This window comes from Venturia canescens, chromosome 11, assembly GCF_019457755.1.
Source record: "Venturia canescens isolate UGA chromosome 11, ASM1945775v1, whole genome shotgun sequence".
NCBI lineage: Eukaryota > Metazoa > Arthropoda > Insecta > Hymenoptera > Ichneumonidae > Venturia > Venturia canescens.
In genome coordinates, this window is record NC_057431.1 from 10,947,296 (window position 1) to 11,012,256 (window position 64,961).

The following is a 64,961-nucleotide window of genomic DNA, read 5'->3' on the forward strand; positions in this document are numbered from 1 at the left end:
AATTGCCAACTCTGAAGAGATCGACTTGGACAACGACAACGGTTATGGCGTGATCGGTATGCGTACACCAAAAAATATGAAGCCTTCAATTTGGATATATTTATTGATTAACGCCGGGGAAATTTATTTATTATTACCTATTTTCGGCACCTCTGTGTGTGTGTGCGCGCGCACGCGCGTGCGTGTGTTTACCTTTGTTCAATTTCGAACGACAGTTGGAAACGAACATTTTCAATGTATAAAAGCAAAAATGAATATATAAGAGAAAATGTTTTTTTTCTTTTTTTGCGAATAATATCTGCGCCACCTGAATATTGCTTTTTCTCATGTTCTTTATGCATAAAAAACGTAAAAAAATAATATCTTAACATTTGTTTTACGCAATTCACCAACGAACGAACGAACAACCATGCACACGCACACGTATGCACGCACGCGCACACACACAAGGATATGTTCAACGAAAAAGAAAATCAACAATATATCCAGCCATGTTATATAATCACATCGTCCATATTTCGGAATACCACCAGGTGCATCACGCCATATTCTTTCAAAATTTTGCGCCTACGCTCCTGAATCCGAATCGACAAAATGTGTTGAATGATTTACTGTCAGATGTTGGAATCCTATAAATATAAAAAAAATATCGTAATTGCATGATTTAAAAGAAAATTTAAACTTTCTTCTCGATTTTCAAAAAATTTAAATGCGGCAGGAAGATTAATCATACAACCAGGCCACTCCATTGTATAATCAGTACATTGAATAGTGTACTGATTACACTATGCTTAATAATGATTTGCTGTCTTATGTTTGAGTAAATGTATCTTTACATTTGCAACAATTTGCTGTCTTGTACATTTACGGGCTTTAAAGTATAAATTATAAATATAGATAAATGATATAAAAAATGCCCTCTTGAAATGTACAAAAAAAAATTTTTTAAAAGATCGGTGTGCATTGTTGATAAAATCTCTGGAATGGATGATCGGAGAAAAAAAAATCATTTAGATTCAAAAGGCAACAACGCATATTATACGACTTTTGATTTTTTTCAAAAATGACAAAAAATGCCGGCCATCTTTTCAAAAACTACGAATAAGCGTGCTTTGTTCATTGTTTTTAGCAAAAAAATAAACAGTTCCGCTCAAAATTTCAAAATTTATGTGATATGCGCTATAGCTATAATCGTAAAAACGTAATTTTGAGAAAAATGTGTTTAAAGAAAGGCAGGTATGCGGTACCGCACTGGGCGATGCGTATATTATCGCACTCAGACAGCCAAGTAAACGTCGCTCAAAAGTACACTTAGACTGCTCAGATCTTTATGAAATTTTAGTATGATTCTTTTAAATATGTATGTATTTAAATATGTAAAAAATGCAATATAAAAATCCATTTTTCGAAAATTCTAATTAGAGTAGACTTCTTAAAAGTCGATGCGAGCATGTCACAGTGGATCGTCAAAATTGACAAGATCTCAGCAAAAAGTTGACCAGGATGAGGATCGAAAAAAATGTATGCAGTCCGGGTATTGTGTGTGCTTTGGTTCTTCCTATGGCATTGCCCTGCAATATCGTCGACTCAACCAAAAGTGGGTGGACGATCTAATGAGATACACTATCAAAAATATTTCTGTAATCTTCATGAGATTTTTTTTCATTATCATTAAAATGTATACTTTGCACCGTCAAAATGCTAAACTTTCAATATTCGTCTCTTGTTCCTACTGCTGCTCACTCTGGTCATTCCCACTTTTTCATTTTCTCGGTGCATAATAACTTTTAAACGATTGCTTATAAATCCACACTTCTTCCTCTACGACATATCGCATCTGTCGACTAACCAGAGTATCGATTCAAACTTGCCAATCCACGTGTCCCATTGTTGTAAAGTTTCAAGATAAATTGCAAGTGATTTTAGTTGCAACTACTTGCAACTCTATTCAAAGGGTTTCCGTCTATTGATTAAAAAAATCCAATTTTTTTTTCGATTCAGATCGAATTCACAAGAATCAGCTTGAAACATGTTGCATTTTTGAAGCTTCTCAGTATGACATTTTTTTTTTTTTTTTTTTTTTCGTTGTGCCCACGAAAACTATCATGTGGAGACAATGCGTTAAGGACGCGTAATTTTGCGATTAAAACCGAAATGATTCTAAACTCCATTTCAATACAAGTTAACAAATATGGTTTATTTAAGAAGCAATTACTAATTCGAGAATGTGCCTCGAGACCAATCTTTTAGAATTTCGTCAAAGACCGTCGAATTCAGGTTCATTGCCCCTCTCAATTGGTCGGATTATTTCTCCCACTCGTTTGATTTAATTTCAATTATTATTTATTATTTCGTTCGATGGCGTGATTTCTGGTATTTGGATCGATTTCCAAATCGTCGTCTGAGAACAGCGATTCTTGCTGTTTCGCAAATAAGGCGTTTTACTTATGAACTTAATTATTGGTGCTCAACCGGAGCATCAAATTTTTAATATTGTTCCAAAAGATTTAGAAAATTTTGCCTATGATAGCGATACAGCCCACGATTCAACGAAGAATTTTGAGAATATTAAAATTTTTATTTTCGGCTAAGTTGAGCTCAATCTGAATTGAAACTGAATTCTTTACACTAAAATACTCATAGAATAAGTTGTAACAGAAAAATATCTTCGTTCAATCACGAGCAAAATTGATCTACTGAGAGATAAAATTTGTTTTTTTTTTTTTAATTTTTCTTTCATTTTATTTTTTTTATCTCAGATAAAGTTATCATCAGTTCCTTTGACCACCGTGAGAACACTTATTTAAGGGGTCTCCGGAAACCATGTCGAATTTCTCGAAATTTGGCATAAGTTTCTTTTTAATACCGTTCAAATGTTGCCCTTGACGTGTGCTTAACAATATTAATACAAAAATATCCATAGAATATTAAAAAAAAAAAAAAAAAAAAAGATAACATATACTTTTTTGGATTCGAAACTCATGTAACTCCTTAAGAAAAATTGGGAACTTAATTAACTAAGCGAAGAAAATAAAAACTTATCGTTGTACTTTCATCGATCACGATCTACCAAGAAATTTTGTCCATGTTCAATGATTTCTCCACGTGAGTCACAGTACTCGATAAAACCATTACGAAATGAATGATTCATCAAAATAATTAGAATGATTAATTGATGACTTTGATAAGGAACAGCCCATATAGGAATTGTGGCTTGTACACCGAGGTTTTGCCACTCTCGTTTGTCTTTCTCTCGCTCTCTCATTTTTTTCTCTTTCACTCTGTAGTCTTTTTAAGCCACAAAGTTCTTTGTGAAGTTTCACCGCGCTCGACGACGGTGAGAGCAAACTCGGCACGTCTATCGGGCGACGGAGTTTCGGTTTACGCGGATTCGGACCCTTTGTCGCGCGCGATTCCATTCCTAGTATAGCACTCCCTTTCTCTTCTCTCTCTCACTCGTGCTACATCCCCCTCGATCTTTACGATTCGCATGACACCGGCACGACCAAAAAAGACGTTTAACCGAGCACACTTCAGTTTCACTCACCCGGATTTTGAGTGCGTTGAAAAGAATTTTCAAATTATATTCTCATTTGTTTCCTTATTTCCTATACTTGCCTAAAAACTTCATTACAAATCTATTTTCTGTTTTCCCAATAAAAAATCATATTTAAAAATTAAAAAAAAAAAATTATCAAAAATATCTCGATAAAGATGACGAGGTCGATTATAAAAAATAAATAAATCAATAGAAAAATTAAAAATATCTCGATAAAGATTATTAGCATCTTATCAATCGAGACATTGGTCTCGGGATACTTTGCTCGGTTCCTTTATCGTTTCAAGGACAAATAATTTTACTCTGACTCTGAATTTGGTTTCTATTTTTCGTGTGTGCACAGTAAAAATGAAATTTCGTTGGAATATTGAAAATATTTCGTTTTCACATTTTCACGCTTTTTTTTTTAGGTCAACAACATTTCGTGTATCATAACAAAGTTTCTATGTAGTGGAAGGATATTTTGTTGGAGCGATTGGAAATTTGAACGTATTCAATAAAATATTCCAAGATTCCACTAAAAATTTCGTTTTCAGTGCAATTTTCATTCAAATTTTAAACAAGTATTTTTATTTAAAAAATTTAATTGAGAGTTTATTTTCATGGATTGTTAACCGAGAGTTCACAATCATTGTGGTTACGAGGAAACGATTTTAAGTGTGTGAATCGTCGAGATTACAAGGGAGAAAGAATGAGCCATGGCGGGGAAAAAAATATCTCATTCTTCACAAAAATAGAAAAAGGATTATCGAAAAAAATTGTCGCTCAGACAAAAAGTTGCCCCGTTCGTTACACCGATGTTCTGGCCCGTTCATTCAATGTCTCATTTTTTGCTTCCTGTACGAAGACACTATTTCATAGAATGCCAATGTTACGAACCCATGGGGTTTTTCAGGTCTCCTCTCCACAAGTGTGTTCTTGAGTGGATGATCTTTTCGAGACGAGCTCGTTGTCCTTTCGAATAATATGCTGAAATACCTCAGGCCAACTCAGATATCGCCTTACTTTACTCCCATACAAAATCTCTCTCTCTCTCTCTCGAACTTCTTCGTTCCTGTTTTTTTCCCACAGGCACCACCGATCTACCAGCCGAGTTTCCTGAATCCTAGAAACCTTTTTATTCCATTCACTTGTCTGTTTTCTCGTCTTTTCTCCCATTTCTTACCTGCTCTCGATAATCCTTGCTCTCGTTATTTTTTCCCTCTTCCCATGGGAATCACGACCGATTTTCCTTTTTTAACTTCGATCGCAAAGAGTCCACTTTTTTGACGTTCTGTTACATTTCATGATTGCGTGATTTCAACAGAAAAAAGTGACGCGATCGCTCGGTCCTATTGTCATTCTTCCACACCCCTTTAAAGTGTTTTCATTCATATTTCGATTGGTAAACAGAATCGTCGTTGCCAGACCCATGTCTTCCAACAAAATTTCTATTTCGCTTTTCTTTCCTGTGGCCTCCACATTATGTGCAAACTCAATTCTCACGAACGACATTACAGTGTTCGAAGTCTTATGTACTCTCAAGCCATAAGCCTCTGATATATTTAGAACTACGATTCCTCGTGAAGCATTGAGATCCCGGACAATCGATGGAACGTTTTCTGGTAATTTTTTATGCAGGTTACTTCAAGTAACGTTTTTTTTTTTTAATCTCATATTTTTATTAAGTGTTTTCAACCAAAATCAATGTGATTTTGCAACATCTTGTGGCTTACCACTAATTGAGGGGAGAGAAGATGCACGTAGATTTGAAAAAGTGCACGAATTTAAGAATTTTTTTTTGAGGAAGAAGGAGTGAGTAGAGACACTTCAAACTGAGACTTTCAGATTAGTAGGCGTTCTCACTCACACGAGTGAAAGAGATCAGTGTCATCCATACGTGAAATTAAAATTTTCACAAAATTTAATGAAAAATTACTTTTTTATAACGGAACCAGACAAAAAATTACCTTGGAAACCGTAAATTCTACTTTCATAGTGTGAAATTTTAGGAATTTTTCATTTTTTTAATACTTTAAGTAATTTTAAATAGAAACGAAATGAAATATTGAGGAAAAAAATTTTTACGATAAAAGCCCCGATGTCCAGAACATTCGCGAATATGGAAATCTCCAACCGGCTTTATGTAAAGTCAATGCAATATGGCGGATATTTTATAATATTTTTTAAACAAATACATACCTTCGGTTAAATATTTCTCATTGAATGCTAAATTTTCAAATGTTTCTATTCGCTACTTCTTCGCCGAAAAATGTCTGAAATTTATAGAGCGTAATTTCATGGATCCCTTTTGAAAGCTATTGACAACATTTGATAAAATAATTGAACGACGAGCATCAATTTAGTGGTTTAGATATTATGAAAAGGGTAATGAAATCGCTGGGTTTGGCAGGAAACAGCTCGGTACCCGATGTCGGATTTGGCCTCCTAAATTGAAACTTACAGCTACGAAGAGGTGCAGATATTTTGGTATCAGGTCCAAGGTCAACTTCTCATTTTCCTCCTACAATTTGCTACTTTCCGCAGAGAAGGTAATCCAAGTTTTGTTTGCAGGCGGAGTACGACATGCATGCGAAGCACGCTGGCTTCAGTGGATATTTCTCGAGGTTTATTGGGGAAGCGAGTCTAGCATCGATGCCATATGGCTCTGGTACAAAGAGAGCGATGCCGTCTTTAAATGAGCGTTTTCTTTTTGTTATTTTTAATTGCACCATGTGGCGAGGAGTCTCGCATTTGAATCGGGAGATAGTCAGTTGTAGCGGCGAGAAGTATCGTAAAGTGGTGTTAAAATGATGCTGGTACACCTACGCTTCGTGCAGCTGGGGGCGAGCACTATCCAGGCTTATGAGAGGAATCGAGCAACTGTCGATTAGCTGGCGAGCTCCGATGAGCTATCTTACTCCTCCGAGCCTTTTTTTTTCTCGAAGCAAACCGTAGGTGGTGACTTTTGTTGTTGCTCGACTAACTTTCTCGATTTATTACTAGCTTCTAGCTTCTTCGAAAGGCATTCGCGTTTCAAAATCTTGCTTTTCGCCGCGTGTCGTCTGCGATCGCTGTGGCGATCGACCTGGGCCCTCAGCACTTCGATATGTATTAGTCTCTACTGGGATGGAATATAATCAAGAAATCAAATCGACGCGTCGACTCATAGCCCATTGAGACATTCCTCGTTGCAACAATTACGCGCGGATTAATCCTCGTGATTGAACGCTTTCCTTTTCCTGATTACGATCTTCGAGTGGTAACGATCCTATTAAGTTCCACGCTTGGTTCGATATTCTCGATACTTTTATCCCCTTCAACTAGTCGCTTGTCATTGACGAACGCAATTCGTCGCCGAAACTCGGTGTGCTAATTCACACGAAAAATTGATCAATCAGCTGTTTCATCGGATTCCATATCAAATATTGTGTCAAAAGTTCATTTTGATGAATTAACTTATTCACACGATGCGAAGAAAACAGAACCATTTTTTGTTATACTTTGAATCGTCATGCGGCTACTCAACCCGATCAGGTTGTAGCTTTTCGGCCACTTGTCAAGTTATAGCGGATTACGAAAATTTCGATTGAATAATACGTATTGAAGCCCCTTATTTGCAGTGGAAAAATTTAATCAAATTTCTTAACTCTCTTGAATAATCGACTTTAAGAGAAAACTATGAAGATTGCAAAAAAAAAAATTGAAACAAACATCTGTTCTTTCGTAATGAAAATACTGAGAAATGAGATACAAAAAAACAGCTCGAGTCTCCAGTTACTACAATAAACGAATCTGCTAAACATGACTCGGTTTTTACACTTACCCTTGCGGCAATATTTCAAAATTTTTAATAATGCAGAAACAATATCATAATATGTACAAGTGAAAAAATCGTGTTCTCGAATTGATTACGAAACTTGTTTTGACATTTTTATTCTATTTCACAACCAGTATATTTTATCAGTATAAGAATTCTTTCGAAAAGTAAAAAGCGAACGTTGAATGATTTTTCTATATTTTCATTGTCAATTGAAAAATTTCCTTCCCAATCATTGCTAAGATGAGATGAGAGGATGATCTTGATAGAAACAAAATATAAGATCATTCTAACATAGCCAAGAATAGTGTATGAATTATGGTTTCTGCAAAGAACCATGTACACCTCCAACGGTACAGGCTGAAGGGTGTTGCCGCTTTAAGGGTTTCCAGAATGATTCTGCGATTATTGAGGGTTATTCCGATTTTATGCTAGTTCAGGATTATGACTGTTAAATTCCGCAATGAGACAAAAAACATTTATGAATAGAAGACCAATATGCGTACGAATGCACGCATTGTATGGTTTTCAAACGGAAGCTCGGGAAGACATGACTGATCGAATGTACTATCCAAATCAATACGTAATTAATTTCATCAGCGATAGTGAAAAACACAATCTTATCAACGGTAGCAAAAAACTCGATCCCTCGATAGAATAGTCGATAGGATAAGAGAGGCCCAGTTAATGGTGTGACAAACAGAATGGATGATTGAGACGTATAAAGCAGACCCGGAGGAAGAGCTCAATGTGGTCCATAACGACTTGAGTCGTCATTTCAGAAACGCGTTTTGGCCGATTCCCATGATGCCCACGGAGATCTTGCGTGATAGAAATCATGGAAGTAATAGAAATCACCAGTCAGATTGACGATGATTAATAAGAATATTCAAAAACCATACGCTCACCAGGGCCGTAGACTCAGAAAATACTCGGAATAGATTTTTTATCCGAGCTATGATGTTGTTGAATCAAATTTTGAATAAGGATGTTCTTCAAGCAAATTTTTAAATACGATGTTTTTGGATCACATCCTGAGATACGATGTTTTTGAGCGAAATACTTATATACGATGTTGTTGAACTTAATTTTGAAATAGGATGTTGTTGCACCAAATTTTGGGATACAATGTTGTTCTTCTCAGCTGTCGACCTTACATTTAGATTCACCGCATCAAATTATATAAAAATCATGCATGATATAGGTCAAAAAAAAATTTTTAATACTCAAAAATGCGATTATTTTACAACTTTAGCAGTTTTTCGCAATTTACTAAAAATTGGTGGGTTTAGGTGTTGAACTGGCCCGGAATTCTGATTTAGCACATCAAATTACATGGAAATCATGCATTATATAGGTCAAGAAAGATGTTCGAATACCCAAAAATGCGATTATTTGACCTTTTTAGCAGTTTTTTGCAATTTCCTCAAAATTGGTGAGTGTAGGAGCTGAACTGGCCCCAAATTCTGATTCAGCGCGTCGAAATGCATAGAATTATATGGGTCTAGTCAAAAGTACTGACCACTTTTTTTTGTGTACCGGTGTTATTAAGTTGTCAACAGCGATTTTAAAAAAAATTTGTTACCATATACAGAAAAATACGAAATTGAAAATAATAAAGCATGTAGAGCTCAATTCGTCTGTTTTGAAGCCCAGAAATTCGAATTTCTGTATGGATAGCACACTCATGATGCCTCTTCATATTGCAGTAACAACAAATTATGGAGTATGGTTTTTCCTGTTCTTCCAATAAAATTTTCTCTCTTTCTAAAAAATATGTATATATATTTTGGTTATAAACCTAAAAAATATTTTCCTTAAAAAGATCCTGGTAAAGTCGTGCTGAAGCTTATTTCTCAAAATTTGTCAAAAATACTTCGATCATGACTTGAAGTGGCAGCAAGTTTTTATTCTTAACCATGTTTTTTGATTAGTTCCTATCATCTTCATGGAAAAGAACTATAGCTTATATAGATTCAAAGCTGCGCGGTTGAAATACGTATATGAATTTTAATGGAATTCAAAAGCTATCGTTCAAAAGCAATTTCAATATTTTGAATTACAAAAAAATTCATCATTGAATGCCAAAAACTCGATACTTTTTTATTTAGGTCATTTCAACATACGTATTTTCTAATAAACATAACATATATAGTGAGCGACGAAAGTACGGAAGTGGTCCCAACTTGATGGTATAGAAACGAAGCAGTGCAATGTATTCGCTATTTCGATGTTCGCTGTTGGTAATCCACATATTTGATATAAATGGTTATAGAAAACATCAGTAAATGACTGGGGAAAAAGCAGTTGAATGTTTGGCCACAAGAGGTCAGGGTATCAAGTGGTGATCCCCAAATTCAACCAAGGCAATTTTGACTTTCGCCTTTTCGAGCCGTCGCTATTCTGTGTATCTAAGTTTAATAAGCTCAAAAATTCACTTTCGATATCTTGTTATACGCTATATTTTGGTGTGTCTATAAAACAACTACTCTCCATTATAAATTCGAAAATATGAACGTTTGACATTCGTATGGTCTATAAAAATTGCATTCGAAATGAAAACTATCGAAAAATATATTTTCGAATAAATAAGGATTCAAAGAAGGAATATTCTATTAAAAATGTGATCTGCTAAATAGTCGATATTGATGAATGAGAATCTGATGTTACAACGTTGAAAATTTCAAAATATTGACTACATTTCGATTATTCGACATAATGAACCTCACCCCACTGGGGTACCAAAAATTCCAGTGCTGTATCAACGGAAATATGTTCACTGATAGAGATAGCACGTTATTTTATCGTAATTTGTAATATAAATGTTTCTTTCGCAAATTTGCGATAAGACATTCTTTTAACACAGTTTACGATAGGGCATGGTTTTATCACAATTTGCGAAAATACGTTTTTCCATACTATCGTTCAAATGCCCCAATTAAACTTAAAAATGGATGCAAATATCATATGCTTACAATCAGATGAATCGAAGATATTACTGTAGAGTAAATTATCAACGAGAGCATATCTCAAACACTTTCGAGTCACGTTTTTTTTTTTATGAGTCGACGTCAAAATAGCACGTCCACATGATACGCAGTCAACGTAGAGAGCCATGCTTCGTGGATTGTATGCAGTGGCCCCGACCTTCTCGTGTCCTTCGGTCATATATAAAATCGTTGCCAATATTTTATTTCACAAAAAGTTGTACTACTGAACTAGCACTTTTTTTCGACTACATAACGAAGTTCTCTGTCCTTAAAACTCAAACACCCATTTCACATAGCTTCACATACATCTTGTATTAAAGTGTGTCTACATATAGTAGATAGGGTCGCCTCTGTATTCTGTCAGACGCCTCTGTATTCTACCGGATCCCTCCGTGAGTATTTATTGAATTTCCACGAATAATGAATTTTGTAATGGGCAGTGAATCTGTGTGGATCCGGCTCTGGTCTCTTCGGTTGGGACAGATGTAGGTAATATTTGTGATAAAATAATCTTTATAATCGGCATGAAAGGTGTGCTGATGTAAAATATCTCGGTTCCGAAAACGGACCACAGCGAGCAATCAATTGGTTGACTGGTAAGCTTTTTTTCAGATTTCGTGCCAAAATTGGTACGAACCAATAAATTACTGAAATAGATCCACATGTCACACATTTATCATCTAGAGAATGAATAGATATTGGTTATGGATACACTGTAAGCTAAGGAGGTGGAAAATAGGGCCCGGTGGACAGAGCCAAACTAAATAAAAGAAAATATGACAACAATACATCAAATTAGACAGTTTTACTTTATCAAAGTTTTCCAAAATTTATTTGAATTCATTTACATACAACCACGCATATTTATTCTTTAATGTAATTAGACAATATAAAATTTCTATTTGAAAAGAACGTTTCAGAGATTATAATGAACGAACATCTTTTTCCTAATTATTATGATTATTATTAAACACTAATTAGTCACGTCATTAATAATATCGATTCCTACTACTTTTCAATAACCATTTCCATTTTTTTACACTCGGCACGCAACAACAGCACTCTGGGGATCATAACCTCAAACGTCAACATGACGTGAAAACTCGCACATCTATACATTTTACGTTAACTGCACAAAACAACTGTAATTTCTGAGAAACGTCTGTTTCTTCTTTTATTCACTCAGCACACTTATACACAGACACTCGTCTTTCGATCGAAATTATATCTGCTGTTACCGTGCTATGTCTTTATTAAATGTCTGCTGTGCTGCCGTGCTAAGTTCTGAAGTTGTGGTCAGAATTTCAATCATCAATAACCAATTTCAACAACCAATCATAACATCTAAAACTGGATGTCGTCAGATCCAACCAATCAGAAACTCGAGAGCATCAAAGTGCCTTTGATAGTGTTATACGTAGGTCACTCGGTAAGTCTTGTCGTTTTACTATAAAATTTTATTGTTTTTCAAAATATTGTCACTTAACACACACTTATTCATACGCTCAAACCAGTTATCAAACCAGAGATTCCACTTCTCTTCTGGGATCGAAGCACAACATTTTTCCCAAGCAACACAAATCTCTTCATCTGAGCAAACAAAACTTGCACCCTTTTAGGTGGTTCTTTAGATACGGGAGGAGTGCGAAGTCGCAGGGCGCTAGATCAGGACTGTAGGGCTGTAGGGCGGATGATCTAAAAGTCCAATACCGGAAAACGCCAGAAATACCACAGATTGCCGAGCGCGATGAGCAGATGCATTGTCATGATGCAGCAGGAAAGTGCGCATGCTTTGGTCGCAATTCTTTAACCGTACTCATTAGCGGGATCAGACATAACTGAATATACGATTCTGCAGTAACAGTGCGCTGTGTATCTAATGAAATTGTTTTGATTATGCCGCCACGACCAAAAAAAAATGCGATCATTTTTTTTTGACTGAACGTGAATGCTTAGGCATGGTTGGATAGTCTTAATTTTCAAAAACCCATACGCGAATATTAGATTTCGTTGGAACATCATAATAATATAACCACGTTTGGTCTTCCGTTACAATTGCAAAAACCTCAGAAGAACGGCCTAATTTAAGTTTAGTAAGCATCTTTTTGCACCCATTTACTCGACAGTTTCTTTGTTCGTCAGTCAGTTTGTGTGGAATAAAAAGTGTACAAACCTTGTGTACCTGCAAATAGTCATGTAAAATTTTATTTACAGCCGATGCAGAAATGTCGAGGGTTTCGTTAATTCGCTTGTGTGTGATTTTACGGTTTTCTTTAATCAGTTTTTCAATGGCGGCTGCTGTTTCGGGAGTTGTCACTCACTCGGCCGGCCCGGACGCAGATTGTCTTCAAAGTCAAATGCACCTCTTTCAAACTGATTATACCATCGCTCGACAGTCCTGAGAGATGGTGCTGTATCACCCAATGCACGGTTCATTTCTTCGTAACATTGTTTACGAGACAGCTGATATTGAAAATTGTAATAAATTATCGCGCGAATTTGAGAGTTCGTAAGTGATGCCATATTCATACTTTCACACCGCGCTTACTCACTGATTGCTAGGCGGCTATTGACAAGTATTGACCTGTAAACATGTATATACGCGCACAATACGTAGACATCAAAATAAACAGATAACTTGTAATAATCATGCTGAACGACAGGACTTACCGGGTGACCTACGTATTATCCAGACACATAAATTCTTGAATGTATTGGTAACTTTTGCGTAATCTTGAGCCGGTGCAAAGTTTTTTATCAGCAATTACGCCACCATTAATGGAAATTTTGGGCGCAATTGAGAAAGAATTTTTTCAGCCCTCCGGGCGGAAAGTGGCAACTTTCGAACCGCTGCGCGGGCCGAAGTTGCCGCATTCCGCCTGCGTTGGACAGAAAAATCGTATACACTCCACGGGAGTGAAATTAGACCACCTCAAACCGCGTGCTTATCACCCTCGCCTTCGGCTCGGGTGACAATTCTGCCCGCGGTTTAAAGTAGTCTACTTTTCCTCCCTAGGTGTGTAATATACTATTTAATTGGCTCAAACTTCGATTTTCAAATTGCTGAAAGGTTTCTGACCTTCATAATTCAACAAAATCACATAGCAATTTTACACCCACCACCTCAAATCGTTTTATTCAGAAAAAGTATAGTCTTGGCGAGAACCTCGGGCCAGCAGACGACAGGGCTGTAAATTTACTTGACCCGAGATTCTACCGAGTTTCTTGATTACAACTGTTGATTAGATTTTCAGAGTTAAGATAAGAAATTTAGCCAGCTGGAACTGTATTTCAACGGCCTTGAAGTGGCATCTCACGTTAATACGAGATATTTACGTGTTAACAGAAGATGAGAGTAAGACTTGGTCTCGTGTTTGCTGTAATTGTGGGATTGATAGCAGTTGCGATAGCGGCGTCACGTGAAAGATCTCCACTGAAAAATGGGCACACACATGAACGTGAGTATGGATGGCTTGCGCATCCTGTAGGAGCGTTATGCTTAACAAGAAAACATTAAGCAAATGTCCATAAAACTACGAATGATTTTAGAAAAAAACAGGAGATGCGTACAAACACAAGAACGGATAGATCGTGTTCGAAAAAAGGGGACTTGTTTTTGGAATGTGCTTGGAATCATTAATGTTTCGAAGAGGACACAAATGACCAAATGGAATATCAAACTGAAAAATAAAGAAAAGTTTTCAAAAAAACGAAAAGGAAGAATAAAAAAAAAACATAATAAAAAATTCCGAACGCAGGCAGATTCGTCTGCAAGGAGGAGCGGGATGACAAGAAATACGATGATATCCGAAGGTAAAATGATAGCAGTCACGGTAGCTCCGCCAGGTACGACGACATCTGCCTCGACGCCGTCGCCGAAGCCGACGATAACAGCCACGAGAGCGTATGTGGAAAAGAAGTTTGGTAAAATTGATGGACCTCTGGATACGGAAATGCTAGATTCCACTGCATCACCAGGTACGACTCAATCCCCGTATAATATGACTTCAGCTCCAAACATGTGGATAGATATGACGAAACCGTCTACGACTACGCCCTCAGGTACTAGTGATCCAACAACGACGTCGCCTTCAGGTACGATAACTGTAGCCACAACCGCATCGCCCGACCTGACGATACCTTCCACGACATCGTCGTCGGGTACGAGAAGTACTCCAGCCACGTCTGCTTCGTCAGGTTCGACAAAGCCAGCGAAGATTGGGTCGCCGGACCTCACGACACCTCATACGACCTCTTCGACGGACATGAGTAATCCGGATGGGATCGCGTTGGCTGACTCACCGATACTTTCTACGAACTCGTCTTCGGATACGAATACTTCAGAAAAGATGGCGTCGTCCGACCTTGACACACGTTCCAAGACAGCGTCTTCCGGTACGACTATTCCAGCCACGACGTCTTCCGGTACGACTAGTTCAGTCACGACCGCGTCTTCCAATACGACTACTCCAGCCACGACTTCGTCTTCCGGTACGACTACGCCAGTCACGACCGCGACACCCGAACTGTCGACAACTTCCACGACTCCGTCATCGAGGACAACTACTCCAGGCACGACCCCGTCTTTAGCTACTACTTCCTCAGCCACGACCGGCCCTCTCGACCTGTCGACATCGTCTACGACCTTGTGTCCCGGTACGACTACTCCAGCTGCGACCTCGTCTTCCAGTACGACTGCTCCAGCCCCGACAGCGACACCCGAACTGGCGATGACTTCCACGACTCCGTCGTCGGGGACAACTACTCCAGGCACAAACCCGTCTTCCGCTACTACTTCCCTAGGCACGACCGCGTCTCTCGACATGTCGACATCGTCTACGACCTCGTCTTCCGTTACCACTTGTTCAGGCACAAGCCCATCACCCGACCTTGCGGCATCGTCCACGATCACGTCTTCCGGTGGGAGTACTCTAGCTACGACCTCGTCTTCCGGTACATCTACTCCAGCAACGACTGCGTTACCCGAATTATCGCCACCTTCTACGACTTCTTCGTCGAATATGAGTACTCCGGATGAACTCGCGTATGCTGACTCACCGATACTTTCTACGAACTCAGCATCGGGTACGAATACTTCAGAAAGGTTCGCGTCGCCCGACCTTACGACACCTTCCAAGACTGCGTTTTCCGTTAAGATTACTCCAGGCACGACGTCGTCTTCCGGTACGACTAGTTCAGTCACGACAGCAACACCCGAACTGTCGACAACTTCCACGACTCCGTCATCGAGGACAACTATTCCAGGCAGGACCCCATCTTCCGCTACTATTTCCTCAGCCACGACCGCCCCTCTCGAACTGACGACATCGTCTGCGACCTCGTCTTCCGTTACCACTTCTTCAGGCACAAGACCAACTCCCGACCTTGCGACACCGTCCACGATCACGTCTTCCGGTAGGAGTATTCTAGCTACGAGCGCGTCGCCTGACCTGACGACACTTTCTACGACTTCATCTTCTGATGTGAATACTTCAGCAACGAACTCGTCTTCCGGTACGACTACTCCAGTCACGACCGCAACACCCGAACACTCGACAACGTCCACGACTCGGTCGTCGGGGACAACTTCTCCAGGCACAACCCCGTCTCCCGCTACTACTTCCTCAACCACGATTTCGACTCTCGATCTGTCGACATCGACTACTACCTCCTCGTCTTCCGGTACGACTACTCAAGCCACGAACTCGACTTTCGGTACAACTACTCCTGCAACGACTGCGTTACCTGAATTCTCGCCACCTTCTACGACCTCTTCGTCGAATATGAGTACTCCGGATGAACTCGCGTATGCTGACTCACCGATACTTTCTATAAACTCGTCTTCGGGTACGAGTAGTTCAGTCACGACCGCGTCGTACAATACGACTACTCCAACCAAGACTTCTTCTTCCGGGACGACTAGTTCAGTCACGACCGCATCTTCCAATACGACTACTACAGCCACTACCCCGTCTTCCGGTACGACTACGCCAGTCACGACCGCAACACCCGAACCGTCGACAACTTCGACGACTCCTACATCGAGGGCAACTACTCCAGGCACGAGCCCGTCTTCCGCTTATACTTCCGCAGCCACGACCGCACCTCTCGAACTGACGACATCGTCTACGACCTCGTATTTCGTTACCACTTCTTCAGGCACAAGCCCATCACCCGACCTTACAACATCGTCCACGATCACGTCTTCCGTTGGGAGTACTCTCGCTACGAGCGCATCGCCTGACCTGACGACACTTTCTACGACTTCATCTTCTGATGCGAATACTTCAGCAATGACCTCGTCTTCCGGCACGACGACGCCAGCCACAATCACGACACCCGAACCGTCGACAAATTCCACGACTCCGTCCTCGAGGACAACTACTGCAGGCACGACCCCGTCTTCCGCCACTACTTCCTCAGCCACGACCGCACCTCACGAACTGACGACATCGTCTACGACCTCGTCTTCCGTTACCAATTCTTCAGGCACAAGCCCATCACCCGACCTTACGAAACCGTCCATGATCACGTCTTCCGGTGGGAGTACTCTAGCTACGAGCGCGTCGCTTGACCTGGCGACACTTTCTACGATTTCATCTTCTGATGCGAATACTCCAGCAACGACCTCGTCTTCCGGTACGACGACGCCAGTCACGACCGCAACACCCGAACTGTCGACAGCTTCCACGACTCCGTCATCGACGACAACTATTCCAGGCACAACCCCGTCTTCCGCAACTAGTTCCCTAGCCACGACCGCTTCTCTCCACCTGTCGACATCGCCTACGACCTCGTCTTCCGGTACGACTACTCCAGCTGCGACCTCGTCTTCCCGTACGACTACTGCAGCCACGACCGCGACACCCGAGATGTCGACAACTTCGACGACTCCGTCATCGAGGACAACTACTCCAGGCACGATCCCGTTTTCCGCTAATACTTCCGCAGCCACGACCGCCCCTCTCGAACTGACGACATCGTCTGCGACCTCGTCTTCCGTTACCACTTCTTCAGGCACAAGCACAACTCCCGACCTTGCGACACGGTCCACGATCACGTCTTCCGTTGGGAGTACTCTCGCTACGAGCGCATCGCCTGACCTGACGACACTTTCTACGACTTCATCTTCTGATGCGAATACTTCAGCAATGACCTCGTCTTCCGGCACGGCGACGCCAGCCACAATCACGACACCCGAACCGTCGACAACTTCCACGACTCCGTCATCGAGGACAACTACTCCTGGCACGACCCCGTTTGCCGCTAATACTTCCGCAGCCACGACCGCACCTCTCGAACTGACGACATCGTCTACGACCTCGTCTTCCGTTACCACTTCTTCAGGCACAAGCGCAACTCCCGACCTTGCGACACCATCCACGATCACGTCTTCCGGTGGGAGTACCCTAGCTACGAGCGCGTCGCCTGACCTGACGACACTTTCTACGACTTTATCTTCGGATGCGAATACTCCAGCAACGACCTCATCTTCCGGTACGACTACTCCAGCCACGACCGCGACACCCAAACTGTCGACAACTTCCACGACTCCGTCCTCGAGGACAACTACTGCAGGCACGACCCCGTCTTCCGCTACTACTTCCTCAGCCACGACCGCCCCTCACGAACTGACGACGTCGTCTACGACCTCGTCTTCCGTTACCAATTCTTCAGGCACAACCCCATCACTCGACCTTACGACACCGTCCATGATCACGTCTTCCGGTGGGAGTACTCTAGCTACGAGCGCGTCGCTTCACCTGGCGACACTTTCTACGACTTCATCTTCTGATGCCAATACTCCAGCAACGACCTCGTCTTCCGGTACGACGACGCCCGTCACGACAGCTACACCCGAACTGTTGACAAATTCCACGACTCCGTCCTCGAGGACAACTACTGCAGGCACGACCCCGTCTTCCGCTACTACTTCCTCAGCCACGACCACCCCTCACGAACTGACGACATCGTCTACAACCGCGTCTTCCGTTACCATTTCTTCAGGCACAAGCCCATCACCCGACCTTACGACACCGTCCATGATCACGTCTTCCGGTGGGAGTACTCTAGCTACGAGCGCGTCGCTTGACCTGGCAACACTTTCTACGACTTCATCTTCTGATGCGAATACTCCAGCAACGACCTCGTCTTCCGGTACGACGACGCTAGTCACGACCGCAACACCCGAACCGTCGACAACTTCCACGACTCCGTCATCGACGACAACTACTGCAGGCACGACCCCGTCTTCCGGTAATCCTTCCGCAGCCACGACCGCCCCTCTCGAACTGACGACATCGTCTGCGACCTCGTCTTCCGTTACCACTTCTTCAGGCACAAGACTAACTCCCGACCTTGCGACACCGTCCACGATCACGTCTTCCGGTAGGAGTACTCTAGCTACGAGCGCGTCGCCTGACCTGACGACACTTTCTACGACTTCATCTTCTGATGTGAATACTTCAGCAACGACCTCGTCTTCCGGTACGACTACTCCAGTCACGACCGCAACACCCGAACACTCGACAACGTCCACGACTCCGTCGTCGGGGACAACTTCTCCAGGCACAACCCCGACTCCCGCTACTACTTCCTCAGCCACGATTTCGACTCTCGATCTGTCGACATCGACTACTACCTCCTCGTCTTCCGGTACGACTACTCAAGCCACGAACTGGTCTTTCGGTACAACTACTCCTGCAACGACTGCGTTACCTGAATTCTCGCCACCTTCTACGACCTCTTCGTCGAATATGAGTACTCCGGATGAACTCGCGTATGCTGACTCACCGATACTTTCTATGAACTCGTCTTCCGGTACGACTACTCCAGCCACGACGTCGTCTTCCGGTACGAGTAGTTCAGTCACGACCGCGTCGTACAATACGACTACTCCAACCACGACTTCTTCTTCCGGCACGACTAGTTCAGTCACGACCGCATCTTCCAATACGACTACTACAGCCACTACCCCGTCTTCCGGTACGACTACGCCAGTCACGAACGCGACACCCGAACTGTCGACAACTTCCACGACTCCGTCATCGAGGACAACTACTCCAGGCACGACCCCGTCTTCCGCTACTACTTCCTCGGCCACGACCGCCCCTCACGAACTGACGACGTCGTCTACGACCTCGTCTGCCGTTACCAATTCTTCAGGCACAAGCCCATCACTCGACCTTACGAAACCGTCCATGATCACGTCTTCCGGTGGGAGTACTCTAGCTACGAGCGCGTTGCTTGACCTGGCGACACTTTCTACGACTTCATCTTCTGATGCGAATACTCCAGCAACGACCTCGTCTTCCGGTACGACGACGCTAGTCACGACCGCAACACCCGAACCGTCGACAACTTCCACGACTCCGTCATCGAGGACAACTACTCAAGGCACGAGCCCGTCTTCCGCTAATACTTCCGCAGCCACGACCGCACCTCTCGAACTGACGACATCGTCTACGACCTCGTCTTCCGTTACCAATTCTTCAGGCACAAGCCCATCAACCGACCTTACGAAACCGTCCATGATCACGTCTTCCGGTGGGAGTACTCTAGCTACGAGCGCGTCGCTTGACCTGGCGACACTTTCTACGACTTCATCTTCTGATGCGAATACTCCAGCAACGACCTCGTCTTCCGGTACGACGACGCCAGTCACGACCGCAACACCCGAACTGTCGACAACTTCCACGACTCCGTCATCGACGACAACTAGTCCAGGCACAACCCCGTCTTCCGCAACTAGTGCCCTAGCCACGACCGCTTCTCTCCACCTGTCGACATCGCCTACGATCTCGTCTTCCGGTACGACTACTCCAGCTGCGACCTCGTCTTCCAGTACGACTACTGCAGCCACGACCGCGACACCCGAGATGTCGACAACTTCGACGACTCCGTCATCGAGGACAACTACTCCAGGCACGATCCCGTCTTCCGCTAATACTTCCGCAGCCACGACCGCCCCTCTCGAACTGACGACATCGTCTGCGACCTCGTCTTCCGTTACCACTTCTTCAGGCACAAGCCCATCAACCGACCTTACGAAACCGTCCATGATCACGTCTTCCGGTGGGAGTACTCTAGCTACGAGCGCGTCGCTTGACCTGGCGACACTTTCTACGACTTCATCTTCTGATGCGAATACTCCAGCAACGACCTCGTCTTCCGGTACGACGACGCCAGTCACGACCGCAACACCCGAACTGTCGACAACTTCCACGACTCCGTCATCGACGACAACTAGTCCAGGCACAACCCCGTCTTCCGCAACTAGTTCCCTAGCCACGACCGCTTCTCTCCACCTGTCGACATCGCCTACGATCTCGTCTTCCGGTACGACTACTCCAGCTGCGACCTCGTCTTCCAGTACGACTACTGCAGCCACGACCGCGACACCCGAGATGTCGACAACTTCGACGACTCCGTCATCGAGGACAACTACTCCAGGCACGATCCCGTCTTCCGCTAATACTTCCGCAGCCACGACCGCCCCTCTCGAACTGACGACATCGTCTGCGACCTCGTCTTCCGTTACCACTTCTTCAGGCACAAGCCCAACTCCCGACCTTGCGACACCATCCACGATCACGTCTTCCGGTGGGAGTACCCTAGCTACGAGCGCGTCGCCTGACCTGGCGACACTTTCTACGACTTCATCTTCTAATGCGAATACTCCAGCAACGACCTCGTTTTCCGGTACGACGACGCCAGTCACGACAGCAACAGCCGAACTGTCGACAAATTCCACGACTCCGTCCTCGAGGACAACTACTGCAGGCACGACCCCGTCTACCGCTACTACTTCCTCGGCCACGACCGCCCCTCACGAACTGACGACGTCGTCTACGACCTCGTCTGCCGTTACCAATTCTTCAGGCACAAGCCCATCACTCGACCTTACGAAACCGTCCATGATCACGTCTTCCGGTGGGAGTACTCTAGCTACGAGCGCGTTGCTTGACCTGGCGACACTTTCTACGACTTCATCTTCTGATGCCAATACTCCAGCAACGACCTCGTCTTCCGGTACGACGACGCCCGTCACGACAGCTACACCCGAACTGTTGACAAATTCAACGACTCCGTCATCGAGGACAACTACTCCAGGCACGACCCCGTCTTCCGCTACTACTTTCGCAGCCACGACCGCCCCTCTCGAACTGACGACATCGTTTACGACCTCGTCTTCCGTTACCACTTCTTCAGGCACAAGCCCATCACCCGACCTTGCGAAAACGTCCATGATCACGTCTTTCGGTGGGAGTACTCTAGCTACGAGCGCGTCGCTTGACCTGGCGATACTTTCTACGACTTCATCTTCTGATGCCAATACTCCAGCAACGACCTCGTCTTCCGGTACGACGACGCCAGTCACGACAGCAACACCCGAACTGTTGACAAATTCCACGACTCCGTCCTCGAGGACAACTACTCCAGGCACGACCCCGTCTACCGCTACTACTTCCGCAGCCACGACCGCACCTCTCGAACTGACGACATCGTCTACGACCTCGTCTTCCGTTACCACTTCTTCAGGCACAAGCCCAACTCCCGACCTTGCGACACCATCCACGATCACGTCTTCCGGTGGGAGTACCCTAGCTACGAGCGCGTCGCCTGACCTGACGACACTTTCTACGACTTTATCTTCTGATGCGAATACTCCAGCAACGACCTCGTCTTCCGGTACGACTACTCCAGCCACGACCGCGACACCCAAACTGTCGACAACTTCCACGACTCCGTCATCGAGGACAACTACTCCAGGCACGATCCCGTCTTCCGCTAATACTTCCGCAGCCACGACCGCCCCTCTCGAACTGACGACATCGTCTGCGACCTCGTCTTCCGTTACCACTTCTTCAGGCACAAGCCCAACTCCCGACCTTGCGACACCATCCACGATCACGTCTTCCGGTGGGAGTACCCTAGCTACGAGCGCGTCGCCTGACCTGGCGACACTTTCTACGACTTCATCTTCTAATGCGAATACTCCAGCAACGACCTCGTTTTCCGGTACGACGACGCCAGTCACGACAGCAACAGCCGAACTGTCGACAAATTCCACGACTCCGTCCTCGAGGACAACTACTGCAGGCACGACCCCGTCTACCGCTACTACTTCCTCGGCCACGACCGCCCCTCACGAACTGACGACGTCGTCTACGACCTCGTCTGCCGTTACCAATTCTTCAGGCACAAGCCCATCACTCGACCTTACGAAACCGTCCATGATCACGTCTTCCGGTGGGAGTACTCTAGCTACGAGCGCGTTGCTTGACCTGGCGACACTTTCTACGACTTCATCTTCTGATGCCAATACTCCAGCAACGACCTCGTCTTCCGGTACGACGACGCCCGTCACGACAGCTACACCCGAACTGTTGACAAATTCAACGACTCCGTCATCGAGGACAACTACTCCAGGCACGACCCCGTCTTCCGCTACTACTTTCGCAGCCACGACCGCCCCTCTCGAACTGACGACATCGTTTACGACCTCGTCTTCCGTTACCACTTCTTCAGGCACAAGCCCATCACCCGACCTTGCGAAAACGTCCATGATCACGTCTTTCGGTGGGAGTACTCTAGCTACGAGCGCGTCGCTTGACCTGGCGATACTTTCTACGACTTCATCTTCTGATGCCAATACTCCAGCAACGACCTCGTCTTCCGGTACGACGACGCCAGTCACGACAGCAACACCCGAACTGTTGACAAATTCCACGACTCCGTCCTCGAGGACAACTACTCCAGGCACGACCCCGTCTACCGCTACTACTTCCGCAGCCACGACCGCACCTCTCGAACTGACGACATCGTCTACGACCTCGTCTTCCGTTACCACTTCTTCAGGCACAAGCCCAACTCCCGACCTTGCGACACCATCCACGATCACGTCTTCCGGTGGGAGTACCCTAGCTACGAGCGCGTCGCCTGACCTGACGACACTTTCTACGACTTTATCTTCTGATGCGAATACTCCAGCAACGACCTCGTCTTCCGGTACGACTACTCCAGCCACGACCGCGACACCCAAACTGTCGACAACTTCCACGACTCCGTCCTCGAAGACAACTACTGCAGGCACGAACCCGTCTTCCGCTACTACTTCCTCGGCCACGACCGCCCCTCACGAACTGACGACGTCGTCTACGACCTCGTCTGCCGTTACCAATTCTTCAGGCACAAGCCCATCAACCGACCTTACGAAACCGTCCATGATCACGTCTTCCGGTGGGAGTACTCTAGCTACGAGCGCGTCGCTTGACCTGGCGACACTTTCTACGACTTCATCTTCTGATGCGAATACTCCAGCAACGACCTCGTCTTCCGGTACGACGACGCCAGTCACGACCGCAACACCCGAACTGTCGACAACTTCCACGACTCCGTCATCGACGACAACTAGTCCAGGCACAACCCCGTCTTCCGCAACTAGTTCCCTAGCCACGACCGCTTCTCTCCACCTGTCGACATCGCCTACGACCTCGTCTTCCGGTACGACTACTCCAGCTGCGACCTCGTCTTCCAGTACGACTACTGCAGCCACGACCGCGACACCCGAGATGTCGACAACTTCGACGACTCCGTCATCGAGGACAACTACTCCAGGCACGATCCCGTCTTCCGCTAATACTTCCGCAGCCACGACCGCCCCTCTCGAACTGACGACATCGTCTGCGACCTCGTCTTCCGTTACCACTTCTTCGGGCACAAGCCCAACTCCAGACCTTGCGACACCATCCACGATCACGTCTTCCGGTGGGAGTACCCTAGCTACGAGCGCGTCGCCTGACCTGGCGACACTTTCTACGACTTCATCTTCTAATGCGAATACTCCAGCAACGACCTCGTTTTCCGGTACGACGACGCCAGTCACGACAGCAACAGCCGAACTGTCGACAAATTCCACGACACCGTCCTCGAGGACAACTACTGCAGGCACGACCCCGTCTACCGCTACTACTTCCTCGGCCACGACCGCCCCTCACGAACTGACGACGTCGTCTACGACCTCGTCTGCCGTTACCATTTCTTCAGGCACAAGCCCATCACCCGACCTTACGACACCGTCCATGATCACGTCTTCCGGTGGGAGTACTCTAGCTACGAGCGCGTCGCTTGACCTGGCGACACTTTCTACGACTTCATCTTCTGATGCGAATACTCCAGCAACGACCTCGTCTTCCGGTACGACGACGCTAGTCACGACCGCAACACCCGAACCGTCGACAACTTCCACGACTCCGTCATCGACGACAACTACTGCAGGCACGACCCCGTCTTCCGCTAATCCTTCCGCAGCCACGACCGCCCCTCTCGAACTGACGACATCGTCTGCGACCTCGTCTTCCGTTACCACTTCTTCAGGCACAAGACCAACTCCCGACCTTGCGACACCGTCCATGATCACGTCTTCCGGTGGGAGTACTCTAGCTACGAGCGCGTCGCTTCACCTGGCGACACTTTCTACGACTTCATCTTCTGATGCGAATACTTCAGCAACGACCTCGTCTTCCGGTACGACTACTCCAGTCACGACCGCAACACCCGAACTCTCGACAACTTCCACGACTCCGTCGTCGGGGACGACTTCTCCAGGCACAACCCCGTCTCCCGCTACTACTTCCTCAGCCACGATTTCGACTCTCGATCTGTCGACATCGACGACTACCTCCTCGTCGTCCGGTACGACTACTCAAGCCACGAACTCGTCTTCCGGTACAACTACTCCTGCAACGACTGCGTTACCTGAATTCTCGCCACCTTCTACGACCTCTTCGTCGAATATGAGTACTCCGGATGAACTCGCGTATGCTGACTCACCGATACTTTCTATGAACTCGTCTTCCGGTACGACTACTCCAGCCACGACGTCGTCTTCCGGTACGAGTAGTTCAGTCACGACCGCGTCGTACAATACGACTACTCCAACCACGACTTCTTCTTCCGGCACGACTAGTTCAGTCACGACCGCATCTTCCAATACGACTACTACAGCCACTACCCCGTCTTCCGGTACGACTACGCCAGTCACGAACGCGACACCCGAACTGTCGACAACTTCCACGACTCCGTCATCGAGGACAACTACTCCAGGCACGACCCCGTCTTCCGCTACTACTTCCTCGGCCACGACCGCCCCTCACGAACTGACGACGTCGTCTACGACCTCGTCTGCCGTTACCAATTCTTCAGGCACAAGCCCATCACTCGACCTTACGAAACCGTCCATGATCACGTCTTCCGGTGGGAGTACTCTAGCTACGAGCGCGTTGCTTGACCTGGCGACACTTTCAACGACTTCATCTTCTGATGCGAATACTCCAGCAACGACCTCGTCTTCCGGTACGACGACGCCAGTCACGACCGCAACACCCGAACTGTCGACAACTTCCACGACTCCGTCATCGACGACAACTAGTCCAGGCACAACCCCGTCTTCCGCAACTAGTTCCCTAGCCACGACCGCTTCTCTCCACCTGTCGACATCGCCTACGACCTCGTCTTCCGGTACGACTACTCCAGCTGCGACCTCGTCTTCCAGTACGACTACTGCAGCCACGACCGCGACACCCGAGATGTCGACAACTTCGACGACTCCGTCATCGAGGACAACTACTCCAGGCACGATCCCGTCTTCCGCTAATACTTCCGCAGCCACGACCGCCCCTCTCGAACTGACGACATCGTCTGCGACCTCGTCTTCCGTTACCACTTCTTCGGGCACAAGCCCAACTCCCGACCTTGCGACACCATCCACGATCACGTCTTCCGGTGGGAGTACCCTAGCTACGAGCGCGTCGCCTGACCTGGCGACACTTTCTACGACTTCATCTTCTAATGCGAATACTCCAGCAACGACCTCGTTTTCCGGTACGACGACGCCAGTCACGACAGCAACAGCCGAACTGTCGACAAATTCCACGACACCGTCCTCGAGGACAACTACTGCAGGCACGACCCCGTCTACCGCTACTACTTCCTCGGCCACGACCGCCCCTCACGAACTGACGACGTCGTCTACGACCTCGTCTGCCGTTACCATTTCTTCAGGCACAAGCCCATCACCCGACCTTACGACACCGTCCATGATCACGTCTTCCGGTGGGAGTACTCTAGCTACGAGCGCGTCGCTTGACCTGGCGACACTTTCTACGACTTCATCTTCTGATGCGAATACTCCAGCAACGACCTCGTCTTCCGGTACGACGACGCTAGTCACGACCGCAACACCCGAACCGTCGACAACTTCCACGACTCCGTCATCGACGACAACTACTGCAGGCACGACCCCGTCTTCCGCTAATCCTTCCGCAGCCACGACCGCCCCTCTCGAACTGACGACATCGTCTGCGACCTCGTCTTCCGTTACCACTTCTTCAGGCACAAGACCAACTCCCGACCTTGCGACACCGTCCATGATCACGTCTTCCGGTGGGAGTACTCTAGCTACGAGCGCGTCGCTTCACCTGGCGACACTTTCTACGACTTCATCTTCTGATGCGAATACTTCAGCAACGACCTCGTCTTCCGGTACGACTACTCCAGTCACGACCGCAACACCCGAACTCTCGACAACTTCCACGACTCCGTCGTCGGGGACGACTTCTCCAGGCACAACCCCGTCTCCCGCTACTACTTCCTCAGCCACGATTTCGACTCTCGATCTGTCGACATCGACGACTACCTCCTCGTCGTCCGGTACGACTACTCAAGCCACGAAGTCGTCTTCCGGTACAACTACTCCTGCAACGACTGCGTTACCTGAATTCTCGCCACCTTCTACGACCTCTTCGTCGAATATGAGTACTCCGGATGAACTCGCGTATGCTGACTCACCGATACTTTCTATGAACTCGTCTTCCGGTACAACTACTCCAGCCACGACGTCGTCTTCCGGTACGAGTATTTCAGTCACGACCGCGTCGTACAATACGACTACTCCAACCACGACTTCTTCTTCCGGCACGACTAGTTCAGTCACGACCGCATCTTCCAATACGACTACTACAGCCACTACCCCGTCTTCCGGTACGACTACGCCAGTCACGAACGCGACACCCGAACTGTCGACAACTTCCACGACTCCGTCATCGAGGACAACTACTCCAGGCACGACCCCGTCTTCCGCTACTACTTCCTCGGCCACGACCGCCCCTCACGAACTGACGACGTCGTCTACGACCTCGTCTGCCGTTACCAATTCTTCAGGCACAAGCCCATCACTCGACCTTACGAAACCGTCCATGATCACGTCTTCCGGTGGGAGTACTCTAGCTACGAGCGCGTTGCTTGACCTGGCGACATTTTCTACGACTTCATCTTCTGATGCCAATACTCCAGCAACGACCTCGTCTTCCGGTATGACGACGCCCGTCACGACAGCTACACCCGAACTGTTGACAAATTCCACGACTCCGTCCTCGAGGACAACTACTGCAGGCACGACCCCGTCTTCCGCTACTACTTCCTCAGCCACGACCACCCCTCACGAACTGACGACATCGTCTACGACCGCGTCTTCCGTTACCATTTCTTCAGGCACAAGCCTATCACCCGACCTTACGACACCGTCCATGATCACGTCTTCCGGTGGGAGTACTCTAGCTACGAGCGCGTCGCTTGACCTGGCGACACTTTCTACGACTTCATCTTCTGATGCGAATACTCCAGCAACGACCTCGTCTTCCGGTACGACGACGCTAGTCACGACCGCAACACCCGAACCGTCGACAACTTCCACGACTCCGTCATCGACGACAACTACTGCAGGCACGACCCCGTCTTCCGGTAATCCGTCCGCAGCCACGACCGCCCCTCTCGAACTGACGACATCGTCTGCGACCTCGTCTTCCGTTACCACTTCTTCAGGCACAAGACCAACTCCCGACCTTGCGACACCGTCCACGATCACGTCTTCCGGTAGGAGTACTCTAGCTACGAGCGCGTCGCCTGACCTGACGACACTTTCTACGACTTCATCTTCTGATGTGAATACTTCAGCAACGACCTCGTCTTCCGGTACGACTACGCCAGTCACGACCGCAACACCCGAACTCTCGACAACGTCCACGACTCCGTCGTCGGCGACAACTTCTCCAGGCACAACCCCGTCTCCCGCTACTACTTCCTCAGCCACGATTTCGACTCTCGATCTGTCGACATCGACGACTACCTCCTCGTCTTCCGGTACGACTACTCAAGCCACGAACTGGTCTTTCGGTACAACTACTCCTGCAACGACTGCGTTACCTGAATTCTCGCCATCTTCTACGAACTCTTCGTCGAATATGAGTACTCCGGATGAACTCGCGTATGCTGACTCACCGATACTTTCTATGAACTCGTCTTCCGGTACGACTACTCCAGCCACGACGTCGTCTACCGGTACGAGTAGTTCAGTCACGACAGCGTCGTACAATACGACTACTCCAACCACGACTTCTTCTTCCGGCACGACTAGTTCAGTCACGACCGTATCTTCCAATACGACTACTAAAGCCACTAACCCGTCTTCCGGTACGACTACGCCAGTCACGACCGCAACACCCGAACCGTCGACAACTTCCACGACTCCGTCATCGAGGACAACTATTCCAGGCAGGACTCCATCTTCCGCTACTATTTCCTCAGCCACGACCGCCCCTCTCGAACTGACGACATCGTCTGCGACCTCGTCATCCGTTACGACTTCTTCAGGCACAAGCCCAACTCCCTACCTTGCGACACCGTCCACGATCGGGTCTTCCAGTGGAAGTACTCTAGCTACGAGCGCGTCGCCTGACCTGACGACACTTTCTACGACTTCATCTTCTGATGCGAATACTCCAGCTACGACCTCGTCTTCCAGTACGACTACTGCAGCCACGACCGCGACACCCGAATTGTCGACAACTTCCACGACTCCGTCATCGAGGACAACTACTCCAGGCACGACCCCGTCTTCCGCTACTACTTCCGCAGCCACGACCGCCCCTCTCGAACTGACGACATCGTTTACGACCTCGTCTTCCGTTACCACTTCTTCAGGCACAAGCCCATCACCCGACCTTGCGAAAACGTCAATGATCACGTCTTCCGGTGGGAGTACTCTAGCTACGAGCGCGTCGCTTGACCTGGCGATACTTTCTACGACTTCATCTTCTGATGCCAATACTCCAGCAACGACCTCGTCTTCCGGTACGACGACGCCAGTCACGACAGCAACACCCGAACTGTTGACAAATTCCACGACTCCGTCCTCGAGGACAACTACTCCAGGCACGACCCCGTCTACCGCTACTACTTCCGCAGCCACGACCGCACCTCTCGAACTGACGACATCGTCTACGACCTCGTCGTCCGTTACCACTTCTTCAGGCAAAAGCCCAACTCCCGACCTTGCGACACCATCCACGATCACGTCTTCCGGTGGGAGTACCCTAGCTACGAGCGCGTCGCCTGACCTGACGACACTTTCTACGACTTTATCTTCTGATGCGAATACTCCAGCAACGACCTCGTCTTCCGGTACGACAACGCCAGTCACGACAGCAACAGCCGAACTGTCGACAACTTCCACGACTCCGTCGTCGGGGACGACTTCTCCAGGCACAACCCCGTCTCCCGCTACTACTTCCTCAGCCACGATTTCGACTCTCGATCTGTCGACATCGACGACTACCTCCTCGCCTTCCGGTACGACTACTCAAGCCACGAACTCGTCTTCCGGTACAACTACTCCTGCAACGACTGCGTTACCTGAATTCTCGCCACCTTCTACGACCTCTTCGTCGAATATGAGTACTCCGGATGAACTCGCGTATGCTGACTCACCGATACTTTCTATGAACTCGTCTTCCGGTACGACTACTCCAGCCACGACGTCGTCTACCGGTACGAGTAGTTCAGTCACGACAGCGTCGTACAATACGACTACTCCAACCACGACTTCTTCTTCCGGCACGACTAGTTCAGTCACGACCGTATCTTCCAATACGACTACTACAGCCACTAACCCGTCTTCCGGTACGACTACGCCAGTCACGACCGCAACACCCGAACCGTCGACAACTTCCACGACTCCGTCATCGAGGACAACTATTCCAGGCAGGACTCCATGTTCCGCTACTATTTCCTCAGCCACGACCGCCCCTCTCGAACTGACGACATCGTCTGCGACCTCGTCTTCCGTTACCACTTCTTCAGGCACAAGCCCAACTCCCTACCTTGCGACACCGTCCACGATCGGGTCTTCCAGTGGAAGTACTCTAGCTACGAGCGCGTCGCCTGACCTGACGACACTTTCTACGACTTCATCTTCTGATGCGAATACTCCAGCTACGACCTCGTCTTCCAGTACGACTACTGCAGCCACGATTGCGACACCCGAATTGTCGACAACTTCCACGACTCCGTCATCGAGGACAACTACTCCAGGCACGACCCCGTCTTCCGCTACTACTTCCGCAGCCACGACCGCCCCTCTCGAACTGACGACATCGTTTACGACCTCGTCTTCCGTTACCACTTCTTCAGGCACAAGCCCATCACCCGACCTTGCGAAAACGTCAATGATCACGTCTTCCGGTGGGAGTACTCTAGCTACGAGCGCGTCGCTTGACCTGGCGATACTTTCTACGACTTCATCTTCTGATGCCAATACTCCAGCAACGACCTCGTCTTCCGGTACGACGACGCCAGTCACGACAGCAACACCCGAACTGTTGACAAATTCCACGACTCCGTCCTCGAGGACAACTACTCCAGGCACGACCCCGTCTACCGCTACTACTTCCGCAGCCACGACCGCACCTCTCGAACTGACGACATCGTCTACGACCTCGTCTTCCGTTACCACTTCTTCAGGCACAAGCCCAACTCCCGACCTTGCGACACCATCCACGATCACGTCTTCCGGTGGGAGTACCCTAGCTACGAGCGCGTCGCCTGACCTGACGACACTTTCTACGACTTTATCTTCTGATGCGAATACTCCAGCAACGACCTCGTCTTCCGGTACGACGACGCCAGTCACGACAGCAACAGCCGAACTGTCGACAACTTCCACGACTCCGTCGTCGGGGACGACTCCTCCAGGCACAACCCCGTCTCCCGCTACTACTTCCTCAGCCACGATTTCGACTCTCGATCTGTCGACATCGACGACTACCTCCTCGCCTTCCGGTACGACTACTCAAGCCACGAACTCGTCTTCCGGTACAACTACTCCTGCAACGACTGCGTTACCTGAATTCTCGCCACCTTCTACGACCTCTTCGTCGAATATGAGTACTCCGGATGAACTCGCGTATGCTGACTCACCGATACTTTCTATGAACTCGTCTTCGGGTACGAATACTTTAGAAAAGTTCGCGTCGAACGACCTTACGACACCTTCCAAGACCGCGTCTTCCGGTACGATTACTCCAGACACGACGTCGTCTTCCGGTACGACTAGTTCAGTCACGACCGCGGCTTCCAATACGACTACTCCAGCCACGTCTTCGTCTTCCGGTACGACTACTCCAGTCACGAACGCGACACCCGAACTGTCGACACCTTCCACGACTCCGTCATCGAGGACAACTACTCCAGGCACGACCCCGTCTACCGCTACTACTTCCTCGGCCACGACCGCCCCTCACGAACTGACGACGTCGTCTACGACCTCGTTTGCCGTTACCAATTCTTCAGGCACAAGCCCATCACTCGACCTTACGACACCGTCCATGATCACGTCTTCCGGTGGGAGTACTCTAGCTACGAGCGCGTCGCTTGACCTGGCGACACTTTCTACGACTTCATCTTCTGATGCCAATACTCCAGCAACGACCTCGTCTTCCGGTACGACGACGCTAGTCACGACCGCAACACCCGAACTGTCGACAACTTCCACGACTCCGTCATCGACGACAACTACTGCAGGCACGACCCCGTCTTCCGCTAATACTTCCGCAGCCACGACCGCACCTCTCGAACTGACGACATCGCCAACGACCTCGTCTTCCGTTACCACTTTTTCAGGCACAAGTCCAACTCCAGACCTTGCGACACCATCCACGATCACGTCTTCCGGTGGGAGTACCCTAGCTACGAGCGCGTCGCCTGACCTGGCGACACTTTCTACGACTTCATCTTCTAATGCGAATACTCCAGCAACGACCTCGTTTTCCGGTACGACGACGCCAGTCACGACAGCAACAGCCGAACTGTCGACAAATTCCACGACTCCGTCCTCGAGGACAACTACTGCAGGCACGACCTCGTCTTCCGCTACTACTTCCTCGGCCACGACCGCCCCTCACGAACTGACGACGTCGTCTACGACCTCGTCTGCCGTTACCAATTCTTCAGGCACAAGCCCATCACTCGACCTTACGAAACCGTCCATGATCACGTCTTCCGGTGGGAGTACTCTAGCTACGAGCGCGTTGCTTGACCTGGCGACACTTTCTACGACTTCATCTTCTGATGCCAATACTCCAGCAACGACCTCGTCTTCCGGTACGACGACGCCCGTCACGACAGCTACACCCGAACTGTTGACAAATTCCACCACTCCGTCCTCGAGGACAACTACTGCAGGCACGACCCCGTCTTCCGCTACTACTTCCTCAGCCACGACCACCCCTCACGAACTGACGACATCGTCTACGACCGCGTCTTCCGTTACCATTTCTTCAGGCACAAGCCCATCACCCGACCTTACGACACCGTCCATGATCACGTCATCCGGTGGGAGTACTCTAGCTACGAGTGCGTCGCTTGACCTGGCGACACTTTCTACGACTTCATCTTCTGATGCGAATACTCCAGCAACGACCTCGTCTTCCGGTACGACGACGCTAGTCACGACCGCAACACCCGAACCGTCGACAACTTCCACGACTCCGTCATCGACGACAACTACTGCAGGCACGACCCCGTCTTCCGCTAATCCTTCCGCAGCCACGACCGCCCCTCTCGAACTGACGACATCGTCTGCGACCTCGTCTTCCGTTACCACTTCTTCAGGCACAAGACCAACTCCCGACCTTGCGACACCGTCCACGATCACGTCTTCGGGTAGGAGTACTCTAGCTACGAGCGCGTCGCCTGACCTGACGACACTTTCTACGACTTCATCTTCTGATGTGAATACTTCAGCAACGACCTCGTCTTCCGGTACGACTACTCCAGTCACGACCGCAACACCCGAACACTCGACAACGTCCACGACTCCGTCGTCGGGGACAACTTCTCCAGGCACAACCCCGACTCCCGCTACTACTTCCTCAGCCACGATTTCGACTCTCGATCTGTCGACATCGACTACTACCTCCTCGTCTTCCGGTACGACTACTCAAGCCACGAACTGGTCTTTCGGTACAACTACTCCTGCAACGACTGCGTTACCTGAATTCTCGCCACCTTCTACGACCTCTTCGTCGAATATGAGTACTCCGGATGAACTCGCGTATGCTGACTCACCGATACTTTCTATGAACTCGTCTTCCGGTACGACTACTCCAGCCACGACGTCGTCTTCCGGTACGAGTAGTTCAGTCACGACCGCGTCGTACAATACGACTACTCCAACCAGGACTTCTTCTTCCGGCACGACTAGTTCAGTCACGACCTCATCTACCAATACGACTACTACAGCCACTACCCCGTCTTCCGGTACGACTACGCCAGTCACGACCGCAACACCCGAACCGTCGACAACTTCCACGACTCCGTCATCGAGGACAACTTCTCCTGGCACGACCCCGTCTTCCGCTAATATTTCCGCAGCCACGACCGCACCTCTCGAACTGACGACATCGTCTACGACCTCGTCTTCCGTTACCAATTCTTCAGGCACAAGCCCATCAACCGACCTTACGAAACCGTCCATGATCACGTCTTCCGGTGGGAGTACTCTAGCTACGAGCGCGTCGCTTGACCTGGCGACACTTTCTACGACTTCATCTTCTGATGCGAATACTCCAGCAACGACCTCGTCTTCCGGTACGACGACGCCAGTCACGACCGCAACACCCGAACTGTCGACAACTTCCACGACTCCGTCATCGACGACAACTAGTCCAGGCACAACCCCGTCTTCCGCAACTAGTTCCCTAGCCACGACCGCTTCTCTCCACCTGTCGACATCGCCTACGACCTCGTCTTCCGGTACGACTACTCCAGCTGCGACCTCGTCTTCCAGTACGACTACTGCAGCCACGACCGCGACACCCGAGATGTCGACAACTTCGACGACTCCGTCATCGAGGACAACTACTCCAGGCACGATCCCGTCTTCCGCTAATACTTCCGCAGCCACGACCGCCCCTCTCGAACTGACGACATCGTCTGCGACCTCGCCTTCCGTTACCACTTCTTCAGGCACAAGCCCAACTCCCGACCTTGCGACACCATCCACGATCACGTCTTCCGGTGGGAGTACCCTAGCTACGAGCGCGTCGCCTGACCTGACGACACTTTCTACGACTTTATCTTCTGATGCGAATACTCCAGCAACGACCTCGTCTTCCGGTACGACGACGCCAGTCACGACCGCAACACCCGAACTGTCGACAACTTCCACGACTCCGTCATCGACGACAACTAGTCCAGGCACAACCCCGTCTTCCGCAACTAGTTCCCTAGCCACGACCGCTTCTCTCCACCTGTCGACATCGCCTACGACCTCGTCTTCCGGTACGACTACTCCAGCTGCGACCTCGTCTTCCAGTACGACTACTGCAGCCACGACCGCGACACCCGAATTGTCGACAACTTCCACGACTCCGTCATCGAGGACAACTACTCCAGGCACGACCCCGTCTTCCGCTACTACTTCCGCAGCCACGACCGCCCCTCTCGAACTGACGACATCGTTTACGACCTCGTCTTCCGTTACCACTTCTTCAGGCACAAGCCCATCACCCGACCTTGCGAAAACGTCAATGATCACGTCTTCCGGTGGGAGTACTCTAGCTACGAGCGCGTCGCTTGACCTGGCGATACTTTCTACGACTTCATCTTCTGATGCCAATACTCCAGCAACGACCTCGTCTTCCGGTACGACGACGCCAGTCACGACAGCAACACCCGAACTGTTGACAAATTCCACGACTCCGTCCTCGAGGACAACTACTCCAGGCACGACCCCGTCTACCGCTACTACTTCCGCAGCCACGACCGCACCTCTCGAACTGACGACATCGTCTACGACCTCGTCGTCCGTTACCACTTCTTCAGGCACAAGCCCAACTCCCGACCTTGCGACACCATCCACGATCACGTCTTCCGGTGGGAGTACCCTAGCTACGAGCGCGTCGCCTGACCTGACGACACTTTCTACGACTTTATCTTCTGATGCGAATACTCCAGCAACGACCTCGTCTTCCGGTACGACAACGCCAGTCACGACAGCAACAGCCGAACTGTCGACAACTTCCACGACTCCGTCGTCGGGGACGACTTCTCCAGGCACAACCCCGTCTCCCGCTACTACTTCCTCAGCCACGATTTCGACTCTCGATCTGTCGACATCGACGACTACCTCCTCGCCTTCCGGTACGACTACTCAAGCCACGAACTCGTCTTCCGGTACAACTACTCCTGCAACGACTGCGTTACCTGAATTCTCGCCACCTTCTACGACCTCTTCGTCGAATATGAGTACTCCGGATGAACTCGCGTATGCTGACTCACCGATACTTTCTATGAACTCGTCTTCCGGTACGACTACTCCAGCCACGACGTCGTCTACCGGTACGAGTAGTTCAGTCACGACAGCGTCGTACAATACGACTACTCCAACCACGACTTCTTCTTCCGGCACGACTAGTTCAGTCACGACCGTATCTTCCAATACGACTACTACAGCCACTAACCCGTCTTCCGGTACGACTACGCCAGTCACGACCGCAACACCCGAACCGTCGACAACTTCCACGACTCCGTCATCGAGGACAACTATTCCAGGCAGGACTCCATGTTCCGCTACTATTTCCTCAGCCACGACCGCCCCTCTCGAACTGACGACATCGTCTGCGACCTCGTCTTCCGTTACCACTTCTTCAGGCACAAGCCCAACTCCCTACCTTGCGACACCGTCCACGATCGGGTCTTCCAGTGGAAGTACTCTAGCTACGAGCGCGTCGCCTGACCTGACGACACTTTCTACGACTTCATCTTCTGATGCGAATACTCCAGCTACGACCTCGTCTTCCAGTACGACTACTGCAGCCACGATTGCGACACCCGAATTGTCGACAACTTCCACGACTCCGTCATCGAGGACAACTACTCCAGGCACGACCCCGTCTTCCGCTACTACTTCCGCAGCCACGACCGCCCCTCTCGAACTGACGACATCGTTTACGACCTCGTCTTCCGTTACCACTTCTTCAGGCACAAGCCCATCACCCGACCTTGCGAAAACGTCAATGATCACGTCTTCCGGTGGGAGTACTCTAGCTACGAGCGCGTCGCTTGACCTGGCGATACTTTCTACGACTTCATCTTCTGATGCCAATACTCCAGCAACGACCTCGTCTTCCGGTACGACGACGCCAGTCACGACAGCAACACCCGAACTGTTGACAAATTCCACGACTCCGTCCTCGAGGACAACTACTCCAGGCACGACCCCGTCTACCGCTACTACTTCCGCAGCCACGACCGCACCTCTCGAACTGACGACATCGTCTACGACCTCGTCTTCCGTTACCACTTCTTCAGGCACAAGCCCAACTCCCGACCTTGCGACACCATCCACGATCACGTCTTCCGGTGGGAGTACCCTAGCTACGAGCGCGTCGCCTGACCTGACGACACTTTCTACGACTTTATCTTCTGATGCGAATACTCCAGCAACGACCTCGTCTTCCGGTACGACGACGCCAGTCACGACAGCAACAGCCGAACTGTCGACAACTTCCACGACTCCGTCGTCGGGGACGACTCCTCCAGGCACAACCCCGTCTCCCGCTACTACTTCCTCAGCCACGATTTCGACTCTCGATCTGTCGACATCGACGACTACCTCCTCGCCTTCCGGTACGACTACTCAAGCCACGAACTCGTCTTCCGGTACAACTACTCCTGCAACGACTGCGTTACCTGAATTCTCGCCACCTTCTACGACCTCTTCGTCGAATATGAGTACTCCGGATGAACTCGCGTATGCTGACTCACCGATACTTTCTATGAACTCGTCTTCGGGTACGAATACTTTAGAAAAGTTCGCGTCGAACGACCTTACGACACCTTCCAAGACCGCGTCTTCCGGTACGATTACTCCAGACACGACGTCGTCTTCCGGTACGACTAGTTCAGTCACGACCGCGGCTTCCAATACGACTACTCCAGCCACGTCTTCGTCTTCCGGTACGACTACTCCAGTCACGAACGCGACACCCGAACTGTCGACACCTTCCACGACTCCGTCATCGAGGACAACTACTCCAGGCACGACCCCGTCTACCGCTACTACTTCCTCGGCCACGACCGCCCCTCACGAACTGACGACGTCGTCTACGACCTCGTTTGCCGTTACCAATTCTTCAGGCACAAGCCCATCACTCGACCTTACGACACCGTCCATGATCACGTCTTCCGGTGGGAGTACTCTAGCTACGAGCGCGTCGCTTGACCTGGCGACACTTTCTACGACTTCATCTTCTGATGCCAATACTCCAGCAACGACCTCGTCTTCCGGTACGACGACGCTAGTCACGACCGCAACACCCGAACTGTCGACAACTTCCACGACTCCGTCATCGACGACAACTACTGCAGGCACGACCCCGTCTTCCGCTAATACTTCCGCAGCCACGACCGCACCTCTCGAACTGACGACATCGCCAACGACCTCGTCTTCCGTTACCACTTTTTCAGGCACAAGTCCAACTCCAGACCTTGCGACACCATCCACGATCACGTCTTCCGGTGGGAGTACCCTAGCTACGAGCGCGTCGCCTGACCTGGCGACACTTTCTACGACTTCATCTTCTAATGCGAATACTCCAGCAACGACCTCGTTTTCCGGTACGACGACGCCAGTCACGACAGCAACAGCCGAACTGTCGACAAATTCCACGACTCCGTCCTCGAGGACAACTACTGCAGGCACGACCTCGTCTTCCGCTACTACTTCCTCGGCCACGACCGCCCCTCACGAACTGACGACGTCGTCTACGACCTCGTCTGCCGTTACCAATTCTTCAGGCACAAGCCCATCACTCGACCTTACGAAACCGTCCATGATCACGTCTTCCGGTGGGAGTACTCTAGCTACGAGCGCGTTGCTTGACCTGGCGACACTTTCTACGACTTCATCTTCTGATGCCAATACTCCAGCAACGACCTCGTCTTCCGGTACGACGACGCCCGTCACGACAGCTACACCCGAACTGTTGACAAATTCCACCACTCCGTCCTCGAGGACAACTACTGCAGGCACGACCCCGTCTTCCGCTACTACTTCCTCAGCCACGACCACCCCTCACGAACTGACGACATCGTCTACGACCGCGTCTTCCGTTACCATTTCTTCAGGCACAAGCCCATCACCCGACCTTACGACACCGTCCATGATCACGTCATCCGGTGGGAGTACTCTAGCTACGAGTGCGTCGCTTGACCTGGCGACACTTTCTACGACTTCATCTTCTGATGCGAATACTCCAGCAACGACCTCGTCTTCCGGTACGACGACGCTAGTCACGACCGCAACACCCGAACCGTCGACAACTTCCACGACTCCGTCATCGACGACAACTACTGCAGGCACGACCCCGTCTTCCGCTAATCCTTCCGCAGCCACGACCGCCCCTCTCGAACTGACGACATCGTCTGCGACCTCGTCTTCCGTTACCACTTCTTCAGGCACAAGACCAACTCCCGACCTTGCGACACCGTCCACGATCACGTCTTCGGCTAGGAGTACTCTAGCTACGAGCGCGTCGCCTGACCTGACGACACTTTCTACGACTTCATCTTCTGATGTGAATACTTCAGCAACGACCTCGTCTTCCGGTACGACTACTCCAGTCACGACCGCAACACCCGAACACTCGACAACGTCCACGACTCCGTCGTCGGGGACAACTTCTCCAGGCACAACCCCGACTCCCGCTACTACTTCCTCAGCCACGATTTCGACTCTCGATCTGTCGACATCGACTACTACCTCCTCGTCTTCCGGTACGACTACTCAAGCCACGAACTGGTCTTTCGGTACAACTACTCCTGCAACGACTGCGTTACCTGAATTCTCGCCACCTTCTACGACCTCTTCGTCGAATATGAGTACTCCGGATGAACTCGCGTATGCTGACTCACCGATACTTTCTATGAACTCGTCTTCCGGTACGACTACTCCAGCCACGACGTCGTCTTCCGGTACGAGTAGTTCAGTCACGACCGCGTCGTACAATACGACTACTCCAACCAGGACTTCTTCTTCCGGCACGACTAGTTCAGTCACGACCTCATCTACCAATACGACTACTACAGCCACTACCCCGTCTTCCGGTACGACTACGCCAGTCACGACCGCAACACCCGAACCGTCGACAACTTCCACGACTCCGTCATCGAGGACAACTTCTCCTGGCACGACCCCGTCTTCCGCTAATATTTCCGCAGCCACGACCGCACCTCTCGAACTGACGACATCGTCTACGACCTCGTCTTCCGTTACCAATTCTTCAGGCACAAGCCCATCAACCGACCTTACGAAACCGTCCATGATCACGTCTTCCGGTGGGAGTACTCTAGCTACGAGCGCGTCGCTTGACCTGGCGACACTTTCTACGACTTCATCTTCTGATGCGAATACTCCAGCAACGACCTCGTCTTCCGGTACGACGACGCCAGTCACGACCGCAACACCCGAACTGTCGACAACTTCCACGACTCCGTCATCGACGACAACTAGTCCAGGCACAACCCCGTCTTCCGCAACTAGTTCCCTAGCCACGACCGCTTCTCTCCACCTGTCGACATCGCCTACGACCTCGTCTTCCGGTACGACTACTCCAGCTGCGACCTCGTCTTCCAGTACGACTACTGCAGCCACGACCGCGACACCCGAGATGTCGACAACTTCGACGACTCCGTCATCGAGGACAACTACTCCAGGCACGATCCCGTCTTCCGCTAATACTTCCGCAGCCACGACCGCCCCTCTCGAACTGACGACATCGTCTGCGACCTCGCCTTCCGTTACCACTTCTTCAGGCACAAGCGCAACTCCCGACCTTGCGACACCATCCACGATCATGTCTTCCGGTGGGAGTACTCTAGCTATGAGCGCGTCGCCTGAACTGACGACACTTTCTACGACTTCATCTTCTGATGCGAATACTTCAGCAACGACCTCGTCTTCCGGTACGACTACTCCAGTCACGACCGCAACACCCGAACTCTCGACAACTTCCACGACTCCGTCGTCGGGGACGACTTCTCCAGGCACAACCCCGTCTCCCGCTACTACTTCCTCAGCCACGATTTCGACTCTCGATCTGTCGACATCGACGACTACCTACTCGTCTTCCGGTACGACTACTCAAGCCACGAACTCGTCTTCCGGTACAACTACTCCTGCAACGACTGCGTTACCTGAATTCTCGCCACCTTCTACGACCTCTTCGTCGATCATGAGTACTCCGGATGAACTCGCGTATGCTGACTCACCGATACTTTCTATGAACTCGTCTTCCGGTACGACTACTCCAGCCACGACGTCGTCTTCCGGTACGAGTAGTTCAGTCACGACCGCGTCGTACAATACGACTACTCCAACCACGACTTCTTCTTCCGGCACGACTAGTTCAGTCACGACCGCATCTTCCAATACGACTACTACAGCCACTACCCCGTCTTCCGGTACGACTACGCCAGTCACGAACGCGACACCCGAACTGTCGACAACTTCCACGACTCCTCACGAACTGACGACGTCGTCTACGACCTCGTCTGCCGTTACCAATTCTTCAGGCACAAGCCCATCACTCGACCTTACGACACCGTCCATGATCACGTCTTCCGGTGGGAGTACTCTAGCTACGAGCGCGTTGCTTCACCTGGCGACACTTTCTACGACTTCATCTTCTGATGCCAATACTCCAGCAACGACCTCGTCTTCCGGTACGACGACGCCCGTCACGACAGCTACACCCGAACTGTTGACAAATTCCACGACTCCGTCCTCGAGGACAACTACTGCAGGCACGACCCCGTCTTCCGCTACTACTTCCTCAGCCACGACCTCCCCTCACGAACGGACGACATCGTCTACGACCGCGTCTTCCGTTACCATTTCTTCAGGCACAAGCCCATCACCCGACCTTACGACACCGTCCATGATCACGTCTTCCGGTGGGAGTACTCTAGCTACGAGCGCGTCGCTTGACCTGGCGATACTTTCTACGACTTCATCTTCTGATGCCAATACTCCAGCAACGACCTCGTCTTCCGGTACGACGACGCCAGTCACGACAGCAACACCCGAACTGTTGACAAATTCCACGACTCCGTCCTCGAGGACAACTACTCCAGGCACGACCCCGTCTACCGCTACTACTTCCGCAGCCACGACCGCACCTCTCGAACTGACGACATCGTCTACGACCTCGTCTTCCGTTACCACTTCTTCAGGCACAAGCCCAACTCCCGACCTTGCGACACCATCCACGATCACGTCTTCCGGTGGGAGTACCCTAGCTACGAGCGCGTCGCCTGACCTGACGACACTTTCTACGACTTTATCTTCTGATGCGAATACTCCAGCAACGACCTCGTCTTCCGGTACGACGACGCCAGTCACGACAGCAACAGCCGAACTGTCGACAACTTCCACGACTCCGTCGTCGGGGACGACTTCTCCAGGCACAACCCCGTCTCCCGCTACTACTTCCTCAGCCACGATTTCGACTCTCGATCTGTCGACATCGACGACTACCTCCTCGCCTTCCGGTACGACTACTCAAGCCACGAACTCGTCTTCCGGTACAACTACTCCTGCAACGACTGCGTTACCTGAATTCTCGCCACCTTCTACGACCTCTTCGTCGAATATGAGTACTCCGGATGAACTCGCGTATGCTGACTCACCGATACTTTCTATGAACTCGTCTTCGGGTACGAATACTTTAGAAAAGTTCGCGTCGAACGACCTTACGACACCTTCCAAGACCGCGTCTTCCGGTACGATTACTCCAGACACGACGTCGTCTTCCGGTACGACTAGTTCAGTCACGACCGCGGCTTCCAATACGACTACTCCAGCCACGTCTTCGTCTTCCGGTACGACTACTCCAGTCACGAACGCGACACCCGAACTGTCGACACCTTCCACGACTCCGTCATCGAGGACAACTACTCCAGGCACGACCCCGTCTACCGCTACTACTTCCTCGGCCACGACCGCCCCTCACGAACTGACGACGTCGTCTACGACCTCGTTTGCCGTTACCAATTCTTCAGGCACAAGCCCATCACTCGACCTTACGACACCGTCCATGATCACGTCTTCCGGTGGGAGTACTCTAGCTACGAGCGCGTCGCTTGACCTGGCGACACTTTCTACGACTTCATCTTCTGATGCCAATACTCCAGCAACGACCTCGTCTTCCGGTACGACGACGCTAGTCACGACCGCAACACCCGAACTGTCGACAACTTCCACGACTCCGTCATCGACGACAACTACTGCAGGCACGACCCCGTCTTCCGCTAATACTTCCGCAGCCACGACCGCACCTCTCGAACTGACGACATCGCCAACGACCTCGTCTTCCGTTACCACTTTTTCAGCCACAAGTCCAACTCCAGACCTTGCGACACCATCCACGATCACGTCTTCCGGTGGGAGTACCCTAGCTACGAGCGCGTCGCCTGACCTGGCGACACTTTCTACGACTTCATCTTCTAATGCGAATACTCCAGCAACGACCTCGTTTTCCGGTACGACGACGCCAGTCACGACAGCAACAGCCGAACTGTCGACAAATTCCACGACTCCGTCCTCGAGGACAACTACTGCAGGCACGACCTCGTCTTCCGCTACTACTTCCTCGGCCACGACCGCACCTCTCGAACTGACGACATCGTCTACGACCTCGTCTTCCGTTACCACTTCTACAGGCACAAGCCCAACTCCCGACCTTGCGACACCATCCACGATCACGTCTTCCGGTGGGAGTACCCTAGCTACGAGCGCGTCGCCTGACCTGACGACACTTTCTACGACTTCATCTTCTGATGTGAATACTTCAGCAACGACCTCGTCTTCCGGTACGACTACTCCAGTCACGACCGCAACACCCGAACACTCGACAACGTCCACGACTCCGTCGTCGGGGACAACTTCTCCAGGCACAACCCCGACTCCCGCTACTACTTCCTCAGCCACGATTTCGACTCTCGATCTGTCGACATCGACTACTACCTCCTCGTCTTCCGGTACGACTACTCAAGCCACGAACTGGTCTTTCGGTACAACTACTCCTGCAACGACTGCGTTACCTGAATTCTCGCCACCTTCTACGACCTCTTCGTCGAATATGAGTACTCCGGATGAACTCGCGTATGCTGACTCACCGATACTTTCTATGAACTCGTCTTCCGGTACGACTACTCCAGCCACGACGTCGTCTTCCGGTACGAGTAGTTCAGTCACGACCGCGTCGTACAATACGACTACTCCAACCAGGACTTCTTCTTCCGGCACGACTAGTTCAGTCACGACCTCATCTACCAATACGACTACTACAGCCACTACCCCGTCTTCCGGTACGACTACGCCAGTCACGACCGCAACACCCGAACCGTCGACAACTTCCACGACTCCGTCATCGAGGACAACTTCTCCTGGCACGACCCCGTCTTCCGCTAATACTTCCGCAGCCACGACCGCACCTCTCGAACTGACGACATCGTCTACGACCTCGTCTTCCGTTACCAATTCTTCAGGCACAAGCCCATCAACCGACCTTACGAAACCGTCCATGATCACGTCTTCCGGTGGGAGTACTCTAGCTACGAGCGCGTCGCTTGACCTGGCGACACTTTCTACGACTTCATCTTCTGATGCGAATACTCCAGCAACGACCTCGTCTTCCGGTACGACGACGCCAGTCACGACCGCAACACCCGAACTGTCGACAACTTCCACGACTCCGTCATCGACGACAACTAGTCCAGGCACAACCCCGTCTTCCGCAACTAGTTCCCTAGCCACGACCGCTTCTCTCCACCTGTCGACATCGCCTACGACCTCGTCTTCCGGTACGACTACTCCAGCTGCGACCTCGTCTTCCAGTACGACTACTGCAGCCACGACCGCGACACCCGAGATGTCGACAACTTCGACGACTCCGTCATCGAGGACAACTACTCCAGGCACGATCCCGTCTTCCGCTAATACTTCCGCAGCCACGACCGCCCCTCTCGAACTGACGACATCGTCTGCGACCTCGCCTTCCGTTACCACTTCTTCAGGCACAAGCGCAACTCCCGACCTTGCGACACCATCCACGATCATGTCTTCCGGTGGGAGTACTCTAGCTATGAGCGCGTCGCCTGAACTGACGACACTTTCTACGACTTCATCTTCTGATGCGAATACTTCAGCAACGACCTCGTCTTCCGGTACGACTACTCCAGTCACGACCGCAACACCCGAACTCTCGACAACTTCCACGACTCCGTCGTCGGGGACGACTTCTCCAGGCACAACCCCGTCTCCCGCTACTACTTCCTCAGCCACGATTTCGACTCTCGATCTGTCGACATCGACGACTACCTCCTCGCCTTCCGGTACGACTACTCAAGCCACGAACTCGTCTTCCGGTACAACTACTCCTGCAACGACTGCGTTACCTGAATTCTCGCCACCTTCTACGACCTCTTCGTCGATCATGAGTACTCCGGATGAACTCGCGTATGCTGACTCACCGATACTTTCTATGAACTCGTCTTCCGGTACGACTACTCCAGCCACGACGTCGTCTTCCGGTACGAGTAGTTCAGTCACGACCGCGTCGTACAATACGACTACTCCAACCACGACTTCTTCTTCCGGCACGACTAGTTCAGTCACGACCGCATCTTCCAATACGACTACTACAGCCACTACCCCGTCTTCCGGTACGACTACGCCAGTCACGAACGCGACACCCGAACTGTCGACAACTTCCACGACTCCTCACGAACTGACGACGTCGTCTACGACCTCGTCTGCCGTTACCAATTCTTCAGGCACAAGCCCATCACTCGACCTTACGACACCGTCCATGATCACGTCTTCCGGTGGGAGTACTCTAGCTACGAGCGCGTTGCTTCACCTGGCGACACTTTCTACGACTTCATCTTCTGATGCCAATACTCCAGCAACGACCTCGTCTTCCGGTACGACGACGCCCGTCACGACAGCTACACCCGAACTGTTGACAAATTCCACGACTCCGTCCTCGAGGACAACTACTGCAGGCACGACCCCGTCTTCCGCTACTACTTCCTCAGCCACGACCTCCCCTCACGAACTGACGACATCGTCTACGACCGCGTCTTCCGTTACCATTTCTTCAGGCACAAGCCCATCACCCGACCTTACGACACCGTCCATGATCACGTCTTCCGGTGGGAGTACTCTAGCTACGAGCGCGTCGCTTGACCTGGCGACACTTTCTACGACTTCATCTTCTGATGCCAATACTCCAGCAACGACCTCGTCTTCCGGTACGACGACGCCAGTCACGACAGCAACACCCGAACTGTTGACAAATTCCACGACTCCGTCCTCGAGGACAACTACTCCAGGCACGACCCCGTCTACCGCTACTACTTCCGCAGCCACGACCGCACCTCTCGAACTGACGACATCGTCTACGACCTCGTCTTCCGTTACCACTTCTTCAGGCACAAGCCCAACTCCCGACCTTGCGACACCATCCACGATCACGTCTTCCGGTGGGAGTACCCTAGCTACGAGCGCGTCGCCTGACCTGACGACACTTTCTACGACTTTATCTTCTGATGCGAATACTCCAGCAACGACCTCGTCTTCCGGTACGACTACTCCAGCCACGACCGCGACACCCAAACTGTCGACAACTTCCACGACTCCGTCCTCGAAGACAACTACTGCAGGCACGAACCCGTCTTCCGCTACTACTTCCTCGGCCACGACCGCCCCTCACGAACTGACGACGTCGTCTACGACCTCGTCTGCCGTTACCAATTCTTCAGGCACAAGCCCATCACTCGACCTTACGACACCGTCCATGATCACGTCTTCCGGTGGGAGTACTCTAGCTACGAGCGCGTCGCTTCACCTGGCGACACTTTCTACGACTTCATCTTCTGATGCCAATACTCCAGCAACGACCTCGTCTTCCGGTACGACGACGCTAGTCACGACCGCAACACCCGAACTGTCGACAACTTCCACGACTCCGTCATCGACGACAACTACTGCAGGCACGACCCCGTCTTCCGCTAATACTTCCGCAGCCACGACCGCACCTCTCGAACTGACGACATCGCCTACGACCTCGTCTTCCGTTACCACTTTTTCAGGCACAAGTCCAACTCCAGACCTTGCGACACCATCCACGATCACGTCTTCCGGTGGGAGTACCCTAGCTACGAGCGCGTCGCCTGACCTGGCGACACTTTCTACGACTACATCTTCTAATGCGAATACTCCAGCAACGACCTCGTCTTCCGGTACGACGACGCCAGTCACGACAGCAACAGCCGAACTGTCGACAAATTCCACGACTCCGTCCTCGAGGACAACTACTGCAGGCACGACCTCGTCTTCCGCTACTACTTCATCAGCCACGACCGCCCCTCACGAACTGACGACATCGTCTACGACCTCGTCTTCCGTTACCAATTCTTCAGGCACAAGCCCATCAACCGACCTTACGAAACCGTCCATGATCACGTCTTCCGGTGGGAGTACTCTAGCTACGAGCGCGTCGCTTGACCTGGCGACACTTTCTACGACTTCATCTTCTGATGCGAATACTCCAGCAACGACCTCGTCTTCCGGTACGACGACGCCAGTCACGACCGCAACACCCGAACTGTCGACAACTTCCACGACTCCGTCATCGACGACAACTAGTCCAGGCACAACCCCGTCTTCCGCAACTAGTTCCCTAGCCACGACCGCTTCTCTCCACCTGTCGACATCGCCTACGACCTCGTCTTCCGGTACGACTACTCCAGCTGCGACCTCGTCTTCCAGTACGACTACTGCAGCCACGACCGCGACACCCGAGATGTCGACAACTTCGACGACTCCGTCATCGAGGACAACTACTCCAGGCACGATCCCGTCTTCCGCTAATACTTCCGCAGCCACGACCGCCCCTCTCGAACTGACGACATCGTCTGCGACCTCGTCTTCCGTTACCACTTCTTCGGGCACAAGCCCAACTCCCGACCTTGCGACACCATCCACGATCACGTCTTCCGGTGGGAGTACCCTAGCTACGAGCGCGTCGCCTGACCTGGCGACACTTTCTACGACTTCATCTTCTAATGCGAATACTCCAGCAACGACCTCGTTTTCCGGTACGACGACGCCAGTCACTACAGCAACAGCCGAACTGTCGACAAATTCCACGACTCCGTCCTCGAGGACAACTACTGCAGGCACGACCCCGTCTACCGCTACTACTTCCTCGGCCACGACCGCCCCTCACGAACTGACGACGTCGTCTACGACCTCGTCTGCCGTTACCATTTCTTCAGGCACAAGCCCATCACTCGACCTTACGACACCGTCCATGATCACGTCTTCCGGTGGGAGTACTCTAGCTACGAGCGCGTCGCTTGACCTGGCGACACTTTCTACGACTTCATCTTCTGATGCGAATACTCCAGCAACGACCTCGTCTTCCGGTACGACGACGCCAGTCACGACCGCAACACCCGAACTGTCGACAACTTCCACGACTCCGTCATCGACGACAACTAGTCCAGGCACAACCCCGTCTTCCGCAACTAGTTCCCTAGCCACGACCGCTTCTCTCCACCTGTCGACATCGCCTACGACCTCGTCTTCCGGTACGACTACTCCAGCTGCGACCTCGTCTTCCAGTACGACTACTGCAGCCACGACCGCGACACCCGAGATGTCGACAACTTCGACGACTCCGTCATCGAGGACAACTACTCCAGGCACGATCCCGTCTTCCGCTAATACTTCCGCAGCCACGACCGCCCCTCTCGAACTGACGACATCGTCTGCGACCTCGTCTTCCGTTACCACTTCTTCGGGCACAAGCCCAACTCCTGACCTTGCGACACCATCCACGATCACGTCTTCCGGTGGGAGTACCCTAGCTACGAGCGCGTCGCCTGACCTGGCGACACTTTCTACGACTTCATTTTCTAATGCGAATACTCCAGCAACGACCTCGTTTTCCGGTACGACGACGCCTGTCACGACAGCAACAGCCGAACTGTCGACAAATTCCACGACACCGTCCTCGAGGACAACTACTGCAGGCACGACCCCGTCTACCGCTACTACTTCCTCGGCCACGACCGCCCCTCACGAACTGACGACGTCGTCTACGACCTCGTCTGCCGTTACCATTTCTTCAGGCACAAGCCCATCACCCGACCTTACGACACCGTCCATGATCACGTCTTCCGGTGGGAGTACTCTAGCTACGAGCGCGTCGCTTGACCTGGCGACACTTTCTACGACTTCATCTTCTGATGCGAATACTCCAGCAACGACCTCGTCTTCCGGTACGACGACGCTAGTCACGACCGCAACACCCGAACCGTCGACAACTTCCACGACTCCGTCATCGACGACAACTACTGCAGGCACGACCCCGTCTTCCGCTAATCCTTCCGCAGCCACGACCGCCCCTCTCGAACTGACGACATCGTCTGCGACCTCGTCTTCCGTTACCACTTCTTCAGGCACAAGACCAACTCCCGACCTTGCGACACCGTCCATGATCACGTCTTCCGGTGGGCGTACTCTAGCTACGAGCGCGTCGCTTCACCTGGCGACACTTTCTACGACTTCATCTTCTGATGCGAATACTCCAGCAACGACCTCGTTTTCCGGTACGACGACGCCAGTCACGACAGCAACAGCCGAACTGTCGACAACTTCCACGACTCCGTCGTCGGGGACGACTTCTCCAGGCACAACCCCGTCTCCCGCTACTACTTCCTCAGCCACGATTTCGACTCTCGATCTGTCGACATCGACGACTACCTCCTCGCCTTCCGGTACGACTACTCAAGCCACGAACTCGTCTTCCGGTACAACTACTCCTGCAACGACTGCGTTACCTGAATTCTCGCCACCTTCTACGACCTCTTCGTCGAATATGAGTACTCCGGATGAACTCGCGTATGCTGACTCACCGATACTTTCTATGAACTCGTCTTCGGGTACGAATACTTTAGAAAAGTTCGCGTCGAACGACCTTACGACACCTTCCAAGACCGCGTCTTCCGGTACGATTACTCCAGACACGACGTCGTCTTCCGGTACGACTAGTTCAGTCACGACCGCGGCTTCCAATACGACTACTCCAGCCACGTCTTCGTCTTCCGGTACGACTACTCCAGTCACGAACGCGACACCCGAACTGTCGACACCTTCCACGACTCCGTCATCGAGGACAACTACTCCAGGCACGACCCCGTCTACCGCTACTACTTCCTCGGCCACGACCGCCCCTCACGAACTGACGACGTCGTCTACGACCTCGTCTGCCGTTACCAATTCTTCAGGCACAAGCCCATCACTCGACCTTACGACACCGTCCATGATCACGTCTTCCGGTGGGAGTACTCTAGCTACGAGCGCGTCGCTTGACCTGGCGACACTTTCTACGACTTCATCTTCTGATGCCAATACTCCAGCAACGACCTCGTCTTCCGGTACGACGACGCCAGTCACGACCGCAACACCCGAACTGTCGACAACTTCCACGACTCCGTCCTCGAGGACAACTACTGCAGGCACGACCTCGTCTTCCGCTACTACTTCATCAGCCACGACCGCCCCTCACGAACTGACGACATCGTCTGCGACCTCGTCTTCCGTTACCACTTCTTCAGGCACAAGACCAACTCCCGACCTTGCGACACCGTCCACGATCACGTCTTCCGGTAGGAGTACTCTAGCTACGAGCGCGTCGCCTGACCTGACGACACTTTCTACGACTTCATCTTCTGATGTGAATACTTCAGCAACGACCTCGTCTTCCGGTACGACTACTCCAGTCACGACCGCAACACCCGAACACTCGACAACGTCCACGACTCCGTCGTCGGGGACAACTTCTCCAGGCACAACCCCGACTCCCGCTACTACTTCCTCAGCCACGATTTCGACTCTCGATCTGTCGACATCGACTACTACCTCCTCGTCTTCCGGTACGACTATTCAAGCCACGAACTGGTCTTTCGGTACAACTACTCCTGCAACGACTGCGTTACCTGAATTCTCGCCACCTTCTACGACCTCTTCGTCGAATATGAGTACTCCGGATGAACTCGCGTATGCTGACTCACCGATACTTTCTATGAACTCGTCTTCCGGTACGACTACTCCAGCCACGACGTCGTCTTCCGGTACGAGTAGTTCAGTCACGACCGCGTCGTACAATACGACTACTCCAACCACGACTTCTTCTTCCGGCACGACTAGTTCAGTCACGACCGCATCTACCAATACGACTACTACAGCCACTACCCCGTCTTCCGGTACGACTACGCCAGTCACGACCGCGACACCCGAATTGTCGACAACTTCCACGACTCCGTCATCGAGGACAACTACTCCAGGCACGACCCCGTCTTCCGCTACTACTTCCGCAGCCACGACCGCCCCTCTCGAACTGACGACATCGTTTACGACCTCGTCTTCCGTTACCACTTCTTCAGGCACAAGCCCATCACCCGACCTTGCGAAAACGTCAATGATCACGTCTTCCGGTGGGAGTACTCTAGCTACGAGCGCGTCGCTTGACCTGGCGATACTTTCTACGACTTCATCTTCTGATGCCAATACTCCAGCAACGACCTCGTCTTCCGGTACGACGACGCCAGTCACGACAGCAACACCCGAACTGTTGACAAATTCCACGACTCCGTCCTCGAGGACAACTACTCCAGGCACGACCCCGTCTACCGCTACTACTTCCGCAGCCACGACCGCACCTCTCGAACTGACGACATCGTCTACGACCTCGTCTTCCGTTACCACTTCTTCAGGCACAAGCCCAACTCCCGACCTTGCGACACCATCCACGATCACGTCTTCCGGTGGGAGTACCCTAGCTACGAGCGCGTCGCCTGACCTGACGACACTTTCTACGACTTTATCTTCTGATGCGAATACTCCAGCAACGACCTCGTCTTCCGGTACGACAACGCCAGTCACGACAGCAACAGCCGAACTGTCGACAACTTCCACGACTCCGTCGTCGGGGACGACTTCTCCAGGCACAACCCCGTCTCCCGCTACTACTTCCTCAGCCACGATTTCGACTCTCGATCTGTCGACATCGACGACTACCTCCTCGCCTTCCCGTACGACTACTCAAGCCACGAACTCGTCTTCCGGTACAACTACTCCTGCAACGACTGCGTTACCTGAATTCTCGCCACCTTCTACGACCTCTTCGTCGAATATGAGTACTCCGGATGAACTCGGGTATGCTGACTCACCGATACTTTCTATGAACTCGTCTTCCGGTACGACTACTCCAGCCACGACGTCGTCTTCCGGTACGAGTAGTTCAGTCACGACCGCGTCGTACAATACGACTACTCCAACCACGACTTCTTCTTCCGGCACGACTAGTTCAGTCACGACCGCATCTTCCAATACGACTACTACAGCCACTACCCCGTCTTCCGGTACGACTACGCCAGTCACGAACGCGACACCCGAACTGTCGACAACTTCCACGACTCCTCACGAACTGACGACGTCGTCTACGACCTCGTCTGCCGTTACCAATTCTTCAGGCACAAGCCCATCACTCGACCTTACGACACCGTCCATGATCACGTCTTCCGGTGGGAGTACTCTAGCTACGAGCGCGTTGCTTCACCTGGCGACACTTTCTACGACTTCATCTTCTGATGCCAATACTCCAGCAACGACCTCGTCTTCCGGTACGACGACGCCCGTCACGACAGCTACACCCGAACTGTTGACAAATTCCACGACTCCGTCCTCGAGGACAACTACTGCAGGCACGACCCCGTCTTCCGCTACTACTTCCTCAGCCACGACCTCCCCTCACGAACTGACGACATCGTCTACGACCGCGTCTTCCGTTACCATTTCTTCAGGCACAAGCCCATCACCCGACCTTACGACACCGTCCATGATCACGTCTTCCGGTGGGAGTACTCTAGCTACGAGCGCGTCGCTTGACCTGGCGACACTTTCTACGACTTCATCTTCTGATGCCAATACTCCAGCAACGACCTCGTCTTCCGGTACGACGACGCTAGTCACGACCGCAACACCCGAACTGTCGACAACTTCCACGACTCCGTCATCGACGACAACTACTGCAGGCACGACCCCGTCTTCCGCTAATACTTCCGCAGCCACGACCGCACCTCTCGAACTGACGACATCGCCTACGACCTCGTCTTCCGTTACCACTTTTTCAGGCACAAGTCCAACTCCAGACCTTGCGACACCATCCACGATCACGTCTTCCGGTGGGAGTACCCTAGCTACGAGCGCGTCGCCTGACCTGGCGACACTTTCTACGACTTCATCTTCTAATGCGAATACTCCAGCAACGACCTCGTTTTCCGGTACGACGACGCCAGTCACGACAGCAACAGCCGAACTGTCGACAAATTCCACGACTCCGTCCTCGAGGACAACTACTGCAGGCACGACCTCGTCTTCCGCTACTACTTCATCAGCCACGACCGCCCCTCACGAACTGACGACATCGTCTACGACCTCGTCTTCCGTTACCAATTCTTCAGACACAAGCCCATCACCCGACCTTACGAAACCGTCCATGAACACGTCTTCCGGTGGGAGTACTCTAGCAACGAGCGCGTTGCTTGACCTGGCGACACTTTCTACGACTTCATCTTCTGTTGCCAATACTCCAGCAACGACCTCGTCTTCCGGTACGACGACGCTAGTCACGACCGCAACACCCGAACTGTCGACAACTTCCACGACTCCGTCATCGACGACAACTACTGCAGGCACGACCCCGTCTTCCGCTAATCCTTCCGCAGCCACGACCGCCCCTCTCGAACTGACGACATCGTCTGCGACCTCGTCTTCCGTTACCACTTTTTCAGGCACAAGTCCAACTCCAGACCTTGCGACACCATCCACGATCACGTCTTCCGGTGGGAGTACCCTAGCTACGAGCGCGTCGCCTGACCTGGCGACACATTCTACGACTTCATCTTCTAATGCGAATACTCCAGCAACGACCTCGTTTTCCGGTACGACGACGCCAGTCACGACAGCAACAGCCGAACTGTCGACAACTTCCACGACTCCGTCGTCGGGGACAACTTCTCCAGGCACAACCCCGTCTCCCGCTACTACTTCCTCATCCACGATTTCGACTCTCGATCTGTCGACATCGACTACTACCTCGTCTCCCGGTACGACCACTTCAGCTGCGACCTCGTCTTTCAGTACAACTACTCCAGCAACGACTGCGTTACCCGAATTATCGCCACCTTCTACGACCTCTTCGTCGAATATGAGTACTCCGGATGAACTCGCGTATGCTGACTCACCGATACTTTCTACGAACTCGTCATCGGGTACGAATACTTCAGAAAGGTTCGCGTCGCCCGACCTTACGACACCTTCCAAGACTGCGTCTTCCGGTACGATTACTCCAGGCACGACGGCGTCTCCCGGTACGACTAGTTCAGTCACGACAGCAACACCCGACCTGTCGACAACTTCCACGACTCCGTCATCGAGGACAACTATTCCAGGCACAACCCTGTCTTCCGCTACTACTTCCCTAGCCACGACCGTTTCTCTCGACCTGTCGACATCGTCTACGACCTCGTCCTCCGTTACCACTTCTTCAGGCACAAGCCCTTCATCCGACCTTGCGACTCCGTCCACGATCACGTCTTCCGGTGGAAGTACTTTAGCTTCGAGCGCGTCGCCTGACCTGACGACAGTTTCTAGGACTTCATCTTCTGATGCGAATACTCCAGCCCCGACCTCGTCTTCCGGTACTACGAAGCCAGTCACGACAGCAACACCCGAACTGTCGACAACTTCCACGACTCCGTCCTCGAGGACAACTACTCCAGGCACGACCCCGTCTTCCGCTACTACTTCCTCAGCCACGACCCCCCCTCTCGAAATGTCAACATCGTCCACGACCTCGTCTTCCGGTACGACAACTCCAGCCTCGTCCTCGTTCTCGGATACGATTTCTTCAACCACGACACAGTCACCGGACGCGGCTCCACCATCCACGATCTCGTCTTCGGGTAGTACTACCCCCGCTGCCACCGCATCGCTTGAACTCACGAAACTTTCTACGAGCTCATCTTTTGATATGATTACTCCAGCCACGACTTCGTCTTCCGGTACGCTTACTCCAGCCACGACTGCGACACTCGAACTGTCTACAAATTCCACGACTCCGTCGTCGGGGACAACTTCTCCAGGCTCAACCCCGTCTCCCGCTGCTACTTCCTCAGCTACGATTTCGTCTCTCGACCTGTCGTTATCGTCTACGACCTCGTCTCCCGGTACGACCACTCCAGCTGCGACCTCGTCTTCCAGTACGACTACTCCAGCCACGACGTCGTCTTCCGGTACGAGTAGTTCAGTCACGACCGCGTCTTCCAATACGACTACTCCAGCCACGACCTCGTCTTCCGGTACAACTACTCCAGCAACGACTGCGTTACCCAAATTCTCGCCACCTTCTACGACCTCTTCGTCGAATATGAGTACTCCGGATGAACTCGCGTATGCTGACTCACCGATACTTTCTACGAACTCATCTTCGGGTACGAATACTTTAGAAGGGTTCGCGTCGCCCGACCTTACGACACCTTCCAAGACGGCGTCTGCCGGTACGACTACTCCAGCCACGACTTCGTCTTCCGGTACGACAAGTTCAGTCACGACCGCGTCTTCCAATACGGCTACTCCAACCACGACTTCTTCTTCCGGTACGACTAGTTCAGTCACGACCGCGTCTTCCAATACGACTACTCCAGCCACTACCTCGTTTTCCGGTACGACTACTCCAGCCACGACCGCGACCCCCGAATTGTCGACAATTTTTACGACCTCGTTGTCGGGGACAACTACTCCAGGCACAACCCCGTCTTCCGCTACTACTTCCCCAGCCACGACCGCGCCTCTCGACTTGTCGACATCGTCTATAACCTTGTCTTCCGTTACCACTCCTTCAGACACAACCCTTTCACCCGACCTGTCGACACCGGCCACGATCACGTCTTCCGGTGTAAGTACTCTAGCTTCGAGCGCGTCACCTGACCTGACGACACATTCTACGACCTCTTCTTATGATACGAATACTCCAGCAACGACCTCGTCTTCCGGTACGACTTCTTCAGTCTCGACCGCGTTGCCCGACCTAACGACACCTTCTAAGAACTCTTCTTCCGGTACAACTACTCCAGCTAAAACCGCGTCGCCCGAGCTAACCACACCTTCTAAGAACTCTTCTTCCGGTACAACTACTCCAGTTACGACCGCGTCGCCCGACCTGATGACACCTTCTACGAAATAGTCTTCCTGTACAACTACACCCGATACAACTGCAACATTCGACCTGACGCCATCTTCTACGTTCTTTTCTTCCGTTACGACCAGTCTCCCCACGTATTCGTCCTCCGGTACGACCAGTCTCCCCACGTACTCGTCCTCCGGTACGACTGCTCCAGCCACGACCGCGTCACCCGACCTGACGACTTCTTTCACGACCTCGTCTTCCGGTACAACTACTCCAGGCTCTACCGTGTCTTCCGCTACTACTGTCTCAGCTACGACTGCGTCTCTCGACCTGACGACCTCTTCTATGAACTCGTCTTACGTTACCACTTCTTCAGGCACGACCGCATCACCCGGACAGACAACACCTTCCACGACCTCGTCTTCCAGTACTACAACTCCATCCTCGACTGCGTCATTCGACCCGGCGACACCTTCTAAGACCTCGTCTTCCAATCCGACAACCCCAGCAACGACCTCACTTTCCGGTACGACTTCTCCAGCCACGACTGTGTTACCCGACCTGGCGACACCTTCCACGACCTCTTCGTTCGGTACGATTACTGCACATACAACCGTTTCAGCCAACGTAACGACACCTTACACCGACCTGTCTTTGGGTCCGAGTTCTTCAGGCACGACCGCGTCTCCCGTTGGGTAAACGCCAACGACGATTACATCGCCAGACCTATCGACCCTTTCTACGACCCCGTTTTCGGGTATGACTACTCTAGCCAGGACCGCTTCTCCCCACGTGACTACACCTTCTGCGACCCTGTCTTCGGCTTCTAGTACTCCAGCCACACCCACTTCGCCAAGCCTGACAACTCGTCCTTTGACTTCATCTCCGGGCACGAGTACTCCAGCGTCACTTATGATGGCGTCACCCGACCTCTAGATACCTTCAACGAATCCGCCTTCGGGCACGAGTACTCCATCCATGCTCGTGTCGCCCTGTCCAACAGCGTCAGCTACGATGCTGTCATCCGATCTGAAGGCACTTTTTACGACTCTGCCTTTGATACGAGTTCATTAGAGACGATCGCATTACCAGGTTCGAAAACGCCAGCTACCATTGCATCGCCCGATTTGACGACATCATCTACGACCTTTCCGTCTGGTACGAGTACTTCAGCCACGATCGCGTTGCCAGGTACGACTCCGTCTGTGCGTTTTCCAACTTCAGCCACGGCTGCGTCCACGAAGCCTCCGTCTTCAACAGCTGATCGTGATTCATTGACTCTACTTGTCGCTGCAGGCGTCTTGCCATTGTAAAGACTGCCTTGCTGCTGCTTCATATAGGATTTTAATCTGCCTATAGTTGTGTATCTATGTTACCTACTACCCCCGTCAAATCGTATTTTGTAATTATCTGTCAAGTTTCTTATATACACTTTTACATCCAAGCCTATGTCATGCAATCATGTATCTATTACTTTATATTTTCGTGTTTCTCCTCCTTTCTGAAGTCTAACCTGTTTTGGAAAAGTTTTATATAAAGCTTATTAACGTACAAGTGCCTTTGAGATATTTAATGGGGATAATAAAATCGAGATATTTATTAATTAACTGCTGATCAAGGAATTTGATCATACTATTATTCGCTTCTACTTTACTGATTTTATTTAACAATATTTTTTTTTTGGAGAAGTTTTTTCTATTTACCCCATTTTCCATTGCATTGGATTACATGTTTCGTTCTGTGGTTTTCTCTGGTATCATTTAAAGTTTACGGAACCTCACGCCAGTTCGATAAAGTATTCTGTTGAGACACGAACGAGATCATGCGGCCGAGAGAAAAAGAAACACTTCACACAGTAGAGTGAGAGAGCGCAAAGCCTCTCACGCGCCGACTCATAATACTTACAGTCGATCACGCGGTGCGACAGCACCTCCCGGGCGTTTCCCCGATTTATACGCGTGCGAACACTGCTCGTTCAGACAACTGCCACGAGGCGACCTTCTCAACCTCTACTTCACATCAGCCTTGTGTCACCCAAAAGAGTATTTAAGCAGCAAGAATCTACATAAAATTCCATTCAAATCGAACTCTCTTTCGACAGTAGTACTTTCAACATTACTCCCTCATAATTCCTTTTCTCTCGCTTGCTTAAGAACTATCATCACGATAGCGGATTCAACAGTCGGACCGGAGCGTCCGAAGTGGAAGCTCATCCCGATCTCGGGGCTGTCGTTCCGGCTCACTCGTCCACCCAGGACTACGCTCAAGCCTTTCAACGACTGATTCCGACCCTGGACCTCGCCATCATTTGGAGGAGTACTGCACTGCATATCTCCGCTGCCTGATTCGGCACGAGTCTTGACCAGCATTGGCACTCAATCGAGATCAGTGAGCCGAGTCCATCGAGGGCTGCAAGTGGACATTTGCTCGTACAGCGACTGGGAGCCCGCTTCCACCACAGCAAGAGCTCCTTCCCGAGCTACCTCTCTTCTGGCTCCTGAGCCACTCACATCAATAAATTATTTGATTATTATAATAAATTATTATATAACTACATTATCAAAGAGGGTACTCCACCTTGCCCGATTCCGGCTATCTCTCTTGATGGATCGAAGTGGCCTTCCCCCTGCTATTGTGGCGAGAACGCCTTATTGTAACCGATCCTTTAGATCAAAATAATAACTTTATGAATAAATAAGGTCACCTCCTCGAAATTTTAACAAAAAATGCTGAAAATAGAAATTGGCAAATTGATTCCTCAAGATGGTCAAGATGCACGATGCTCAAGCTGCATGATGCTCAAAGTTTACTCTATGAGGTGCTTAATTTGTCATTTTGGCTTCCTCATTGTTTTTGCACGGAGTCTGGTGTAGGTGGCGGAAATAATAAGTAAGCCGGAGAGTAGAGGAAAAATGAATGAATGATTTATTGGTGATAACTTCCCGATGAGATTGTACAAAATTAGTGCGTGTGAGCCCGCCAAGTTAGCCCGCAGTGCGAAGAACAAGTGAGGAGATGAGCTGACCCGGTGTTCATCACGCACGTGCGTGACGAACAAGATGGACGACCGAAGCGTGCATGCCGATGGTGAGCTCGAAAACCCCTGGTTATGTGCGATAAAACCATAGCAATGTCCCGAAGTCATATTCCGAATGCGGAGAACCGTGCTGAGGTTAATTTAGCCCGAAATGAGATGTAAAACTCTCGCCATTGATACCGAAAATGTGAAGATGTGGTTTGCGAATGAATCGATGCGAGTGCACGCTTTGGTGCCCGGATCGAGACTGCCTAATCAATCATAGAGATCGATGAAGACGCCAAGCGCGCGTGCGCGGTGCGTTTCCCTTGTCCCGTGTTAATTAATGCTCAGGGGGTGGCGACCTCCTCGTGAACACTCATAGAGGAAGCTTTGGTAATTATGCAGTTTGGCTACTTTTCCGAAAATCAATGGAATTTTTTTTTTCTTCTCGAAGTTATTGATTGGACTATAGTAAGTGATATTTCATCGGGAGAGGCTAACATTTTCCATAAAAACCATTAGTTATGGGGTTTTGAAGTTGTTGGAAAAATGCGGGGATTTGGCGTATATCAGACTATTTAGGAGTTTACATTAGAGCACACACGTGTGTGTGTGTGTGCGTGCGTGCGTACGTGCGTGCGTGTGCGTGTGCGTGTGTGTGTCCTTGCGCGTGGGTGTGTGTCCTGTCCTGTTGTGAACTCTAAAATATTCAAATATACCATATCTCATCATATTTTTCCAATAACTTCAAAATCCCATAACACATGGTTTTTATAGAAATTGTTAACCTCCCCCGACGAAATATCATCAATGGTAACTAATCGAAGCCGTCCATGCTAAAAAAAAAATTTCTTCCGTTGATTTTCGGAAAAGTAGCCAACTGCATAATTACCGAAGCTTTTAGCATTGTTCTATAAGCTTAAGATAGCAATTTCTTACTTTTTTTTTTTTAATAAAATTTTAACTTATCTATCGTCTTTTAACTTTTCCAAATTTCAAAAACATATATCAGCTCTATGATTTTTTCTTTAAATTTGTATAATTCAATTTTGAAAAGGTTTATTACATATTCGCGTATATAAGAGTGCGGCAGGGCTCGCGCTGACTTTTCTTTTACACTCTCGTTTTTTCGTTTAATACTTGGCGTCGAGCCGCTACCGCGTCTCTTTTATAATGTTTAATATTTTCTGGTTCAATGTGAACGTGCTTAAAAAATGTCTTACAATTTTTTAAAATAATATTGATAAGACGTGTTTTCCTTTGTGTATTACTGTGTGTATTCGTTTACTGTAAAATTGAAACGCACATAACTTTGTTTTCATATTTCAGTTTTCAAGAGATGTTAATCTTTACAATTTCTCGAATCTCTGCATTTTTTTTAAATATAAAATAAAGCTAAAACAATAAAACAAAAAATAAAACAAAGCTGACTCAAGCCTTGCCATATTCTTATTCATGTCAAGAACCGCTATAGCGGCTCGTAGCCAAGTTTTCTTAAAAAAGCCAGCTCGCTCAGGCTAATGTTTGAGAGATATCCAAAAAAACAAAAAAAAATCTGTTTTTGTGATAATGTCAGATTAAGCCACCCACTCAAGATGAAGAAACTAAAACTGACTTTATATTACTCCAGAAGTTTAGTTGCTGTTTGATTGTTGATCTGTCACTATCATGTCCGCTATTGTGAATAACGTATTGTCATTAACTTGTCTATCAACCCAATGAACGTAATAAGACTGTTGCTTCTTACATTTGACGTAATGAACATTCCTGACAGTCCTGTTAACAATAATGAAGTGGAATTGAAAGAAAGTTTCGAGAGAATTCTGAAGGTTTCTATGGCAGAGTTCAATCAGTTAGAAATCGTGAAAGATACGACATATTAGATTTTCAAGAACCGTTTAAAGATGATATTGAATGGGGTCTTAGAGAATCTCCATTAAGCCTTGAAATGTGTACTGACGATGAAGAAGATTTGAGCCATGAGTACAAACAAAAAGCGGTAGAATTTTGGAGAAGTGCTAAAACGAAACGAAATAGGAAAATAGAAACAGTACAAAAGAGTTTCAAACTTGTCAAGTCGGCACGCCAGTTGAGACGCTGGGCTCCTCAACTGAATAAAGGTGGTACTTACAAGGAGAAATTGTCGCGTATTTCTGAATATACAATTAATAATTTCAAAAGCGCCATAGACGCAGGGCTCATTGTGCACGATATCGATCTGCAAAAGTGGGCGTTACAGGCTAAAAAATTAATCGGACACGAAGATGTGCGTTTCAGCGCATCCCCAACATAGATTAAAAAATTTAAAAAGGTGATTTGATAGGAGAAAAGTCTCAAGTATCGAAGAAATTGGGAATTCGTCGGCCAAAAGTCACGAATATTCGATGATTCGTGATTTTATTGCATATAAGTCTTCATTACTGAACGATTTTGGAATTCGTTGGTGAAAAATCATGAATATTCGATGATTCATGATTTGATTGGTAAAAAGTCTCCAGTACTGAGCGATTTGAGAATTCATTGGCGAAAAGTCATGAATAATCGAATATTCATGACTTAATGATTTCATAAAATATTACCGAAAAATTTATATGCGCAGAGTGTGAAAATACGAACAAGGATTTAAGGAGGAGAGAATGAGATTTCATTTTTTTTTCATTTTCATTTATATATGTACTATGAGCCAAAAAAGCGATAGAGAGAGAGATTGATTGATTTATATTATATATTTAGCTTTCTCAGCTATTCAGATGACGTTGAAATTCGCAACCATGGACTCCAACGAAATCGTTAAAAAAAAAACTTGATTCTTATCTTTTTCATTTCATGAACCAGCCAAAGATGTCCAAAAACTAGGACAAACAAAATCAAAAGAAAAAAAAAACTGGCGGAAGTCACCCGTACCGGGGGTGAAAATTTTTATGAATTTTTTTACCAGGGTTGATTGAGAATTCTCATCTTTTTTACTTGAAAGATCGGTCAGGGGTTCCCAGTAGTAATATCAATAAAATTGCGGACAAAAAAATTGCCGGAAGTCACCCTTACCAGCGGCGAAAATTTGTACGAATTTTTTTACCAGGGTTGATTTGGGATTCTCATCTCTTTTATTTCATAGATCGACTAGGGGTGTCCAGGAGTAATATCAAAGCCTGCAATACAGCATGAATGCTGTAAAAAAACTAGAGACAAGTATATTTATGCCCTAAGGGCAGTCACCGGTAAAATCATGGAAATCAATGTTTGTAAGACTTTTAATTCAAGAAACAAAACGTTGTTAAGTAAATGCAGAAGTTGCCAAGCATATCGTATTACAAAAAAAGAAAAATTGTACGCAAAAACCTACAACCACAAAAAATTCAAAGAAAAAACGTTGGAAAAGGAAATTGCGACCAAAAAAATGAAAATCACAAAAATGAAAAAATGATGACAAACGAAAAAAAAATGATAAACCACTAAATTGAAAGAAATAGTATATTACACACCTAGGGAGGGAAAGTAGACTACTTCAAACCGCAGGTAGAATTGTCACCCTCGCCTTACGCTCGGGTGATAAGCACGCGGTTTGAAGTGGGCTAATTTCACTCCCGTGGAGCGTATACTATTTTTCACTATATATGCAGCGAAAATACAACCTTCCGATTTAAAATTTGGCCGTTGTACTTAGCGTTTTACTCAACTATCGAATTCGTGAATACAGGTAAATTAGATAATATTAACTAGAAAAAAAACACCAAGTACAACGGCAAAATTTTTTTTGTTTCAATTTAGTGTTTTATAATTTTTTTTCGTTTGTCATTTTTTATTAATTTTTGTGATTTTAATTTTTTTTGGTCGCAATTTCCTTTTGTAACGTTTTTTCTTTGTATTTTTTGTGCTTGTAATTTTTTGCGTACAATTTTTCTTCTTTTCTTTTTTTTTTCGTAATACGATGTGCTTGGCAACTTCTGCATTTATTTGACAACGTTTTGTTTCTTGAATTAAAAGTCTTACAAACATTGATTTCCATGATTTTATCGGTGACTGCCCTTAGGGCATAAATGTACTTGTCTCTAGTTTTTTTACAGCATTCATGCTGTCTTGCAGGTTTTGATATTACTCTTGGACACCCCTGGTCGATCTATGAAATAAAAGAGATGAGAATCCCAAATCAACCCTGGTAAAAAAATTTGTACAAATTTTTACCCCTGGTAAGGGTGACTTCCGACAATTTTTTATTTCCGCAATTTTATTGATATTACTACTGGGAACCCCTGGCCGATCTTTCAAGTAAAAAAAATGAGAATCCTCAAAAAACCGGGGTAAAATAATTCGTAAAAAATTTCACCCCCTGTAAGGGTGACTTCCGGCAATTTTTTTTTGTTCGCAATTTTTTCGATATTACTCCTGGACACCCTTGGTCAATCTATGAAATAAAAGAGATGAGAATCCTAAATCAACCCTGGTAAAAAACCTCGTAAAAATTTTCACTCCCCTCGCGCCAATGTATTTTTGTTCGCAATTTTTTTAGTATCACTGCTGGACTACTCTGACCGATCTATGAAATAAAAAAAATGAGAATCCTCAAACAACCATGGTAAAATAATTCATAAAAATGTTCACTCCCTGTAAGGGTGACTTCGGCCGGTTTTTTTTTCTTTTAATTTTGTTTGGCCCAGTTTTTGGACATCTTTTGCCGGTTCATGAAATAAAAAAGATAAGAATCAAGTTTTTTTTTTATTTTAACGATTTCGTTGCAATCCAACGGTGCGAACTTCAACGTCATTCCTGATTTTGCGATTCTAATGACCCAAGAATCTCATTGCCAGTTTCCGCTCATTTGAAGCCCCTGGCTCAACGAATGGTTCTGTACATATATCAGTTGAGATTTCACAGGATCTGGACAAGCCAGACTTTGAGCGATACGAGACTCCGTAAAACCGTGTTGGCCAAAGAGTTATCAGAAAATTGTGCACCGTTTCCACTTTAATCTAAAAAATCGGATTGAAACTTGAATACCTCAAAAATAAATTGGCTGTAGAATTTTTATTGAAATTTCGTCTTCCTTTTTATTATACTTATTCAACTTAACGAGTTTATTCTTGTGGTTTATATTCTAATTGAGGATGATATTAAAAATTTAATGATTAATTAAAAATGATGAGAATGAGAAAATTTTTTAATTATCTTTATTCAGCAAAAAAATTTTTGCTGGTCCGTAACCGGTAACAAGTTCTGACACTTCAGGAACCCGTGAGCTTAGACCATTGCGACAGTCATCAAAATTTGAATGAACTGAAAAATGAGACAATCATTCTTCAGGTAAAAAAACATTTAAAAAATTCCCGACTGAAAAACCGTCAAGCGCGTATTGAAAATAAAATGAAGTCAAGAAAAAAAATGAATGTTAGAAAAAACAACATTGTAAAAAAGATATGCGTTTCCAGAAAATGATTTATCTTCAAATTTATTTTCTTAAGAAAATAGCAGTAAACTTTTAAAAAACTAAAATAAAATAGATGAAATATAATTAACCCTTAAAATACACACTGGATCGTTTTGACCCATACGTTTTTCTTTCACCGTTTATACCACGAAATACATGCTCCACTTTAGGCCAATATTTTGGCATTAAATTTTTATTTTTTCGAAAAAACCAATTGCAGCCATAAAATATGGATACTTAACTACAAAAAAGGTCTCTACAAAAAAAATGCATATTTACGGAGATATAACGATGCGAAAACGCCATGGGTCACATTGACCCAGTATGCACGGATAAGTTGACGGCAGAGGTGTGCACTTTAAGGGTTAAGATAGATAAGAAACCATTTAATTGTTAAGTACAGCTTCCTCGAGATTCGATTTTGGATGATTGGATGATTCGAAGTTGGAT

General features: G+C 49.4%; 2 protein-coding genes across 2 annotated transcripts; one reads left to right on the forward strand and one right to left on the reverse strand.

Annotated features, from left to right (window-relative positions):
• Window positions 1-18,060: 18,060 nt before the first annotated feature.
• LOC122417740 (mucin-5AC-like) lies at window positions 18,061-19,678 on the forward strand. The gene is made up of 2 exons (XM_043431538.1): window positions 18,061-19,602; window positions 19,646-19,678. The coding sequence occupies exons 1-2, from the start codon at window positions 18,061-18,063 to the stop codon at window positions 19,676-19,678; spliced, it is 1,575 nt and encodes a 524-aa protein (XP_043287473.1).
• Window positions 19,679-19,739: 61 nt separating this feature from the next.
• On the reverse strand, window positions 19,740-56,512 carry LOC122417741 (uncharacterized). The gene is made up of 53 exons (XM_043431539.1): window positions 56,505-56,512; window positions 55,972-56,400; window positions 53,296-55,872; window positions 52,636-53,199; window positions 52,441-52,539; window positions 51,977-52,278; window positions 50,819-51,919; window positions 50,393-50,761; window positions 50,063-50,332; window positions 49,661-49,999; window positions 49,366-49,603; window positions 48,901-49,299; window positions 48,043-48,804; window positions 47,185-47,946; window positions 46,660-47,088; window positions 45,865-46,428; window positions 45,670-45,768; window positions 45,206-45,507; window positions 43,850-45,148; window positions 42,764-43,792; window positions 42,362-42,700; window positions 41,602-42,304; window positions 41,407-41,505; window positions 40,903-41,244; window positions 39,587-40,845; window positions 38,827-39,529; window positions 38,497-38,730; window positions 37,841-38,400; window positions 37,439-37,777; window positions 36,418-37,381; window positions 35,951-36,351; window positions 33,737-35,893; window positions 32,977-33,679; window positions 32,647-32,880; window positions 31,991-32,550; window positions 31,589-31,927; window positions 30,568-31,531; window positions 30,101-30,501; window positions 29,080-30,043; window positions 28,613-29,013; window positions 27,853-28,555; window positions 27,527-27,756; window positions 27,125-27,463; window positions 26,830-27,067; window positions 26,365-26,763; window positions 25,511-26,268; window positions 25,109-25,447; window positions 24,814-25,051; window positions 24,349-24,747; window positions 23,495-24,252; window positions 22,501-23,434; window positions 21,181-22,404; window positions 19,740-21,084 (listed from the first exon to the last, which is right to left on the reverse strand). Exons 1-53 carry the CDS (start codon window positions 56,510-56,512, stop codon window positions 19,740-19,742), a joined length of 32,511 nt encoding a protein of 10,836 aa, XP_043287474.1.
• Between the last annotated feature and the right edge of the window lie 8,449 nt (window positions 56,513-64,961).

Excerpts from the sequence above, each read along its gene's own strand:
- LOC122417740 (XM_043431538.1), top strand. The coding sequence starts at position 18,061 with ATGATCACGTCTTCCGGTGGGAGTACTCTAGCTACGAGCGCGTCGCTT. Across the intron at positions 19,603-19,645 it reads CGAGCGCGTTGCTTGACCTG|CAACGACCTCGTCTTCCGGT; the intron begins GCGACACTTTCT and ends CGAATACTCCAG.
- LOC122417741 (XM_043431539.1), bottom strand. Across the intron at positions 47,089-47,184 it reads GTAGACGATGTCGTCAGTTC|TTCGGCTGTTGCTGTCGTGA; the intron begins GTGAGGGGCGGT and ends ATTTGTCGACAG. Across the intron at positions 35,894-35,950 it reads AGAAGGTGGCGAGAATTCAG|TCGTACCGGAAGGCGAGGAG; the intron begins GTAACGCAGTCG and ends TGGCTTGAGTAG.